This window comes from Ostrinia furnacalis, unplaced genomic scaffold (assembly GCF_004193835.3).
Source record: "Ostrinia furnacalis isolate ACB-3 unplaced genomic scaffold, ASM419383v2 OfSCF0312, whole genome shotgun sequence".
Taxonomy (NCBI): Eukaryota; Metazoa; Arthropoda; class Insecta; order Lepidoptera; family Crambidae; genus Ostrinia; species Ostrinia furnacalis.
In genome coordinates this window covers 14,794-79,582 of record NW_021130551.1, presented here as the reverse complement: position 1 = coordinate 79,582, position 64,789 = coordinate 14,794, and the positions used below count along the sequence as shown (strand labels likewise).

The 64,789-nt window shown below is 37.8% G+C and overlaps 1 protein-coding gene across 1 annotated transcript; it reads right to left on the bottom strand.

Annotated features, from left to right (window-relative positions):
• Positions 1-4,520: 4,520 nt before the first annotated feature.
• On the bottom strand, positions 4,521-56,529 carry LOC114359029 (ionotropic receptor 75a). Its single transcript, XM_028313262.1, has 12 exons — positions 56,495-56,529; positions 56,030-56,178; positions 55,416-55,572; positions 51,532-51,871; positions 35,993-36,165; positions 35,206-35,432; positions 34,787-34,886; positions 34,144-34,322; positions 33,742-33,849; positions 7,611-7,777; positions 6,591-6,788; positions 4,521-4,584 (listed from the first exon to the last, which is right to left on the bottom strand). The coding sequence occupies exons 2-12, from the start codon at positions 56,171-56,173 to the stop codon at positions 4,521-4,523; spliced, it is 1,857 nt and encodes a 618-aa protein (XP_028169063.1). The 5' UTR covers positions 56,174-56,178; positions 56,495-56,529.
• Positions 56,530-64,789: the final 8,260 nt, after the last annotated feature.

Below are 64,789 nucleotides of genomic sequence, written 5' to 3'. Positions count from 1 at the left end.
CTATTGTTTCTAATCTAAGTTCCTAATACTTATCTAATAAATAATATTTTACTACTCTACACTAGATAATTTACAACATAGATAAATTTTCGATCTATTTAAATATTAATTTGTGTGCAAAGTACTCATCATTGGCAGTGGCGGATTAAGAGTATCCGAGGCCTTAAGCACAGAGCCTGTGTAGGCCCTCTATTGCTTAAATGGAAATGGAAGGAATGGAATGGAAAGTATAAAGTATAAAATGAAAGTTCATCAAAATAGAAAGTGTAGTAGGTAAAATGTAAAACTTAAAACATTATTTTCCTTGCCTTAATCAGAGCAAACTCCGAGATTACATCGTCGAAATTTATCCGACGAAGTATGTCTGCCTCAATACACATTAATGCTAAATAATTAAGCTTGTCCGGACGGATTTTTGTTCTTTGCGGGTTTTTTTAACCTTTTTAGTTGTGAGAATTAAGGATCGTTCAGCAAAGCAGTTAGTAACTAAACGCAACCACAATGATATTTAGTCCAGTCATTATAGTAAGTTTACCTCGGAATTCGAGATACCCAGCTGTAAGTCTGTAAATACGTGTATATTGACACCCTAAAAGTTGTCTCAAAACCTACATATGGTAGGGTGTAAGCAACTATTAAATTTTAAGGTCAAAGGTCACAAAAATCGGTTTTTTGCGCTTTTTTTGGAAATATCTCATTTCCTATGGGTTTTTTGCTATTTGTATTTATTATCAATATTGTAGAATACTAAATTCTCTACAAATTTTGTTTAAAAAATTTTTTTATACGGTGAACCGTTTTCGAGATAGAGGGCGGAGAGCGCGCGGTCACTGCATCACTTCAGGTCAACTTAAGCGGTTTAGGTTTTTCATACAAAAGGATTTTCCCGCTAATTCCCGTGGGAATTTCGGTAATTACTTGTTGTAAATAAGCTTTAAGTTTACTAAGGTACCTACATGCCAAATTTCAAGCGTCTAACTTCCGTTAAGCGTTTAGATTTTTCATACAAAAGGATTTTCCCGCTAATTCCTGTTCCCGTGGGAATTCCTAAGTAAACTATAACCTGCCCAGGTGTATGAAGAATAATTGTACCAAGTTTCGTTAAAATCCGTCGAGTAGTTTTTGTTTCTATAAGGAACATACAGACGGACAGAATTCTATACATGAAATATATTTTCAAAATAACTATCAGGGGGTGATTAGTGATCGATACTGATGCCAAAAATGCAATCAGTAAAATTTTTGTCTGTCTGTCTGTCCGTCTGTATGTTCCTTATAGAAACAAAAACTACTCGACGGATTTTAACGAAACTTGGTACAATTATTCTTCATACACCTGGGCAGGTTATAGTTTACTTAGGAATTCCCACGGGAACAGGAATTAGCGGGAAAATCCTTTTGTATGAAAAATCTAAACGCTTAACGGAAGTTAGACGCTTGAAATTTGGCATGTAGGTACCTTAGTAAACTTAAAGCTTATTTACAACAAGTAATTACCATGGGAATTAGCGGGAAAATCCTTTTGTATGAAAAACCTAAACCGCTTAAGTTGACCTGAAGTGATGCAGTGACCGCGCGCTCTCCGCCCTCTATCTCGAAAACGGTTCACCGTATAAAAAAAGTTTTTAAACAAAATTTGTAGAGAATTTAGTATTCTACAATATTGATGATAAATACAAATAGCAAAAAACCCATAGGAAATGAGATATTTCCAAAAAAAGCGCAAAAAACCGATTTTTGTGACCTTTGACCTTAAAATTTAATAGTTGCTTACACCCTACCATATGTAGGTTTTGAGACAACTTTTAGGGTGTCAATATACAAGTATTTACAGACTTACAGCTGGGTATCTCTAATTCCGAGATTCTTACCTAATTTAAGCTTAAATGACTGGACTAATTAGTCTTACACTAGCACACTTCTTTTGTTTCTCTTCTTTTTTCACATCGCATGTTTATTTGAATATACATTTATAAATATCGATGGTGGAAGTATCAATTAATGTAAGGGACATTTTGGCCAAAATGAGTTGAATGAGCATTCAGAATTTTCGGCTCTATCGATTGGTATACTTGAAATGTTGATATCTTTAAAAAAATGTCCCATACCTTAAACATTTTTAGTCGTCTGAATACGACTTTTGGGGAAATAAATGACTTAAAGGACGTAAATTCCTTTTAATAATACAATTCAGCCCTTACCCTAAACTGTTGGTTTTAACTTTTGAACTCATTGAACCATACTTTATTTTAAACTTTTTGATTTATCATAATTAGGCCCTTACGTCAAAATATGCATATAGGATATCAATTACTTTTTTTGGTGGTGATATGCATTTAATGTCTCCCACTCCTACTACACTTATGAACACTAAATTGTCTTGTCTCTATCTTTTTTCTGTTCATTTTTACGCAGTCGGGTTTTTGACCGAGGGGCTGAAGGCTCTTCAGAAGCTGTTCAATTCCGTCATCCTCGAAGGAAAAACGCCTACGGTATGGCCAGTGTTGCAAAAGTCAAAAAATAAAATTCGGTACATTTTCTAGCCAAAAATCGGGAGAAATCGGGTGATTTAAAAAAAAGTCTATACCTTTACTTTAAATACTGTAAACTTTATTAAAAATAAAGAAAGGTATATTTTTAGGTTTATTAATGCTCATACCATTTCTTGGCAGCAATTTTTTCAAACATTTTATGTTCTATCTTAAAATTATAACATATTTGGTCATTTTCTACTACAAATCTTTTAGTGTGTAGGAGACCTATAATAGATTCGGTGGAGAGTTTGTTATTTTAAGGGAATTTCCTCTAAACAATATTGAACCTTATTGTGAATGCGTTTCGATGCAATATCTTTTGTGTATACTGCGGTAGTGAAAGGCCGTGCGAGAAGTATTGGGGAATTCCCCTGCATAGTTTAAGTGTTACCAGGTTAGTTTTAGTGTTGTCGGCCTTAGAATTGTTTGGCACCTTAGTAGTAAAATAAAGGAAATGGAAATTCGGGAGATTAGGTCGTTAAATCGGGATATCGGGAGGGAAGAGCCGAAATCGGGAGATCTCCCGATAAATCGGGAACGTTTGCAACACTGGGTTGGATACTCTACACTCGGCAGTTGTTGACAATTATATATACCTAGTACAAACAATCCAGTTAGGCTGGTTATAGTGTCACGCGGACCGTCCAGTGCGGATCCGCTCCACACAGCCGATCTGTAAACTTCGAGGAAGCGTTTTAGAGTAATGCGGTCCGCAGGAATCGCTCACTCCCTAGCAGTTCTTACAGATTGGCTGTGCGGAGCGATCCGCACTGACGGTCCGCGTGACACTAAAACCAGCCTTAGGTAGGTCCAACTTCGAGGAAGAGGTCAATCGTCGAATCCAACTCGGCTGGCAACGTTCAGGAAGCTTCGCGATATTCTCACGTCTGAAATATCGTACTGTCTCAAGACAAAAGTCTTTGATAACTTATGGATTTGAGACGTGGTCGCTTACTATGGGCCTCATAAGAAGACTCAAGGTCAAAGGCGATGGAGCGTGCTATGCTCGTAGTGATTGAACAGAAATGACGTGATCCGCAGGAGAACCAAAGTGACTGACATAGTCCGCAGAATCGCTAGATCATGTGGCAGTGGTTGGAGCTCGTAGCTTGCAAAGCTGATGGCCGCTGGGGCAGGAAAAATTCTTGAGTGGCGACCACGAGCTGGAAGACGTAATGTGCTGCAGACCCCCACTAGGTCGACCGACGATCTGGTGAAGGTTGTAGGAGGTGCCTGGATGCGGGCGGCGCAAGACCGGTTGTTGTGGAAATCCTTGGGGGAAGACCTTTGTCCAGCAGTGGACGTCATTCGGCTAAAACGAACGAACGATGATTGAAAAAAAACCTAACTGCGTAAAAATAAACAGAAAAACATAGAAACAAGACAACTTGTTCACAAATGCAGACGTAGGCATCATCATTGACTAAATGTTTTGTTGGTGATGTGTATTTGATGCCTCCAACTGCATTTGTGAACACTAAGTTGTCTTGTTTCTATCTCTTCTCTTCATTTTGTTAATGAAAACTCGAATGCAACCTCTACTTACATCAGGTTTCAATGTTAAAATTGTCAAGTTACAATAATATTACTGTCGTATTTATTCTTAAATGTACCTTACAACATACATGACATTCCATACTGTGAAATTTCAACATTGTAAGGTACAGTCAAGCTCGTTTTTTTAATGTAAGGGACATGCTATCTTTTAAACTACCCATTTTTCAAAAATTTTGCGTTTATATTATGAAAGAACAGAAAATTCTAAGAAACTTTGCCATAGAAACTGCAGAGGATGGAGGCCCCTGGAGAACAGGGGCCCCAAGCACGTGCTTGTAGTGCTTATACGTTAATCCGCCACTGATCATTGGTAATTTCAACACTAACGACAAGTCCATATTTTTACGTAAAGCTTATTAATTAGTATTATATTATTATCTGTGCACTTTACCTAATGGTGAGTAAAATTTTAAATATATATTTTCCGACTTAATTTCGCCGCTGTAACTTAGATATACACCTTCTTTTCTTCGACTTGGCCCTCAGCTCCGTTCTGAAAGAAAATAAAAAAGTTTATTTTAAAAAGTAGGTACATGTCAGTCGCCTAAGCTGCTAAACTTGGCCACAGTGGAGACAGGTGTATGATGGTCAGCTACCGATCCGATGTCCACGAGTCTCGGTCCAGTGTTGGTTGTATCGACTACGGTTCTCTCTGTCTTGCTTGATCTTTATTCGACAGGCACGGGACTATTTCCACCTCTCGTTACCACCGCTGCAACTCCTGTGTAGCCAGGATCTACAGCTTTATCGCCAATAAAAACCCATCCTGTGAAGGTCAAGTTTGTCCCGAGGGAAAGTTAAACTATCATTGGACTCGTAAGGAAAGGACAATGACCAAAAGTGGTCCAAATGTCCACCACTAATGAGACCTATATTGGCTTATAGTCCAATAAATAGAGATTAACTTTCAGTATGGGACGAAAAAAAAATAAGCTGTCAGTAAAACGTTATGACCGTATGAAAAATTGTAGTAGTTTACGCGCTAATCTCAGGAACTACTAGTCCGATTTGAAAAAATATTTCTGTTATGAATGGGCTATCTTTATCAAGGATGGTTTTAGGTTATATAACATCACCCTACAACCAATAGGGGCGGAGCAGCGACCACCCGACCATAATTCCAATATTGATGTCTTTCTTCTGAGCTTATTTTTTTTCCTTTTAGCGAGAATCTAACACGGCACACTAAACGACATGACATAACATGCATAGATTAATCCAAAATGTGCGATGGATAGAATGATATCAAGAACATTTTTCGGATGAAAAGGTATAAAACATGACTTTTCATTCAGTCATAACTTTTTACTGACAGCATATTTTTGATTGCGGTTTGGTTATAATGAATCAGTATTTAGTACACTATTTTACTAGATAGGTCTCGTTAGTGGTGGACATTTGGACCACACTCCATACATTGTTGGTCATTGTCCTTTACCAGTAGAACATTGGAGGAGTTTGAAGTTACGTTTCGAGCGACAGGCAGTGGACGGCCTGTGATAATGGGGAAGAGGCGATGGCAGATGATCACCAAAATGATCACAGGCAGGTGTCAGTAGCAGTAGCACGTTCCATACAGCGTGGCCAGCAACGCCGGGAACGTATCAGCGACACTCGCGCTACTGAATGTGAAGACCGTGCCCGAACACCGTGGACACACTGGAGTCAGCTCTATAATGACGGAGGCTTACAGGGGTTAGTTAGTGATCGGCACAGCTGATAGCAGCTCTTAACAATTACCGTACCTTTTACTTGAGGGAAAGTCCTCAGTCAGTGAAATCGACATGGAAGTGTCCAGGAGTCTCAGTCCAGCGGTGGCGGTACCTACCGACTCCAATATTCTTTCCTCCACTTCTTGAAAACATCATTCAGTGGGAGGTCAAGTGGTGGTCTTACAGGCGGTGGTAGACTATCTCCAGCATTAGCACAGCTGGCGCTAACAGCACTCCATACAGCGTGGTCAGCAGCGCCGGGTATATCGTCGTCGCCGACGCTGCTGAAAGACACAATGGAGGCCGCCTTCTTACTTAATTGAGGATAAGCCCACCAATGTCATAGAGTTTTGGTCCAGCGAAGGCAGTAGCGGTGATCTTCAGCGTGTTCTTTAGTTAGCAACTTCGGCACTTTAGTGGACGATACCATATCTGTAGTGGTTTGGGGACTTACAGGCGGTGATAGACTATCTCCAGCAACAGCACAGCTGGCACTAACAGCATTCCATAAAGCGTGGCCAGCAGCGCCGGTTAAATATCAGCCACCCGACGGTGCTGAAGGACACAGGTGTCAACTCTATGACGACGAAGAGTTACAGGCGATCAGCACATTGGAGCCGGTTCCAGCTACACTATAATAAGTTGTCACTGTACCTACTTACTTACTTGAAGGACAAGTCCTCTTATTCCAGCCACGGAGGTACCTACTGCGACTCTCCCCTTTAGTTGCTCTTTACTGTACAGATACACATAGTTCAGTTGAAGCCCAACAGATAATAGGACTTACAGGCGGTGGTAGACTATCTCCAGCATCAGCACAGCTGGCGCTAACAGCATTCCATAAAGCGTAGCCAGCAGTGCCGGGTACATATCAGCAACGCCGACGCTGCTGAAAGTTGCCACGGTGCCCGAGCACCGCGGCCGTGGTACGTGTAGACGGTGGTGGATGCACGACTGGATGCCAGACTCACGGATTTTGATGAAGCTGGAATAGAACATCCCAAAATCTAAAGAGGAGGAGTAGACCGTCAATGCTAAATTTATAGATCTTAGTTGAAGGTTAGAGCTTCTGAATCATTCTTCAATTAAGTAGTGGTGATGACAATTTGAGGGAGTTATATTTTGTAATAGGTAAGGTGCTGATGCTGCTTTGTTTTTTTACCGCTGATGAAAATCTCCATAGTTAATTATTTAATACATAGTAAGATATTCAAGTTTGACTCGACATTAACCTAAATATTACGAGTATTTACCAATCGAAATTGAGAAGTTTCATGTTGTTTTGATTCATGTTTGAATCTAGTTTTGATCGTCTTCTCTTAATATGAGCCCAAGACTACAATATATCCGATAATAGATCAGTTCTTGAATACGCTTACCAGATCGTGGTTGGGCAAAAACTACGCCATAAAATTACTTAATCTTGAAGAGGTCTTTGAAAGGCGAGCGCTTCTGCCCCGGCACCCAGGGGTCGATCTCGTCGATGTAGTCGAACTCCACCAGCTTTAAATCCGCACTTGAGTTTAAATGTAATTTTGATTGAATATGAATAATAGAAATAAGATCGTGGTTGGGCAAAAACTACGCCATAAAATTACTTAATCTTGAAGAGGTCTTTGAAAGGCGAGCGCTTCTGCCCCGGCACCCAGGGGTCGATCTCGTCGATGTAGTCGAACTCCACCAGTTTTAAATCCGCACTTGAGTTTAAATGTAATTTTGATTGAATATGAATAATAGAAATAACAGTTGGGGGAAGTGATTATTCTTCGTGCCAAGCTAAAATCTTTATAATTATTATAAAAGTTACTTAATCTTGAAGAGGTCTTTGAAAGGTGAGCGCTTCTGCCCCGGCACCCAGGGGTCGATCTCGTTGATGTAGTCGATCTCCACCAGGTCGCACTTCTCGTCCTCGCGGTACGTCTCCTGGATCAGCCGGTACCCAGGGTTCAGCTCCATGTGGAAGGCGAACAAGCCCTACGAACGAGGTTAAAGGAACGAATCATAGAGGACTGATGTAGGGCATGTAATATCGGAAGGTTTTCAATTCCGATATTGGATTCCGATATTAGATCTCAATATCGGAATTCCGATATTAATATCGGAATTGAGTTCATGTGCTATAAATTTAATATTTGGTTATATTCGTAAGAATTCTGGATTATTTACAACTAAATAATGATTTTAATTCCTTTAATTTGGTACAAAACAGCACTTCATAAAATTGAAGTATTTTATAACCATTTTTACGTTATGGGTATCCATCCATTGCATTTGGTTTTTTATGTGACAAGAGGCAAACGAGCAGACGGATCACCTGATAATGAATGGTTACTGATAATGAGCCTATATGGACTAGCAAATAATTAAAGTGTTTTGTAAAATCAAACAAACTTTTACTCCTTCATAATATACCCTGTTTTATGTTGGCGGAACGAATTTTAGAGTCATTCAAATCACGTGTTACAAAAATGAGGGCTATCGTTTTAGCGCTCACCAGTTAGCGCCACTGTAGAGTAAGGTCCTGTCACTTGCTAGTAGCGAAGACAGTGGCGCCAACTTGTGAGCGCTAAAGTGGTAGGAGGACTATCGCATTTGCACTCATCAAGATGGCACCATTGTAGAGTAAGGTCCTGTCAATCGCCAGGGGTGCCAACTTTTCCTTTTTGATTATCGATTACTCACAAAACCACGAGCCATCATCATCATCATATCAGCCATAGGACGTCCACTGCTGAACACAGGATCCGATGCAGATTTTCACAATGGCCGGTTGCCCGGTTGGTGGCGGACTGCATCCAGCGCCTTCCTGCTACCTTTACGAGGTCGTCGGTCCATCTTGTGGTTATGAGTCCTAAGCTGCGCTTTCCGGTACGTGGCCTCCACTTCAGAACCTTGCTGCCTCATCGTCCGTCTGTTTTGCGTACTAAGGCAGAACCGTTGGAAGACCTTATCGGAATGCTTGAAGACCTTAATCGAGTTTCCCAACAGGTAGGCCTTCGTTCGGATGAATGTGGAAAAAACGAAGCTTATGTCGAATATCCGTGTTGCTCTTTACCCAGTTTNACTCATGGCGTATTTCAAATCCGCATTAGACTCTATTTTGAAACAATTAAACTTAATGAAAACTCTTTGGTTTTATTTGTATTCAATTTTGAACTTGGAAAATTTTCGCTGGACACCCTTTACAATGTAACCTCACTTCAAAACTTCAAAAGAGTGTGACAATACCGCGTCCGTTCAAGTCTGATTGGAACCATGAGTGCATCAGATTCACTCCCGAAGATATCGGAACGATAAACGTCACCATCTTATTCACGTATTTCTGATATTCGGTTTGGCCGAAGCTTCGGCTGGTTTTTGGCCGAAAACGAAAATATGGCCGAATGTCCATTTTTTGGCCGAAAATGGCCGAAAACGAAAACGAAAACGAATATTCGGTCGGTCACTAGCGAAAAGTCAAGTTTCGCGCAAGTGTCCATACGCGCAAATGTCTTCCGCGCTAGTGTCTTTCTCGCAAGTGTACCAGAACCGAGCTAACGAGCTAACGGACTCCTGCGTTTGATCTTCGGCAATTTGGCCGCATTGTCGGCAAGTGAGGCAGAAGCGAGTGACAGATTATGAGGATAATGGCGCACTACCTAATAATATCGGGTTGCTATTGGCTGTTATCATTTAATTACACTGATTGCTTTCAGGCTCGATTACAAATATATTTACGTCATTGTAAATGGTGAATTAGTAGGGCTTAAGATTCAGCCAAACCAACGCGATCACACGCGATCAGCCGGCGTGCAGCAGCGATGGCGATCAATGCATTTAAGTCTGATCGCCATCGCTGCACGCCGGCTGATGTTTGAATTTATTTATTTGTATCAGAATATAGTAATGTCTTATTAATATGGTTCTCGTTCATTTCACTACAGTTAAATGAAATAAAATTTTAGTTTGAACTTCAATCATCTATTCAAATGATAAATTCTACGTAGCGAACAGTTAATTGCGACGTCTTTCAATAACAAGTTAATCGGATGATCAATTTCCTAGAAACACAGAATAAGTAATAGTACAGGTACAGAAGGATTACTCCGCAAGACGATTTAAATAAATGCGAGTCTTGCTACGACGCGATACAGTGGAATTCAGCTCGCACAGCACTACGTACCTACAATTTTATTCACCTACAAGTTTTGTCTCTTTTTATCGCGTGCCTCTGAACTCTTCTTACGCTGTTAGGGTTGCTGTCTAGTAGTGTCTAGTAAAAAAAATAATTAATCTACTTATTTGTTATGAGGTACGTATGTAGGTAAGTACGCATTCATTATGGAAAACCTTGGGAGAGGCCTTTGCCCAGCAGTTGACGTCATTTATTTTGGCTGAAACGAACGAACGCATTCTGAGCAGTAGTCATGGTAGGTTAGGTTCCTTTACTATCCTAAGAATTATTGATTACCTACATGGTCAACATACCTTTCAGCATCTTTGGGAAGCGAAAAAAAAGATAAATCCGGTAGATTTCTTTTCGAATTTAAACACCCGAACGCCGCACAATAATATTTCTTTCTCTTTATGTCCATTTTTAAATAATACTTCGATCATAGAATTAGTTACTACAACGCACGCCAGCGTCCTGACGGGCGCGCGCGTGACACTCGACTGATATAATACCCGCCGGCAGGGCGCTTCGCTGTAGGTAATTATCGGATGTACCGCGCGGAGTGAGCCAGGCCTGCTAGAAATTCTTGTATTTGTTTTAAACTTTCAGTTTGTGACCTAATTAAGAACTTGTAGACAATGTAACAATTTTGTGTAATTAAATTTATAATTGAGAAGTTCACGCGCCTGATCATTGACGCGACGTTGTTATGACTTTTAAAACTAAGTTTCAATTTATTACGACTTAAAATGAAATTCGATTTAATTATTGGCATGGAGATACATTTTCATAGTTTCTCGGTAAACTTTGTATTATTATAAATTAATAAATCGATAACTGAAAGCACTAATCTTATTATAATACTAGCGGCCGCCCGCGACTTCGTACGCGTGGATTCCGTTTTACCCCCTTCATTTATCTTACGCGGTTTAGATTTTTTCATACAAATGTTTTTTCCCGCTAACTCCCGTTCCCGTGGGAATTTAGGGAATTCCTTTCTTAGTGCACCTCTACGGTACCTAAGCTACGTCCCTTCCAAATTTCAAGTGCCTACGTTTAGCCGTTTAGGCTGTGCGTTGAAATGTCAGTCAGTCAGTTTATTATCCCAAAATTTTCCTTCACTACTCTGCTCCTACGTATACTAGGTATAACCTGCCCAGGAGTATAGAGAATAATTCTACGGATTTCGTTAAAATCCGTCGAGTAGTTTTTGTTTCTATAAGGAACATACAGACAGACAGACAACAATTATACTGATTGCATTTTTGGCATCAGTATCGATCACTAATCACCCCCTGATAGTTATTTTGAAAATATATTTCATGTACAGAATTGACCTCTCTACAGATTTATTATAAGTATAGATATACATAGATAAATGTACTTGTACTTTGAATGCTTGATACCTGGGTTTACTTGCTAATCTGTTTAGAAGTTTATATAATATCTATCTAGCCTCTATCTGAAATTCAACAGCAGATTGAAAGTTTGGTCCAACCCAAAGTTGTATACAAGTTATGAGTACTTGCATCTAGTTATGATAATAATGTCGTAGGTATTCATTCGTACCTAGAAAGGTGACAAGGAAATACTTTTAACGTATTATTTAGCACACCTTATTTTAAAATAGAAGATAGGCACCATAAACACAAGTTAGTTAACATGAAATAAACTCAACTTTGAAAATTAAAATTTATTTTACTAGTTCTGGATACCGTTCATAATCCGCGCGACCGGGGCCGGGTCCGAAGGCTATAGTCAGCAATAAGTACAATAATTAGTACCAGGTCTATCCGCTACAAGGAATTCCAATTTACATAATATTACCTCCGTCCTTAATGAAATAATTCTGGCCGGAATCCGTTATTGTTCGAATCGCATTTCCATAGATATTTGTTTATTTAATTAGTTTATTGTCGATTACAATTGTTTTGAGCCCCGGTAATTGCCGGCCTACATAGAAGTGCTATAAATACAGATTGAATTAGTTTATAAATAAATATTGTATTAGTTTTACTATAGAAGAGAAAGGCCTCGTACGGGTTCGTAGGTCGACTAATTTTAAGCAATCGTCACCGCCATTCCTTCGCAACATGAAGGCATTAGGGTTGCCTAGTGCACAAGTAAGAAAGTGACTTGTACTGGGTTTGATTCTCAAGTGAGCCAAACATTGTGAAAATCACGAAAAAAATACAGTTTCGTGCCCTCCGAAGTACAAGTTGCTAAGCCAAAACGGTTCAATTGAGATTCTCAGACGATAGAGCCAGTTCGTGCAAAAAAATTGAAATTAATTAATTAATATGGTTCTTAGTAGTTGGCTTATTATTAAGAGCACTTTTACACGTCCCAATTATTTTATTTACAGCATACTAGTGTTGTAAGCTCAATTAGTTATAAACCCAAGCGATAGAGAGAGGAAAAGGTGAGTTCTTTTGGGAGTGGTTTTTTCTCAAGAAATATTTTTACTTGGGCGGGTTATTCTATCACAGTTCGAAGTGGCAGGAAAGTAATATTTTGTTATATAACAAAAACATTATTTTGCGTCACGCGTAACCGGGGTCATTGAGTGGTTGACTTGACACCACCAATCGATTGACACTTTGACTTGACCTTTTTATTCACCAGGTTTTCCTCTTGCATTTTGCACGAGTATACAGCAATAAGATATCAATTTGTTCCGCAGCTAAATAGAATAAGTAATTTATGTGAACTATATAAATCAAATTTTGGAGAAAATTGAAAACTAATTGGGTTTTCAGGGCTGAAACGAATGGCTCCGTAAAGAAGTTATCTCTTGAATTATAAGTTAATGGTGTCAACTACCTAATTAATTACATTTTCATTTGCTAAGTAATAATTCAGAATTTGTTCAGCCGAGAACGAAATTGTTATGACAACACTGAGTATCTTTAAGCCAGTTTGGCTAATGCTAAAATACTTATATTTGATCTAGAGTCGGATTGTGATTGATAGCATCTATTCTTAAAGAAATATCAACCGTGCTATGTGGACCATGGTGATCGCATAGCATTGCTGAGTGGGGTGCTCCGGCCCCCAGGGGGTGTTAATGTAATTAGAGGCGCAAATAAATTCAACGAAGGAATTGTTTTCGTTTATCTGAGCCTTTTCACGGGTGTCGGCCGGCTGATTTAGGGGATTCGCTGCTATGGAGATCTTTGGGTTCCGCATTAGGTATTGTTATTCAGTGTTGTGTGAAAAAGTGTTCGTTTATACATTGACTAGCTTTCCGCCCGCGGCTTCGCCCGCGTGGAATTTTGTCTGTCACAGAAAAACTTTATCGCGCGCGTCCCTGTTTCAAAAACCGGGAAAAAAACTATCCTATGTTCTTTCCCGGGACTCAAACTATCTCTATGCCAAATTTCATCAAAATCGGTTGCGAGGTTTAAGCGGGAAAGCGTAACAGACAGACAGACAGACAGACAGACAGACAGACAGACAGACAGACAGACAGACAGAGTTACTTTCGCATTTATAATATTAGTTGGGATTTGGTTGCCACACACCCTTCGGTGGGTTTGGTGAGAGGCTTTGAATAGAATATTAATCATGAACAGTGATTTTTATAGGCTTTTTGCTTCACTGCATTAACTCTATAATACTATTTTACGCAGATTTCATTTTAGCTTTTGGATAAGTGAATACATTCGATTAAATAAATCTAAGAAACAACTATACTGAAATTTTTACAGAATAAGTTAGGTAGCAACATTCATAGCCAGAATATTTTGTGAACTCTGTCGTATCGTCGCAATATCATCTTTTCGTTTGGAAAATACCCCCTCTGGTGTGATTAAAGACAAACAAGGTCAGATTCAGACCGAGGTAAAATAAAAATATGCTAAACAGAGCACAGCAGACAGAAAATAAAACTAGTTTTTTCGGGGACTTGGATTTTCTTTCAAGCTTATCAAAAATGTACACTCAGTCACCTTGCGACTCCTTGAATCCACAAAGGGTGGGTTCAAACGTACATCACCTTTATTCAGTGTTTTCTAGAAAGCTTCAAAAGAAATGTCTCAATTTATATTTATTAAAACTTCACACGGCAAGTTCATCGCCACCTACCCTCATTTACAATCCTGCATGTTTTACAGAAACTTAGCGACGGTGTAAATACAGGGTGTAAGAACGGCATTAATATTTAGAAATGGTAAGTTTGAACCATCTCCGAGTAGAGAACAATGGCTTTAAAGTTATTTTTCAAAGTAGGTACCTTGTCAAAATCACCCTAGTAGTCCCAGATTAAAAATACCCTAAATAATTTAAATTGCAGTAATATTGTTTAAATAACTAAGGACTGTAGCCGAGACTGTATGATTTAAGCGTTAAAAAAAATAAAGACCATGTTAATTTTCACCAAAAAAGACAAATGATGTAGTGCGGGAAAAAAATTGAGTTTTCTCTTAAAATTCTTGCCGACCTATCTTTTACACCCTGTATATTTACAAAGAATTAGTCGGCAAGTGACGGGCGAGTGCAGAATCAGCTGAATCTGCATTGCTAATTTGAAAATATCATGCGAACCTCGTCCATAGAATAAGTTAATATACAGGGACATGAATTAGGTATAAAGGGACATGATACGTGAAATCTAGATCAAGAGGTTGTGTTTTTCAGATTGGTTGACCTATTATCACTTAGTGTTATTTTCATTGCCATAGATTTCCCAGTGGTCTACTTATGATGGACAAGCGATGACAAAATGGAGGCATGGCGTGGTAGGACGTCGTGCTAGGTTTTAGTACATGGTATTTAAGCTGTGGACAGCGCAGGACCTTTTCCGGGAGGCTTTTGTCTAGCACTGGAAGTCATTTGGCTGCATCGCGCCAACGAATTCATGACGTTTCTTCAGATTCTCATCGGTCTCAGCTACGTGATCTACCAACTACTTATCAATATTGTTCTGGTCTGCTCGTAAGGTAATCAACAAGAAATACATCAATGCAACAAGTACGTGAGAACATTGTTAGTCAAAAAACTGTGCAGGAAAATGGCCGGAACATTCGTCAAAACTACATTTGAGTAGTCCATGTATTGACGGACCCGACAGCAGGACTGCATTTCCCAGCGCGGGGTGACGCGATTTTTGGAACAAAACACTACAACTGGCTACATACTGGCTGGTTGTTCAAATACAGCTCCGCTCAGTTTAAATTAATCATACCAAAACTTGTTAGGAAAGACCCGGATTTTTAGCAGCGCTGCAGCGTTAAAAGCTGGTAGAATTCGCTAATATAAACAGAGAAATACTGGTATAAACACGAGAAATAAAAACTTGGTAAGTAGATCTACTGAATTATCGGTGCAATTCAAGTTTATTATTAGTCGTTTAGTAAGTATGTACTTTTAATTTTCACATAAATATTTATTTCTCTTCTTCTTAGTCGGGCACTCTTGTCAGAGTTGTCGTGGTTGCGCTGACGAGGTAGGTACACGGTGGGGTGTTCAATCACTCCTGGCGATGTGCCTCCATTTCTGACGGTATTACGTAATATACGGAATATTTATTTCACTTAATTGAAAAGACGAGAAGATGTTTTGTAGTTCCAAGGCTTGTGTACACACACATTTCGGTAGGAACACGAACACTTGTTTCCCATAATTCGGAACATGTTTGTTCGCACGAAAGAGGTTAAACACATATTTTTGCTCATAACAAAATGAAGTTCGCACAACACCCGCGTTTCCTTCATTTTGCTCTTACTAAAATCCGCTTATACCTCTCCCGGGGAAATGCTCGGCGTTCCTGCACATCCTTCTTGCGTATTCCTTGCCAAAATTTCCAAATTGTTTTTGCTAGGTGTGAAAATTTTGGTGCGGAAAATATATTATGTTTTTATTTTGCATACGTAATGGCTTTGGAATAGTAGAGCAGCGTCTAGTTTAATTTTAGTGAACAGATATCTGCTGAACAGAGTTTTTACATCGAATAATATCTTTTGGCCAACTGATTAAGGAAAATCTTATTCAATCAGTATGATAAAAAAATTAGTCTCACAGTCATTCGCCCCGTATCTTTCGCCCCTTTGCCTTAAAATACCATAAATACCTTGCGAACAGGTTAATTTGTAGTATGAGGGGCTTACGGGGAAACTTCACAGGGTGAACGAGTCCGGATCCGGAATAAAAAAAATCCTGGACACTTCACTTTGTATAGCAGTCTTGTAAGGGTAGAATTTCTACTTATGATCTCTAATGGATTATACAGTATTGTAAAGCAATTAATATAGCGCTGAGCAAAATTAAGATAAATATTGTGTACGGAACGAGCGCGAAGTTGCGCAGTTCGCTTGCTGCCCGCCCACGCGCCGGAGATCCGCGGTCACCGATCCGATTAACAACACTATCTCGATTACACGCGGCTTACGAGTACATTAGTAATCGATTCGCATTTAAATTGCACTGCTCTGGCCAGAATTGTGGCTATGGAAGGTCCCAGACTCAATGTTGGACATACTTTACAGGAATGATAGATAAATGTTGTTTTTGGAAGAACAGCTGATTTAATCTTCATTAATGTACGAGTATTATTAACTTGAAAATCATCATGCATTGGTAGGTATTATTACGATTGTGGATTATGAATAAAATATGGATAAAAATATTACCTTTTGATTTATACATATTTTGGGATGTATCGTTTTTGCAACTTTTTTCCTTTTCTTTTTTTTCAGACAGTTTAAGATCAGATTACTTACCTAATAATGTTTTAAGGCTTGACAGCAACTACTGAAAAGTACCTTCTAGCTGTCTACCTGTCACTGGATAAATTAGCTTCCAAAAAGAGGCTAAATTACCGAAACCCAAATTAATTTATCAGTACATAGCCATTGGGCATAGCGCGGAATTAGGCTGTGTCCACACTCGCAATAAAACGTTTGGTTCGTTAGCTTTTTGAACGTTGCTTTATTTTTCGCCGAATCGGCCATTTTGGTGGCAATCGCTTTACTTTATCAGAAATTACTGGGAATAAAGGACTCAAAAATAATATTTGCTATCCAAATTTACAGTTATTCCATTCATAAAATTAATTCCAGTAAAATTCATTTATTGGTAGTCTTTTTATATGCGTTTTTATGAATTCATCCATACGGCACTTAAACGAAGGCATCTACCAACAGTAACTACCACTGCTGTTTTTGTGTCGTTGTCGACACAAAAAGTAATACCTAAATAACATAGAACTAACTAAAGTTTACGAATAAAAAAATGAGTACGAGAACAAAGTCTGCAAGAATTTGATTAAGCGGCCCAATGAAACATTGTCCTGATAACAGAAACAGTCACAGACACGATAATACAATTTAGACCTTATTCTGGCATTAAATTAAATTCTTTTTCGTTATTTAGCAATTTAGTTCCGAAACAAATTATCAGACTTGTTTCTAAGCTCGTTTTCTAGGAAGGTATTTTTTAACTATATGTAACTATGTTTAATTTAAGTTAAGGCAAACAAGCTAGACAATCAGCCAGTGTCGGAACTTAAATTGAAACAGCCCACGAGAGAGTTACAGTTTTTTAACTTTCACTTTGAGGCTGCCATCTTGACATAACACTTTAATTATTATTAAAACTTAGATTGTATTAAGAAACGTCTTTCATAAATCTATTGAAAGTAGACTTAAGGCTTAAGATTGGTCTATCTATAATTTATTGCACTATAATACAAAATCATTCACAGGTTTTTAAATATATCATTATTCTTGAGTGTGGTTGTGTATATCGTATCATAAGGCCATAAGCTTGATAACAATCCTTATTGCGAAGTGGTATTCAATTATCAACCAGTTCTTAAAGCCAGGTTTTAATTTTTTCCATAACTAGACTGCAATCCAGCGTAAACCAAAACATTCCTTTAAGAATACGCCTATAAACACGATTAATTTAGTCTTTCAGCGATTAATGAACGCCTGCACAAATTACAGGGCTCGCAATCGCGTGCGCCCGCGCCACGCCCCTTCCGAGGGCTTTCAGCAACAACTGCTGCGTCTAAACGCAAAACAAATATAAGCGCCAGATAACTTGCTGATAAAATGATAGCGTTAATCCGTGGGAAATTGGGGTCACTGGAATATGTTGGGCTTGAAAAGGTAAAGATAGGTTAGATGGGAATCACCGAACGATGTCAGATGCTTTTAATAGCTGTCTTGAAGTACGTTATTTCTTTTATTATGATCACATTAGGTAACACTATTTATACGACCGTGACGTTTTATCAAGATACCAAATGACTGGGATAAAAATATATTTTTATCCGAAAGAATGACCCGCTGCGGAAAACGCAGCAGTCATCAATCAGTCCACCTTGTGTCGTCGGTCCCACAAGGTGGGCCGCTACCAACTGGGCAACATGGAAAGCACTGGGGGAGGCCTATGTTCAGCTGTGGACGTCATACTTATGGCTGAGATGATGATGATGATGATGAATGACCCGCTGGCATTTCTTTGCAGGTTTACCTACAGTATCGCGAATTCGCGAAGCCTTATCCTGTTACCAGTTTATGCACCAGCAGGCGGTCAGCAAGGCCGCTCATGTTGCCCCATTGCAACGGGGCAACGGGGCCAGGGTAACGAATGTGCACATTGCCCCGCTATCGGGGCTCGATAAACAACGGGCGGGGCGCTTTCCACAGAGTTTAGCGCGGGCGGGGCGCGCGCGCACGCCATTGTAGATTGCGATTTGAACTAATATTTATTTGTTATAAAAACACACTAAGGTGTGGTACACATAAGAACAATGGAAATTATTAAACTTTAAAAATCTGACGAAAAATATTAAATATAGAATTGGAAAATTAGAGAGGAGAGTAAATGTCAAAACAAACGTTTTAAATCAAAATATTCACAAAGATTATATTATATTTAGTGAGTGTCATTCTACTGATGAAAACCAACATATTTCCATTACAAACACACCACTAAACCTTTGTAATTAATTCACTAACGAATTATTAATTAATCCTTATTGTTAATTCCGATTGCAGTCTCTGTGATACTTCATTAACCATAGTTATGTTAGTTAGTCGACCACGAACTTTTGTAATACTCTAGCACAAACATTACTATTTTTCCATAGCTATTATTATTATAACCAATAATCAAACCTGGAATTATTGTACACTAGACAAAGCCAACCACCGCTTCTGTAAGCGAATCAGTCTAAATATCCGAAGTGATTTGCGATTCCGATTGGTTTATTAAGGATTTAGGCTTCTGAGTTATGTCAAACCAGTGGACTGCCCCGGCTTCGCACGGGTAGATATTTAAGAAACACTTTAAAAATTCAAATTAAAAAAAATATGCCCATGTTCAACAGAAAAAAAAATGGATTCTAATGGTGAAAGAATTTTTCAAATCGGTCTATTAGTTTGGGATTGGGAGCCTATTCACTACAAACATACAAAAATTTAAATCTTTGCACCTTATACTATTAGTAAGTATAGATTTGTGAATAAGCATTAACCCCTAACCTCTACCTACACCCGGCTTAGCAACCAACAAATTCGCAATCAGCAATTATCAAATATAAATAATCAATTTTAATATCAATTTATAACGAAAGTGCCTTTTCACTGTCAATAATTTATGTAGACTAATTGGAAACTATAATCACATTGCTATAATGGCAATTATAATTTATGAAGTTCAGAAACTATGGCACTATTTCATCATTAAAATGACAGAGTTTGGTCTCAGGTATTTCATGAGAAACCTAGTTTAGTCCTTCAAATTGTAATTATTCGCTATGAAAAAGGGTTAACCTAGTTATCTATTAATAAAGCTTACCAAAATTTAGGTCAGGACAGATAAGATATGCTTACTTGAATAGCACACCCCAATGCTATGCTATCATAGGGACAAGTTTTGTGAAAAGCTGAATTTCTTATCTTAACCAAGAATCGATCCTTATGATTTTGAAGAATGAAAAAGGAAATTGAATTGAGAAGAATGAAATTCCAGGAGGTAATCGTAACGGCAAATTTTACGATTTACAACAGATTTTGCGAAGGGCCGAATTAGGGGGGATTCAATTAGCTAGGCTGGTACAACGATCCTTTATATACAGCGGATGTTCTCAATCAGGTTTTGTTACCGGTCACACTATACATACATATCTACATTATTGTATCATTTACTTTAGAGAAGTAAGTTTCGATTCCAGGGGTGTCAATAGAAAACGATCATTCTTAAAATAGGCTTTTCTATCTGGTAAGTACATCGTATCACAAGGATTTCTATGAAAGTAGAATATATCTAGGAAAATAGAATATTAAAAGATTATGAGTGATGTTTGGCTCCATTATTTACTAATGGCCAAAATTCAATTGCACATCACTTGGGATATTAGAGATTGAGTTTCTTTCGTTGCTTCTTCTCAGCACTCACCCATTTGTTGTCCCAAAGCAGTGGTAGCGTTAAAGTAATACCTATTTAATAATGGGACGTATAAAAAAGTTTTTAAAAGCCTAAGTACTTGCAATATAAAATATTTTCTAACAAGAGTAATGTCCGTTAAACTAAAAGTGTACACAAATCGTGAGATTAGCATCAGCCAGTTAGATCCAGGTTAGTGCTGGCCGCGAGCGCTGTGCGTCGGAAGTTTCATTTCCCGCGGCAAACACGCCTGCATTGACTTGTTTAATTACTCCTATAGTGCCCACAAGTATCGGTGGCTTGTAATCGATAGTTAGTTACATCGATATTCGCTGTTGCAAACTAAATAAAGTTCTAATCCTTAAAACATCATAACTGCTATTGGGCTAGAGATAATGCCAAAAAGTTTTGAAGGGTTGAGTGGGAAACATAAACAAGAAACATAAGTACAACAAACAAACAACTAACACGCCAAATAATAACAAATTGGCATAATATCATATTAATTTGAATATCTAAATTATGTACTGTGTCTAGACATCTCAGCCAAGTCTATTTATACTATTTACGTCGTTTCATTTTCTCTAATTAAATAAAGCCAGAGCTGTCAATTGAGCCGTCAGTCTTTACATAGCTAGACTGAGCCAATCAGTGCTCTGAAAAGTGAAGTGAATAAGAGGGACTTCACTAAACCTTAACAGATTCTTTTTTGTAGTCCTCTATCAGCGTCCGACTAACACTCGAGCATTGCATTTGGTTTTTATCAACGTGGAGCTCTCTTCCAAAAACGCGCGCTATCAAGCTATCTCCAGTCACGAGTGCGAGCCGGGCAGCCTGCCAGGACCATGGGTGTGGGTCCAGTAGCCTTACCAGTTATCAGCCCACACAAACCATCTAAAGAAAGAAAACAAGAAAGATACATTTATTACTGTATTCTTCCTTCTGTAGGTATTGAATCCGGGTACAGGTATTTTATAACATTCAAGTAGCGAAAAATTACTCAAAGACTCTACCCCACTCATTCTATGGCGAAAATAATCCAATGCCAAATCGATTATGTAAATTATTGAATCAGGTTTAAAAAGATCGTCAAAACCGTCTAAATTGGTCCATAAACAAACTCAGAGTACTTACAGGGTGACCATTGAGATCTTTAATGTTCAAGATAGTAATAAGATAAAATCGACAGTATTGTAGGCTGTACGGACTACGGACCGAAAAACGCAGCGAAGGACGTCATCATTATACCGTTATTCGCCAGTTCGCCACTAACCGGTCATTATGAAAAACTTTGGGGAGGTCTATTTTAGACAGTGGAAGTCCTATGGCTAAAATCATGATGATGATGATCATGGATAGCAGTATTATTCAATCCCATAAGTTGAACCTACCGCACGTCACGGTGGTGTGGCGCGCGGATGAGGTTCGCCGTTTGCGTTTTGGCCGAAAGCTCGATTCGCCACTCAAAAGCTGTGTGGAAATGATATTAGATATTTTCAACACCTCGTTCGAGCGAGCTTCGGGATAGAAAAATATAGAGTCTCGTAATATTGCTGCAACACATTGCATTTACAGAACTTAACACAACTCTATGTTATCAATACTAGTATAACATATTATGTACCTTACACACTGATCATACGAATATCTAGTTATGGAAGACAAGTAAGTATTAAGGGAAGTTATTAAATATTAAATACTACTTCAATATTGCAAGCAATAGCGGGTTCAGGATAGGTAGGTGGGTAGATATTGATTATTTCTGTAGAAGATAATCTCTTCAACTTTGTTCGGAGTCTATAAATAACACAAACGGACATTGGAACTATAAACCATTATAAATCAAGTCGTAACTTCGACGAAATTAGATCCCTACAATAGAAGCCATAGACACAACTTCGAGTAACAGAATGAATGTAATATTATCAAAGAAAACCTCAAGTCCGAAGTTATTTTAGAGCACTGCAACACATTCTGTCTGGAGCAGATCTGACCCAAAGTTGGTCTATTAAACCCCAACGAATGACTTGGTAATTAACTAAACTTCAACTGATATTTAACACGGATCCTGCAACTGTAACGGTGGTTATACACTTAGCAGAAATTGCGAGGATGAAACGAAAATGTAATATTCTTTAAAATAAATCTTCATTAACAATATTCTCTCTCTGCCTATCAAAAAATGTATGCAAATCAAAGAAAACAGTTTTAATAACAGTCGGTTTTAAGGCAAATTACATAATATGAATAAGACGGTGTTTTCGATGCAGTTATTGGCTAAGTATAAAGCCTTCAATTATATTAATATTAATTAACATAATTTTGCTAATTGCTTGCTATGCGCCTGGGATCAGGTACATTGACTGACAAAACTAGTTTATAAGTCTAAATTTTAATTTAATTCTCTTTTACGATCGTATAAGCTTATAAGAAATTAATTTCCAACGGGTGCTAGCAACTTTGCTCGCTCCAGTGCCTTACGACAAGGCTAGATCTCCTTCAATCGATGACCATGGTCCATAAATAAATATAGCCAGTCTGCTAGAGTGTATACCCGGCGTAACATCCCAGCCGTAAACAGTTTTTCAATTAAAAACTATTTAAAAACTTTTATTTAGAGCTCTCGCACTGCGAATAATTAAGAACGCCGGAGGAGTCTACAAAAACAAGAATAACTTTTAATTTCACATTAAACAAATAAATGAGATTTCCCCGGGTTAAGGTGAAGCTGAATTTGTTGAAAATGTAGCGTTCATTATATTGTAAATGCATTTATAAAGAAGTTAAATCACGAGTGCTTTCCGATAAAGATGGCGGACGGCATTCCGCGGGCATTAATTGGAATGATTCTCGATTCGACGAAAAGGGGTTCGTTAATTAAACCTAAAATAAATATTTTATTAACAAATAGCAGGAAAGCATTATTTGTCCTAAAATACTTATTGTAGAGTAGATTTTTAACTCATTATAAAATACCTATCATAATTTTTATAATGATGCAGAATCTATATATATGTTACTGTAAAAGCTCGAACTACGGTTAATCTTAAGATTTAAGTGTAAGTCTTAGGATTTACCGACATGAGTTGGTAAATGTAAGTATTTCTGAAAATACGACGACTTTTTCGAGCTTTTACCATTTGAATTCAGTATATGCTAGGTTTTACCTCTGTCAGCTGGTAGATGTTGATTTTAGGAATAAAACAATGAGTAATTCTTAATTACTTACTTTCATCAACTATTAGACAAAACAGGTACACAGTATTATAAAGGTATCATATGATAGTAATAAGTACAAACTAATACCAACTTATTTAAATTATTTGCAATCATTTCTTTTTCTTGTGTTTTGGTGTTCACATTTTTACGTTTCCCTTTTTTATTCCTTCTGACTCATTACCAACGATGTTGTTTTCGTAAAAGTTTACAGAACTTTTAATTAATAAGATTATAACAGAAATGATAATACCATGGAGTCCATGGGATTATCATTTTTGTTATTTCGTCCATGGCATGGACGAAATGTGAAGTGGAAAAAATCGGAACTATATCTAATAACCCAGCATTGATAGTAGCGCATACCTGTAAATATCATAATTATCTAGCCTATCTAGGACACTGAAATTTTGTACTGCATGCATCCTACTAATATTATAATCGCGAAAGTTTGTGTGGATGTTTGTTACTCTTTTCAAGCAAAAACTACTGAACTGATTTAGATGAAACTTTACAGTATTATTTTATATGACATGATCTTACGTTGCTAAAGAAAAAACAAGGCAGTGGCATCATGGTTTGTTTAATTGTATTAAAATGAAAAGTGATGCCGTGGTCTTTCTTTTTAGTTCTTAAATTATTCGTATATTAAACAATACAAAAAGGCTGCGCTCGTGCAATGCGTAGATAAGACCGATTGTTACCTGTCAAAAACGCTTGTTTTGTTTTTCAACATTTACCGTGCCATTAATGTAAATCCTAAGATTTACCAACGAAATGGTGGTAAGAGTTCGAATCGTAAACCTTTTGGGACATTTACCATTAGGAATTGGTAGATCTTAGGTTTTACTGGAATATCTTAGGATTTACTGCAATTCGAGCTTTTACAGTAACATATATAAAAGAAAGTCGTGTTAGTTACTTCGCTTATAACTCAAGAAGGGCTGAACCGATTTAGCTGAAAATTGTCAGGGAGGTAGTTTAGAGCCAGGAGAAGGACATAGGATACTTTTTATCCCGTTCGAAATTAAAAAAAAGTCTGCTTATTTATTGCCATTAAGGCGGAACAAAGTTCGCCGGGTCAGCTAGTTATTTATAAAGGTATGTAAGGTACGCCTTTGAAAGGCAGATTACGCAATCTTTTAATCATACAGTCTGAAATTGGTATGTCTTACAAAAACATTAAATAGATACCTACTTATGTATTTACTATTAATTTATGTTAGGAAGACCCAGGCTTACACAATTACCTTAACCTTAAGTAGCTGATCCAATAACACTAACGAACCACTTCAGGTTCACTTTTAGAAATTCTAGGTAGTGGGTAGTTCTTGTTTATTCGTCAAAGAGACAAGTCACTAGAATTAGTTAGTTTATTTATTTTTATGTTATCAAAAGGCTGCGTAGTTAACATTTTAGATATAGGTAGGTATCTATAGTATAACGTAGAGGAACTATGTAAGTCTGTGGAAACCATTTCCACTGCCATTGCTTTCGTTATTCATTGGTCTGGTTGTCAGTTAAATATTAACCCTCTTGACATCTAATCAAGTACTTTAATGGGCTATTAACGGTTAATGAGCCATTAAAGTTAAATTGACCTTTGCACGTCGCCCTGCGTCTTCCGCCTAAAGAGAAAGGTAACAAAATTGGTAACTTCATTTATTATTTAATGCTGTGAATTTAAATCATGTTACTAAAGGAGACTTAAAGCTATGTGGTATTAAGTTAATGTTTTAAGTTTCATGCAGGCATAAAACACATTACACTTAATTTATATTAAAACCTAGATTAAAGAAAATAAAAAAAAAATAAAAAATAAATAGCTTATAGAAATACTAGCTTTCCACTCGCGCGGCTTCGCCAGCGTGGAATTTTGTCTGTCACAGAAAACCTTTAATCGCGCGCGTCCCTGTTTCAAAAACTGGGATAAAAACTATCCTATGTCCTTTCCCGGGACTCAAACTATTTCTATGCCAAATTTCATCAAAATTTAGTAATAAAGGTTTAGTGGTTGAGGCGTGAAAGCAAGACAGACAGATAGACAGAGTTACTTTCGCATTTATAATATTAGTAATAGTAATAGATTTTTTAAATACTGCCATTCCCTGAACAAGGGCATCATTAGCTGCCTTTAAAAAATAAAACAAGTGTGCATATTGTTCACATTATCGTTTTAAACACAAAATCTACCAAACCGCCAGACTTGTCCTATTTTGTTTATTCCCAACGTCCTATAGTGACATTCACCGCGCAAGAGTTAAATTTTAAACATGCGTGAAACTTAAGATCGAATGCTTTCGTTTACGACGCAGCGCGTAACAAACTTTGATTGTTATAGTGACACCATGTGTACCGAGACACAGTATACAATTTTAAAGTCAGTAAGTAACTTGCTTATTTCGACGATTTAGTAATAAAATGGAAGGCAGACGTGCTCATGGTAGGGCACCGACGAGATCGCGTCACCGTCAGACGCGGAGAGGAAAACGGAGGGCGGAAGTTTGCATCATGCGGACCATACAGCTTATGACCGCAGTCTGTGGAGGAACGCTATAATGTGGTCCCGATACTCATCAGTGAGGGACCGAGGAAGAAGAAGTATTAAAGTGGATATAAAGTGCAAGGAAGCTGCAAGGTTATTTAAACGAGTAATATTTCTAATTTGACACACTCACTAAGCAGTCCCTAATTCCGTGCAACCAATTTCTCAACTGAGGGAAACAATATTCAGACGTTAATAGAGGCACATGGCCTTTAAGTACATTTGAATTATATTAAATTCAAACAAAATGCTCTCAAACGCTTTTCAAACCAGCTTAACATAATTATGAAATGTTACCTCGCGTTATTTAATAAAAGGGTTAGTTTGTTTCAAACCCAAGTTACTAGAGCACTTTTCTGCACTGCGGCGAGTAATAAAACAGTGTATAACGGCCCCGTGCGAGTAAGTAACGTGCGCAAAATTCGCGAGTGCGGCGCCTAACGAGCGGGAGCGGGATTGTTCGCCGCGCTGCTGGGGACAGGGTGCTCGGATGTCGCTGGTAACTGAATAATTACCGTGATACTAATTACCAAAGTCTACTACAACAGAGGTCAGAGAAATATACTGAAAAGTGTGAATCGCCCAAAGACTTTGTCGTTGGCTCTACATCAAAAGGAATATCCACTTCTCACAATCCTCTAGACTAGAAAGCCAAAGTCAAAAATACGAAAATAATACTGAATATTCATACAAAACTGATCTGACTCGGTAGCTGCAATACAATGGTAGTTATCTTCTCCAACACAAAGAAAGCTTGCGATTTCGATTTCAAGTGAGCCACTTCGGAGCTGGTACTTGGGACCACAGCCTCAGGATTAGCCACGCTGAGACGAGCGTTGAAACGTATAGCTTGCTTTGTCTTCACTAAGTGGGGGAGGGAGACGAGCCGAGCTTTGTGAGCTAAGCCTTTGTTGCTGTCTTTTGAAAATTTTGTTTTAAACCACACAAATACTTTGGCATCTACAACTTTAATCATCTTATTCGTTTATTTATTTCGTTTTCAACGGCTAAACGAAGGCAGTTGCCAAAACTTCCACACAATACTTTCTGAATACAGATTTAACTTAATAAGGAGGCAGAATAATTAAGAAAATTGTGGCTCTTTACAGCGTATTTGAAAACGAGTATGAATAAAGGCTTTAAGAAAGTAGGCATAATATTATGGTAAACCCAACGAAAAATACCAGTTAAGAGACCTATTTGTAAAAGTTATAAATTATTCCTAAGAATAATTTAAAATGTCAATAACAATACCCGTTAATGATTAATTTTATAAAAGTGCTCAATAAATGTAAATAAAGCCTATTCCAACGCTATTGTAGTATGTAATATTTTAATACAGTTTTCAGAAAATTCCAAAATCAAAATCAAAATCAAAATCAAAAAACGCGTTTTGTGCGATTATACGTACGTATTTCATAAATAAGCAAGTGTTATTTTACTGAAAATCAACAACACGTCAGTAAGAAGTAAGAACTAGTAAACGTGAAAGTTTATGGAGATGGAGGAAAAATTTTCAATTGTTGAATTCCTTTACACAAAAATCTCTCGAAAGATCTCGCTCGTGAAAAATGTTTGAGTGATGAGCACGAGATTATATCCGGAGACATTGAGGTTTACAACACAGGTAACTACAGTATTCAAGTCTGTTTATCTAGTACCCATAGTATAAGCTCTGCAAAGTTTGATGGAGAAGGTGAAAAAGTGAAAACACATTAGCAAGCATTGATCAAAGCAAGTGTAAACATAATTGGAGGTGATCATCAAAGCCCATTATTTACCCGCCTCGTAAAAGTCTAATTAAAACGCATGTTTTTACTCCACGGGCGTTCCTTGATTACGTTTTAAAGATTTTTACGAGAATAACCATCTTAATTAGCCGCCTCGAGTTTAATAATGCTGTTAATGTTTGACAAGTCGAGTCGAAGGAATAGCACTTTCTTTTTAATAAGTTTTCTTCGAGGCGTTATTACGCTATAATTAGGACCCACAAAATGCTGACAAATTGAAAACTACTGGCCCATTTATTGTCCCGAAGCAGTGGTAGGGTTAATACCTATTGGGACGTGTAAAAGTGCTTTTTAAAAGCCTATTTACAAAAATAAATGAGTTTTATTAGTTTTTTTTAATGAGTTTTACTACTTATTTTACAACAAGAAACGAGATTCCATAATATCTATTCCATTACATTCATTTTTCTATTTAGATTAATTTAAATTTGATTGACTATGATATGAGGAGATTTATTTAATTTTAAAAACGATAAAGTACCAGCTGATCTAGCCTAGAGATTACTTTTACTTTATAGAACTCGAATCTGTAACCTCAGTTAGCAACGACTCCCAGGACTGAGTCCATCCGATCAAAAGTTTTATGAAAGTCACCAGTTTAAAAGTAAACCACGCAGAGAATCATTCAATGTCTGTCTCTTACCATTAGGAGCTATTTACAAACTCGACTGAAACATTGGACTAACATAAAAAACTATTTTTAGTTTACTTTGTTGCATACAAACCAAACTGAATCCAGGTCTCACACATTTAACAACTAAAAACCATTTGGTCAGGAAATCTCAATTCTTACGGCAAAAAGAGTAACGAAATTGCAGCCGCGCTGGTGAGGGCGGCCATTTTTAAATATTTGCCGAAGGTGCCGGACGGCCTCGCGCAGGCAAAGGTTAGACGCCATTTAAACGAGGATTGCAAATGTTTTATAGTTAGAACTAAATGCTCAATTGGCTCTCACGATTAGATGTTCCCTAATTTATTTCACAGCATATAGATCAAGCATATACCTAAATGTGATTTTTACGAGTTATGATATTTAGAGAACTTAAATCGATTCGTGTTTTCCTCATGTTTAGAAAAGGGGCGAAGAAAGTCTATTAAAATGTTTATTTTAGAGTGTTTCATTAGTGCCAATTAACAATTAACAAGTAATATGCGAGCGACTTGTCTGCGGCGGCTTTTACCAAAACCCATTACGTTGTTAGCGCGGCTCAAAAAGAGCGGCGCACGTCACGCGGGAAATAGGTCCCGCGGGCCCGGGATTGATCGCGTCACGGCAACTGATACATGGCGGCTGACAAATGTGCAAATAGCTCCGGCCGTTGTCTGCGGGCTGAATGGAAAAAGACAAAAGCCGAAAGATCGGTTGCAGTCCGGTTCCCGTCAGACCGCAGATTTTTCTGCCTCTGATCGTAAGGGTAGGTATCGTGCAATGTTTTGCCAACATTCAACATGATAGACTGATCCTGCATGAAATCCATAACAGCATAAGTATCGAATGGTTGCAGTTTTGCTATGGTCGTCTACGACCACTAACCATTTGCTGCCAAGTAGATACACTTAGGTACCAACCGACGATAGGTATGTATGTACAATTACATGCTAATGGAAAATTACGAATTAAAATTATAAAAAAAATCTCTTGGTATTTTCACACGACTGATCAACAGGTAAGTACTGGTATTTGTATATTTTTTCCAGAGCCTGTGATATAAAAACTACATAGGTAACACTGCCACGAATACTAAATACTATGCTCGCCTAAATATCTAAACCACGTTGCGGTTTTACTAATTCTAAATATCGGTTTGTTTAAAATAAACTATTATCCATTATGTGATAGGGTTGTATCTATTAGTTGCAACCTCAGGGTTGTCGCAGCTCGTCACGCAGTGTGCATTAGGTACATTAACATTAGTGTTGTAACCAATCATATCGATAACTAGCGGCCGCCCGCGACTTCGTACGCGTGAATCCCGTTTTTCCCGCTAATTCCCGTTCCCGTGGGAATTTCGGGAATTCCTTTCTTAGTGCACCTCTACGGTACCTAAGCTACGTCCCTTCCAAATTTCAAGTGCCTACGTTAAGCCGTTTAGGCTGTGCGTTGATCTGTCAGTCAGTCAGTCAGTTTCTCCTTTTATATATTTAGATAAGCAATAAAACGTAACAGCGCAAAATACGCTATACCGACCAATAAAAAACTGTCATAATTTTTGGTCTTGGCTGTTTTTGACATTAATGTTAACCTGATCCCGAACCTTTTCACTACATGCAACATAACGGCTCAGAGAATATAAGCGTCGTAAAAATTTTAGTTTCCTATTAGGACCTACTTCATGGTCGTACCTACTAATAAATTGAGATAATCTTATAACACTTTTTGTAACAAATTAAAAGTATTAAGAAAATCATATTATACATTAACTGAATATTTGACTGATACTAATTTGTAATATAATTTTGACATGATAGTTTTGTAAGCATTAAATTTAAATTCTAAAAATTGACATTGAATTATTATGTTATGTAACTATTAATTTTTTTTGTATCTTTATATGGGACTTATAATTTGTATGCCACTCATAGGCCAAACATAGAGCTCTACCCATTATTATGTACCACCTGATTTATACATTTACCTATGTTTTACAAATAAATGATTTGATTTGATTTGATTTGATAATAATAATAATCGACAGTGTACTAAAGCAACACTTGGTGCGATGTGGTTGTGGTCACAGGGTTGTATGTAGGCTGTATAATAAACCGATAATCACGATTATTGAAGTGTATTTACGTTCCTAGTTTTATACGTGACATAAATAATGCGAATATAACTAAAATATTACTTCAAAGCAACAATTAACGACAAGTTAAAGGAAGCAGATTAATACTAAAATTATGAAAAATTATGCGGATGGATCCGGGCAGCGTAGGACCGTTCATTATGGAAAGCCTTGTGGGAGGCCTTTGTCCAGCAGTGGACTTAATTTGGCTAATAAAAAGAACTCAAATTATGATCAAGACATTATAGCTACTCATACTCATTGAAACAGGACTCTACAACTACGGGCACACCACCAGCCTCTTGGTGTAGCACATTTAATTATTTGAACAATTATTTTAAAGCCAGAACGTAATCCGTAGTTTTGAGTTTAAAACAAAAGCGTCCAAATGTACGAACTAGTGGATTAGTCGGTGTTTGTCTGTCTGTCACGCGTCGCGGCGTGACGCGTGACGGTGATAAGCCGACACAGCCTGGATTCAGACCGCTAACTAATATTTATATAGAGGATTTGTATTTTTGTATGTTTATATTGATCGATTTGAAAAAATATTTCACCGTTAGAATCATTTTTTTTACATAGGCAGGCATATTATATTTTTTTAAATTTTTGGATGAGTGTATGCGTATATTCTCTACCCGTATGAAGCCGGGGCGGGTCGCTACCGCTAGTATCAAATGAAGGTTATGCAGACACATCCGCGGCTCATCCAGACGCAAACCAATTACGAGGCATCGACGGAAATTAGCTAGTTAACCAATGAACAATAATTTTTTAACCAATAATATTTTAGCCTTGAAGCAGTTAGTTCGATGAAAATATGTTTTAGTTGCTTAAAAATCAATAGTAGATAAGTGACGCCATAAATCTTTAATATCAGTCGGCCGTTTGGTGTAGTGGTTCGAAACGGACTACTATTCCGGAGGTAGCGGGTTCGATTTCCGCACAGTACAAACATTTGTGTGCATGAACATATTTGTTTGTATTGGGCTGGGTGTTTTCTATGTATAATAAGTATGTATTTAAAAAAAGAGTATTTGAGTTTTTCTCAAAAAAAATGTACGTAACGAAACGGTAGTAACGAAATAGTAAGGCCATAAGGCTTGTTATACATTGGCGAAATATTGTGAATGCTCATCATTTATTCAATTCGAAATATTTGTAAGTATGCACCCAAATACGGGGTAATATTAAGGGGTTAGAAATAAAATAAGGGAGTAATCATTCATACTATTTTAATAAAATTATTTTTGTTCCATCATGTTTATCCATTTTGAGTCGTTCTCTGTAAGCTTTTTGCCTTTCGGCATTGGTTTTTGGCGGCATTCCTAAAAAAACAAAAGAAGTAATCACATAAAAACGTAATCTAAATGATTTGATTATTTTTTGCTGGTGGCACTTCTGTAAAGCAGATAGTATCCAATCCTTTTGTTATTAACGCTCTATATTTTTTATTGAGTGGGCCGGGGGCCGTCGAGGCATTTGCCCGGGCCACGATGCAGGGGACATCTTTAAAAACCCCCACAGGTGGGGGCTGGCGGGGCGTTTGCCCGGGCCCATTCTTTGGAGGGCCGCTCTCGGTACTTCTCTGATCAGCAGAGCTGACCGAGCAGCGGCATAGAGCAGACCGTAACCCGCTACGGCAGGCCGGGGGTCCTGTTTTACCAGGGCCGCGAGGAGAAAGCCTCTATAAAAAACAACTGGAGGAGGGAATTGGGGGTTCCCTCGAAGCCAGTGAGGCTTGCTTGTGAGCGAGCCTCTAGCCTGAGGCGGAGCTGCGGACGAATGTCCAACCAGGACAATAACTCGCGGCTCCGTTTCTTTGGGCTCTGGTGGAAACCGTCGGGTTTTAGTGGGTAGGCCCCGCCTTTAGTGGGTAGGCGGGGAGAGTCCCACATAACCCACTGGCCGTCCCCATAGACCAGTGGGTATGCGCAAAGCATTTCCCGACGAAAAAAAAAAAAAGGTGTTTCTTTACGAGATTAATCAGAAACGAGGAGCTCCGTAAACTAACTAAGGTCACTGACATAGCCCGACGGATTAGCAAGCTGAAGTGGCAATGGGCAGGGCACATAGTACGCAGAACTGACGGTCCATAGTCCAGTAAAATTAATGTTTGAATGGGAGTTGAGATGTCGTTCTTTGTTGACCAAGTACCTATGGCAAATGCTAAAATTGATTTATAACAAGTTAAATTAAACATAAATAGTAAAGATATTAAAATATTTGCAGTGGAACAAAAAGTGATGGTGAGATACATGAGAAAATCGTTGGTCTTTGCCAATCATGTAATTTGGGCTTTGTGGCAGGTTGTGGCGAGCTTAAACGCTTTGTTTAAAATCTCAATTGAAACTTTTATCTGATTCCGATATTACGATATTGGGTCGCTCAATATCGGAATTGAAATATCGGATCTCGCAGTCCGAGATTCCGATATTACGAGATTCCGAGATTCCGATATTCATGCCCTAGACTGATGCCCGTTTTCACCATCCATATTCATTCATTCATCATATCCACCACCATATAAAAATAAAATTCCTGTTGTGTGTTACTATTTATAGGGGTCACTTAAAAATTAGGAATTGATGGTGAAAACGGGTATTAAGGTACTTACTAATCAAGCCTAACCTGTGGCCTAACACCGTATTCACAAACGATGTTTGCTTACCTAAGTGAAGCAGCAAATTGAACGTTTGTTGAAAAGAGCTCTGTGATTGGTTCGTTTGTGACCCTGTGCGTCCACGCGCACTGTGAGAGCTCATAGTAATGTTTGTGAATACGGGCGTTAGGGGACTAATGTCCGTTTTCACCATCAATACCTAATTTTTAAGTGACCCCTATGGTAACAATTAACAGGAATTTTGTGGTCATAGGGGTAACTTAAAAATTAGGGATTGATGGTGAAAACGGGCATGAGTATATCATAAGTGTAGTCAGTAATGGTAATGCCACGCCTCTAGATCATCTAAGTATCACATAGTCCAACATTGTATCTTAAGTGCAATAAAAGGTAAGTATAGGCATCTACCTAAACACTAGGAGTATCCACTTACCCGCCTGATCTTCTCTACTCCTTCTTCCATTGAGTAGTAGTTAGGTTTCTTCCCTTTTGGAGCTATTTTCTTATCGTAAATCGCTTTACGGATAGGATCTTTCAGTTTCTGCAATCAAAATAGACGTCGCTACAATGACGACCGTCAAAAGGTTGCCATTTTATGAATTCAGGTAAAAATAGGTCATAGCCAGTTGCAGGAACCCAGTCTTTGTTCACAAGAAGTGATAATGAGGCGATAATAGTCCAATGGTGTCGGCATCGGACTGTTGATTCGGGTCGGGAGTTCGAAGCCCGTCACTGCTGGATTACTGTGGTAAACCCATTCGTAACAAAAGTATAACTAGGCAGTGTTTAACGGGACTTTTTGTGTTTGTGTTTATAGAAATAAATGACGACTCACCTTGAAGAAATACCTGTTATACTCAAAGTCGCTGGCTCCCAGCTTAAGAGGGGAGTTCAGAAGGTCCGGCAACGATCTCACTGAGGAGCTAGGAGCTCTGAGGAGCACGACAATGTTGGCCGAATACGCCGCGTACAGAATAGTCAGAGCCAAGAATAGCAGCAGGGTTACTCCTCTACCTGTTATTAAGAACGTGATCTGGATTTGTCTTTTGACAATGTGAAAGTCGTTATTACCTAACCTAAGTTCTGTAAATAAAAGTCTGATACGAAAGGGGAATGAGCATAATGCTAAAGGAGGAGTTCCTATGCACATCGCGTTTGCAAAAAAATTGTGGTATCATTTGGATGGCTGAACTTTAAGGTGGCTCTTTTACTACCTTTAATTTGCAGACGGGTGTTTCTACTCTGCTGGGGTGTTTTACTTGTGCTACATACTGACATGTCTTTACTTGTAATGCCCTATCGTATTAAAATATTATGGCTTTCCTTCTTTCGAATATGAAATGAAACATTTTCTGTTACAAAATCTTTCCTATCAACTACACACTTAACATCAGGTGCGATTGCGGTCAAATACCTGCCTTGTTCAGCATAAAAACCATGAAATGCCAGTATTTAGTTGTGTTCCATCTTGTACTGACCTGCGGCATATCTTGGTTCGAGAGTACATCCTTGTTGCAAGACGGCTCCGATGATCAAGATGATCACGTCAGCCCACGAGCCATCCAGTTGGAATTGATGCTAAACATAATGTTTAAGTTTTAGTACAGTGTACACCTCTACACCATGACAAGCAAAGTATCCAAACAAAGATATTTTAAAATAATTGCTAATGCAATACGCTTAGGGGAGACGAATCTTTTTAAATCACGAGTAAACTAGCCTACAAGATAATTCAAGTTCCTACCATGCTCATAGAAGCCTCGCATTTCGAAGTTATGTAAAGGAACACGGAGCATCCCAGTACACATACCACAATGGCCTACCAAATTGCAATCATGAAGGGTAGTCTGAAAATGCCCGAGTTTAACGCATTCAATACGAGTACAGTAGTCCTTACCATACTCATGGAAGCTTCCCATTTAGATGTGATGTAGAGAAACACGGAACATCCCAGTACACACACCACAATGGCCCACCAGACCGCAGCCGTGAAGGGTAGAGTGAAGATATTAGATATGTAAGAGAGAGGAGGCTCTCGGAACACGAAGCGCACCGCCGTGGAGCCTACCATAGCGATGTAGTCCACAACTTCCATGCGCTCTTGGGTGAAGATTGTGAGGGTACCTGCATAAAGCGATTTATACGTAAACGACTGATTTACATAATATGTCACCGTAATATTGTGAATTCCGTCAGATTATAATCAGACGTAGTTAGAATACAATCTAACCTAACCTAACCCACTTTTAGTTTACAATCTCACGCGTTATATTATAAACTGTCGGAGTTCACAATTTCGCGTTGACACATACAAATGACTAAAGGATTGCAGAGAAGGGGAAGAAAAACCATTAAAGTATGCAGAACTAACTGAAGTAGTTAGAATTGACTCAGTATCAAATAAGTAATTAAAGTAATTATGTGCAAAGCTTAGCAAGCGCAATGGTTGTGAAATATACAGGGTATGTTAGTTTTAAGCAATCAATAAAGCAAAATAATCCATCAAATTCTTACACATTATGTTGCCTGTCCGCACCACAGATCAAATTAACTTACTCTTTGTAAAGATTTTGATTTTTCATATCGTATAGCCTTTCTACACTTTGGTCAGTAGCATTAAGCAAGAATGTGTAGATTTACTTACCTTTAAGCTCTTTCATCAAGCTGGGTGTATAATTCCTTACCAAGATCAGCTTTCTTCTTGATGAGGTCGTCGACGATGCCCTGCCAGTTGCCGTTCTTGTCTCTATACCCCCAGGTGTGGGTGAAGGTCAGCTCCTCAGAAGCGTTCAGCATCTCGAAACAAATCCTGACAACGCTGTACGACATCTTTGTGATGGAGTCTTGGTGGAGCTGGCTGGAGTAAATAGTTTATTATGACGTAATTAACTAAGTNAGACCGCAGCGAGCGCGATGAGTAATCGAAACAGGTTCGTTGGTACAAATTATTTAAAATGTTTCGTCTTATAACTTAGGAACCGATACACTTTTCACAAAACTGTTTTCACCAACGTAAAGCCCAGATCGGTATCTACACAACAGTATATAGTTTGCGCACAAATGTGATGATTTTACACTGTTAACAGTTCAATAAATACAGAGCGAATTGTAACGTGTCCGCTTGCAATAAGCGCCGCGCGCGTTTTTTTTTTAGACAAGCAAAGTATCTTATTATGCGTTAAAGCGATAATAACTATGCCTTTATAAATATAACACAATAATAATTACATTGTAATCAATGTAATAGAAAATTATTGACGTATCAAAAAAGAAATCGGGCCGCTTGTAATAACAACCGGACTAGTGGACTTTGGTCAGTCAAAGAACGAATCAACCACATAAAATAAACTATGTATTATGTAGGTACCTACCAGTACTACCACTACTTGTAACCTTATTTATTTATTTATTTATTTATATAAGGCACAGCTACAGAGAACAAACAATAACAATACAATTAACACAACAACATAGCACAATATTAAGTCTGAACTCCGATTAGAGCCAGGCACAGCATTTAAATAACAAAGAAATAACAAAAAAACGGGCTTATAAACAAAAGACAGTTTCACTCAATCTTATTATAACAATTCATTTACCCTATCCCTACAAGTCCGAATAAATGTATTAGTTGGACCGAAGAGGTCCAGATCTTTACTTACATTATTGTACGATCTGCACATTCGGTAGATAGGGTCATTGAATGTGACATTATTATGAGCAACTGGTATGGAAAAAAGATTTTGAGTTCTTGCACTACCAGTGGTCTTAAATGAGAAATGGCTTAGCAACTCACTTGAATCCCATTTGGCATTTATTATTTTAAACAATATTGAGAATTCCGCCATCCTGCGTCGTTGAGCGAGAGACATAATTGAAAAATGTGATAGTCTCAATTCATAAGATGGTAATCTGCGTCTCATACCGCACCTGGCGCTCAGAACACGGAGGAAACGCCTCTGTACGGATTCGATACGAGAGATGTGGCAGAGATAGAAGGGTGACCAAATGATTGAACAATATTCTAATATGCTTCGAACCAATGTTACAAACAGCAATACAACACTATCGGCTTTTCTGAAAGGTTTCGTAGTTCTAAGAACAAAACCTAAAACTCTATTAGCCTTTGAAACGATATAGTCGTAGTGATAAGTGTATGAAAGTTTCGAGTCAAGTAGTACACCAAGGTCCTTAACTACGTTAAGGCGTTTGAGTACAACAGCATTAATGTTATAGTCACGTGTCATTGCCAATCGTTTTTTAGTGAATGTGATGACATTACACTTCCCAATATTCAAAGACATATTATTTTTAACACACCATTCATGTACCATATCAATATTGCGCTGCAACACCTCGCAATCCCCCTGAGTGCGTATCTCTTTATATATCTTTATGTCATCCGCGTACGCTAGGCAATCACAAGTCATTAAATTAAGAAGATCATTGACAAACAATACAAATAACAGAGGTCCCAAATTGGAACCTTGTGGTATACCAGAATAGGCCGTGAATGGTACGGAATCATAGCCATAGACTGTGACTAACTGGGTACGATTATCGAGGTACGACTCAAGCCATCGCAGGAGTGAGCCATGTATACCGAGATGATGAGCCTTACGACTTAGTATTACATGGTCGACCTTATCAAAGGCCTTAGAGAAGTCGGTATACAATGCATCAACTTGAGTACGCCTATCAAAGCTAGAGTTAAGGAAATGAACAAATGTGAGAAGATTGGAAGCAGTAGATCTACCAGGAACAAATCCATGCTGCCTGTGACTTATCATGGGCTTCAAATGAGAGTAAATATGCTTATACACTATGCTTTCAAATATCTTGGCGAAACAAGAGATAATACTTATGGTAATTCCTAACATGCATCCTATTACCGGATTTATACACAGGTACAATTTTGGTTAATTTCCAGAGTTCAGGGAAAATTCCCAATTTCAGATTTTTATTATAAATAATCTGGAGTGGGCGTACCAAACTACTGGCACATGCTTTTATTATTACAGGTGGGATGCCATCAGGGCCTGCGCCCTTGTTAACATCTAAAGCTTTGAGGACTGGTTCAATATCGGAATCTGTTATAATTATAGGCGCAATGCAACTATTAGATTCATGGAAGTCTGGACTGTATGTAGTATTAGACTCCTTATTATATACTGATGCGAAGTTCTTTGCAAACAAATTGGCTATATCAAGGCCATTAGATGCGGTGTGCGTTTCAAGAAACATATCATTAGGGAGGGCATTCGTTTCTTTTTTCGTTTTTGTGAAGTGCCAAAATTTTTTTATGTCCGTTTTAAGGCTGTCTTCAATAGCTGAAATATAAGACTTAAAACATTTATCAAAGGAAATTTTAACTCTTGCTCTCAACACTGCGAATGTATCAAAATCACGGGGATTACCGTACTTTCGATATTTATAATGATACTTATCCTTTTCTCTGATCATTTTTATTAGCGAACGTGAAAACCAACTAGGCCAGGATCCTTTTGTCTTTGACAAGGGTGTATGTTTACCTATGGTCTGCCATAGATGATTATAAAAGCACTGCAGGAAGTCATCACAGTTGAGATGACTAAACTTTTCCCAGGGTATCCGCGAGAGTTCTTCATTACAAGCCTCAAAGTTAGCGCTCCGAAACCTATACCTGCTAGTGTTGACCTCTTTTAAAATTGAAAATTTATTACATTTTATAGCTATACCTAGAGGGGGATGATGTTCATCACACCGTCCAAGAGCCTGTGCTTCAGTTACGGATGCGACTATTTCCGAGTTGCAGAGTATAAGATCCAAGATTCTGCGATTTTTATTTAGGATCTTGTTATGTTGGCGTAAATCACAAGTTGCCATCAAGTCACAAACAACCGTCACTTTTTGATTGGATGATACCAACTGATCCGGATCTATAGTCCAATCATTATCAGGTAAATTAAAATCCCCTATTATAATACAACGATCCGAAGAAGCCAGGTGTAACCGTTCACAATTATTTATAAATTCTAAGTAATGGTCAAGCGATAAGTATGAAGGCAGGTAGACAACGCATAGATTAAGGGTGAAACCCTTAAGACGAATGCTGACCCAGGCGTCCTCAACGGATGTTTGCCACTCCGGTTTATGTAAGCTAGTGAGATTCCTCTTAACAGCGATAAGTACACCACCACCATGTGACTTACTATAAGTATTCAAAAACTCAAGAGGGCGGTCTCTGCGATAAACAACATATCTCTGATCGAAAAACTCAGAAGATGACACAGAATTATCAAGCCAAGTCTCACATAAACACAAAACATCGTAATTACCAGTCACAATTGAGTTACAAATATCGGTGCATTTACTTTTCATACCCCTTATATTTTGATAATATATTGACAACGTATCCTAATGGATACGTAGCCTGTATTGTTAATACAATACAGGCTATAGAACATAATATGTTACAACTAGAGACAACAAATGCCAACATCAGTGCAACGTGTCCAGCACTTGCCGATTCTTCACAAATATGAATGGCGACGTCTCATTCTTGCGAGCAAATATGCGGCCATTTCGTACCCAAACAAACTTATACGATAACTCCTTGCACTTAGCTCTAGTTGCGGCATGCAAGGCCTTGTTGGCAGGTGAGAGATGCTCGGAGACGTAGACAGGACAGCTGTCACCAGCAATGCCAAGCAGCGACGAGCTCAGCCTGTTCTTCGGATGGGACCTGTTGTACCGTGTGACCGCCGAGTAGAATTCATCGCGAGAGCGCGAGCCTTTCAGCTTGACAATGATCGAGCGGGGGCGCTTGTTGTCTTTGTTGATGCTGGCCACACGAGTGCATTTCAACACATCAATGTCATTTAGCTTGTGAGAAACCACTTCCGCAATCTTATTCACAATCGCCAATACATTCTCAGATCGGTGGTACGGCACACCATGAATCTCCAAGTTTGCTTCTCTCGCCTGCTGCTCCATATTATTAAGTCGCTCAGATAGGTCCTCGACAGTTGCACGCAGGGTGCTGCACTCTGACTGTAGGTTTTTATAGTCGTTCATTATTTTGCTAGTCGTCTTTACGATGTCGTCGTATTGATTGCTCACATATTGAACTGAGTTCTGCAATTCGTTGAGTTTCTCACTAATTGGGGCCAATTCGGCGCGGACGGCTGCCCTTACCTCCAGTTTAATCATCTTGAGAAATTCACTGTCTTTTGGATCTGTTATAGTACTCGATGCACTGGTTTTGCGACGCAAAGTTACATTTTCATATACTCCAGCATCATCCTCAGGTGATGAGACAGTTTCAAGTGCGATGTTATGAGGCATATTATCCTTACGCACTGGGGTATCTGTATTGTCACCCTTGGGGCGTTTGTTGACACATGCCGGACAGTTCCACTCTCTCTTGCTTCCCTTATTAGAGGCGCCGTANAAAAAAAAGAAGCTGTAGAACCGTTGCTCCGAAACGTTGGCACAAGTGAGGTCATAAATGCCATTGCATACGATGCATTTCAAATATTGCCTGTTTTTTATTGCATTAAAACATCCAGCGCAGTTTAACTTCGAACTCATTTTTTTTTTTTTTATGTCCTTTGCTACTGTGTATAAAATGTCCGATTCGCTCCCGCGTATAAGGCCCGCGCGGCTACCCGATGCAGATGACTCAGCGTCAGCCGGCCGACACACAGACCGCAGCGAGCGCGATGAGTAATCGAAACAGGTTCGTTGGTACAAATTATTTAAAATGTTTCGTCTTATAACTTAGGAACCGATACACTTTTCACAAAAATGTTTTCACCAACGTAAAGCCCAGATCGGTATCTACACAACAGTATATAGTTTGCGCACAAATGTGATGATTTTACACCGTTAACAGTTCAATAAATACAGAGCGAGTTGTAACGTGTCCGCTTGCAATAAGCGCCGCGCGCGTATAACGTCGGTTAAAGCTTTTAACTCAAAAGCTCATGGATTAATAGGTATACTAAATTCATAGAGATACAAACTCGTAAGGCTACATTAGTATTGTTAATTCATCATCATCATTTCAGTCATAGGATGTCCACTGCTGAACATAGGCCTCCCCCAATGATTTCTATGTTGATCTATTGGTACTGTTAGTTAAAAATGACAAAAAGGTAAACTATATTAATTTACGGATAGTCAAAGCTGCGTAGAGCAAAAATGTAGGTTAAACCATGGACCTATAAAAAAAGGCGGACGGAACTCGGGCTACAACAAAACTGTGACGCAAAATTTTGGCGTTTGTCTATTGTGTGAGTGAATTTAGGGATGCCATGTTAGCCAAAACATTTTACCCATTTATTTTAAGAAAATCATAGATCGGCAGATGTTACTTGGAAATGTAGACAGAATTATTCCGTGCCATTTTAAAGGGATGAAAGGTGTATGCGTTGAGGTAGGCGCGAAATTTTCAATGTTCAAATTTTCTTACATTGTTTGCAAGTCAGTGTGTCAGGGTATGTACATAATGTGGATCAAAAATGATTCACGCAGTTACAAATTANTATGACACCCCATAGAAAATCAATTTGATACAGAAACTGCGATTACTGTAGAACGATAATACAAAGAAATTTACAATAATTTAGTTACGTATCGCATTTTATGAAACAAAAACACATGAAAAAGCTAGGGTGGCAAACAGGTTTTTGTATGAAAGGTAAAAAAGGACTATTTTTAAAATATCTAAATATTTGGTAATAAGTAGGATTATAGCTATAATTCTTCGTTATCTTAAAGATTAATATTCATCCTTCAAAATTGTGTGTGTGTTTTTTTTGTGTGATGATTTATAAATATAAAACTTTTGAACTGTTTCAAAGCACACTTTTTTTTTTCAAAATGTACATTTTTTTTGAGAAATACTCATTTAAGTATGTTTATTATCCGTTGTTTGGGACTAGAAGCGCAGTGTAAAATGTCCAAGGATATTTATTATTATTATTTATTCCTTGGTAGAATAACTACCGACTTTGTGCTCAGAATATTTTTGATGTCAAGCTAAATTCTCAAACAGTAAAATAAAAGGGAGTTTCCTTGAGTCTTATTCAATTCGTTAAAATGTTTAAAACATTGTTGAATTGTAGAGTTGCGTCAAAGGACCTAAGTACTTTAATTAGGCTAAGTGAAGCTCACCTGCTCCGTATATACATAATTTCAAAAGTAGCTCATTTCAATCTCTTTTATTCCACTTTAATTATTAATATTGCAAATCCCTATCAGCTGTAATGGCATTAGTATCGCGAATTAACTCGACGCTAACCTGCAGTTTATTTCTCCTGAGAGTTTCGCGATGGAATTAATGTTTAGGAATGATTATTATAATTTGAAGCGTAATATAAAATTAATAATTTTTTACAAAGTAACCCAACGTTCCAGTTGTTTAATTATCAAAGTAAGTCGAATATGCATAAGCAATTAGTTTTTTAATATTCACTCAGCTTGAAATTAATTAAACAAGAAATCTTTTTTGCCACTTTTTGCAAACAACGCTTTTACACGGCTTTGAGACAGTAAACATTCTAGATTTTAGTTCTCCAAACATGAATAATGTTGAAACTAGAAAGCGCTTCCATTCGCATACTCCTTAAGATCCTTATCACCGCATAAAATAGTTTTATTTTCCCCGTGAAAATCCCCTCTTTTGGCTGAAATATTTCAAGATTTTCTCATAGAGTTGCAGGAATGCCGGGTCTAAGCGGCCATTGTCCAGCGCTAAAGAGCTAGCTTTTGTGAATACCTGACCCTTCGCGCGTGTACTGGATTTTGTGTACTTGTAACATAAGCAGACCTTAGACGAAAAAAGATACACGTAGATTTTTTTAGGCGAGACATTCAAAAAAGTATTTCACTGCATTGTATGCTTGGGCTTTGATGATGGAATTTAAGTTATTTGAAAGTGTTGTAGAGTAGAATTCTAGGTAATATTTTTGGTCTTCAAAGAAACATGTATGTACCTACTTAGTACGGCAAAGCATGTAATTTATTCAGTAAATGGAATACCTAGCCATATACAGTGCCGAGGTCTTCCAGGAATTATATTAATAGATTTTTTCCTTTAAATATTCGTTTTCCCTACCAATTCAGGAGCTCACCGCTTAGTGTAGTATGTCGAGCGTTTATTCATAATGGAGGCAGACATAGCGCGTCACACACACGCTCACTGTTACAGTGTTACATTTATCGCGGGAATTAATTCGTAACGAGTTGAGTTTACACTGCCTCCCTGCCATATCCAGAGGAAAACAGAAAAGCCTCATTTAGAATGGTTTTGTACAGATAAGAAAATACATAGGTAACTACAACCCAAAGCAATGAATAGCTAGGTATCTTAGGAAAATAATCTTTGTGTGTGGGTATGGTTAATTTCAGTAAGTACCTATGTATATTATAACTCAGGGGTGGGTTTTAATACTCCAACATTCGAGAAAAATATGTAAATTAATGAACAAAAAGACTGAAAATTTTCATCAATATTTTGTTAATTCCAATCAAAATAATGGAAATTATACGACAATAGAAATGAAACCGAATAGCATCAGTAACTATTTTGGTGTTTAACTGAAAATAATTTTACGGGGAACCGGGTATTTGGTGTTTGAGTGAAAATAGCAAATACACTATGCAGAAAATTGACCGAGAGGAAGCGCTAGATTGCACACCGAAGTATGCACGACACACGGGTGGGGAAGGAGAATGTAACCGAGATGGTGTTCACACTATTACGTCTCGGCAAATTTCCCGCAGTGTACTTGCGCCATTACGCGTATTCCGTAGTGGCGGTTTTAATCCAGCTTGCGGCACCCCCCGTCATCAAAAGAATGCCGCTGTACGTTTGTACGGATGTTCGCGCTATTGTTAATGCGAGAAATTAGAAACAAGGATTTGTTAAATCCGTTTTATAAACATGTCGCGATACAACGAATATGGGAAGTACTGAGAACTTGTCACTAAACAAATGGTTGTGAAAAGGAAAACAGGGGAAGTTAGCTCGTAGCATCAATCAATATGCATATTGCAAGATACATAAATGAGTACCTACATGTAATGGTATCTATATGAACAAGTATCCTACAATACAATATGATGCACCTGTTAAGCTTTTTATTCCTGCATGACCTATGAAAAGATATATTTCTCTCTACATGTGCAATATGCATGGAGACTAACAAGTACCTATTAATCACCATAAAATATGACATCTCCTAGAATGTGGAAATATTATGCCTACCTACACCTACTTACCTCCACCTAAGTAATTAAGTACGATACACTACAATAGAATGAATACGGCCATGTTTTTCAAGTTAATCTTATAAGAAAAGTAAAATATAAACCAAATAAGAACACGAGGGTTACGAAAGCTGAAAGAAGATGATAATGGGAAAAACACATTCATAAAATTTTTACGTCAATAAAATTGTAGGTAGGTCACACACAAGTCAAATGCATCCACAGTTGATATACCTAATATAGCGAATGCAAAACACATGAAGAAAAGGCTTCACTTACCTTGAAGCACCTTCGCGAAGAGTAGGCTCGCATGTCTGCATTGCCAATTGATGGACTCAGCTTCAGGAATTGAGTTGAACTTTACACAGTATTAAATCCTATTTCACTTCACTATCGCACATAGACACATTATACGAAATAAGATAATGTCACAATAAATCAGTATATTTCAGTCTTGGTAAAAATAATAATCTTGTTGGTAATTTATAACCCAATGGATCGAAACGAATGAGCATACCGATGGCCGCGGAGTGAGTGAGCCGAACCAATGAATTATTATAAAGTAAAAGGTAATCTGATAAATTCAGCGAGACAAACCTACCCCCTAATATTTTTATTTTTAGATCTGTGAACTTACAAGAGAAAATAGTTTTTCACACCACCTACTTGACACGAAGGGCAAAATGTGATTGAATTTGGAACTTCAAAATTCGTATTTTTTTTATTCGATTCTTTCTTTTTGCAGGAAAAGGCAAAGGCATACGCAGCTTACACAGCCAGACCTTCAGTTTATTAAAATCAAAATAGCCATAGTTTTTTTTATTTCGCTTGTAGGCGTGAAACATAGACAACCAAGGAACACATTCTATTCGGCCTTTAAAATTATTTGAATTTGGAACGTTGCAAAATTTAACTTGAGATGAAAATTTAACTCGCCATTGCAAACTTATCGTAAATTAAAACTAAAATGCCAGAATTCTCTCGTAATTATAAATGTGATAACAAATGAAAAAAAAAAGTTATTGAAGGGGCCTAAAATTAATAAAGCAAATTGCTTTAACAAATCAAACTTTCTTATCGTCTTTAATTAATTCCAATCATGATTTAATCCCCACCTGGGAATTGAACCTTCATGCCGGGAAGGGGTCCAATTCTGCAACCACTAGATATTTAACCGACATACATAAACAGCGAGCGAGCGAGTTGTCATTTCATACGGAGAGCCGTCGCGGCCCCTCTCATCCAACATGCAGTGGCTGCGCGCTTCAAAATAGAATGTGAGCTAAATTGCATCGATTACTTATTTAGAGCCCGCAGGGCTGTGGCATACGATATACGACTAAAAGCGTGATGTTTAAAATCGTCTTACAAGAGTATAGATAGAGAGATTATCATGAAAGATCTTTTCAAAAATAGTAAACTACTAAACTTTAAAAAATGCCTAGGCAAAGTCACTTTTCACTCTCATACTAGTCGGACTGACAACGAGCCGATTTCTATCCGATCCGGCGCCGGGGTGGTGCCAGCTGCGCACCGGGTGCAGACATGGCGCGCGCCGGCCCGGTGCCGGACCGAATAGAAACCGGCGCATAAACGTACGCCCTTGCTTTCTATTTGTTGTTTATCATGATTGTAGATCATAATGATGATGTAAGTACGTGTGAAGTTAACCTATGTATTAATTTAATTAGATATAGTACCTATCTCATTAATATGATGACGTAATATTTGTCTACCAGGTTAATGACACGTTCTAACAAAATAATCAATAATAGTAAAAGAGATAGAGATTAGATTTATTTAAAATCTGCAACTAGGCCAAGACAACGTCGCATTGGCAACCCTGGGGCTTCTCCTCAGGGATGGACTCGGAATTTGCCTAGCACGTGTAGGTACTCATACCCAATTCATGTGGTAATGTTAGTTGGTTAACTACACAGTTAATTTGGGGTGACACGGTACCATTGAGGTATCGATGCAGTCATTCCATAGAGCGCGAATTAAGTGGTAAAGTATAGTTTTCTGAAGTGGTGTGCCGCGAAGATAGAGATATTTTCTTGGATAACATCAATTCACAAAAAAATATTAATAGACAAACCAGAAAAAAAATCATCTTAATCAATAAATCTTACACGCTTATTTATTTACCCGATCAATCCTACTTTAGTTTTATATTTTGACACTGGCAATGCGCAAACCGCACAAGCTAAGTATAGATAAAAAATACCAACTTTTTTTTAATTTGCTAGCAGTGCAGCAGTGGCGCCATTTATGAGTATTGCGCTGGAGGTCATGATTGATCTATTCGCGCCAAAACTAAAATGACTTTAGCTTGCAATCTTAGCTTCCTGGTAGGACAATAAAACAAATAGCCAACAAAACAATACTTGGTGTGGAAATATTTTTGGCTTTAATAAGTTATAGGTACGGGGATGAGGCCAATTATGTGCCTATATCCTATTCTACAAAAAGTTTAAATTTAATAATCAGCATAGGAACGATCTTATACATTTAGATCATCGAAAATGACCTTAATAAAACATATTTTATTTGAATATGCTTTGCTAACACCCACTTATTGAAATGGCAAATCTAATAAATTCAGAACACGAAAACCGCGCACTTGTTATTTAAATGCATCATTTCAGTGGCTATTTGATTGTGAACAGTTTGCTAAATCGTCTGTAAAATGTGGTTTTGAAACTTATGTTTAATATTTATTTCGATGAGCTTTTCATTGCTGTTTGTTTGTTTTAGGGCGAGGGACATGAAAGTCATGCCTACGCGATACTATGATAATTTGTCTAACGTCTACAAAAACAACAAAACGTTAAAATACATATTTCACTTTTCTTATGATATCATAGATAAAATTCATGTTTCAGACGAAAATTAAAGAAATATTTAACTCCAGTCCTGATTTATTTTTATAGATTTACAGTAAGAACGGCCCATAGTCGCTCACACCCAATAGGGCTGTGCCCTTAATCAGAAGTAAAGAAATGTGACCAGCTTAAGGCCTTTTTAGCAACAAAATGTTCTTTCTCTTATCCTGATCAGGCACTCAGAGGAACCGGTTAAAATATCCGATTCAATGGCTCCATTAGTCCACAGACCAAATCTTGTTGCGAGGACTTTATCAAATTTGACGAATCCCGGGCACTAAAATGGGACAAAGAAGAACGAGCACCTTATTCTTTCATATATTATGTTCGTTCACTTTTATGATTGGTGATTTTCGGTTTGTTTATAGATCGTTGCATCCGCTTACTTATTACCCACCAAAAGATTCCATTAAGACAGTAGGTACGAAGATATCAATGAAATCCAAATACCATATTAAGTTATTTTAATGAATAAGTATAAGTATTAAAAATATTATGAAGAAAAAGCGCTTTTTTATTTTTTCCCGGGTCGGCCAAAGTAGCTTTAGTACTGGCTGTTTTTCCTGTACTATATCCCAGCGCTTGAGTCCAATTTGTTGTTGAAATGTCAAACAAACCTATTGAATGGACGCTTGAGGCGTCATCGCAAATCCACGCACGTTACGGCGAGATTTGGAGCTGCTTCGCCTTAGCCTTCGGAAATTCGTTACGAGGCTCGCGAGGCTTCTGTAGAAACTTTACTACGGAAAAAGTGTAGGCTCCTTCACAATAAATCTAGGGGCAGCAGGATTCCTTAAGATTACTAACTTGTTCGTAGACAGTAAGGCCGACAGTAAGGAGTGGTTTCCAGTCTCAAAGTAATTTTCTTAAATGTTGACATGTTTTTGTTGATTGTTTAGGGCAAAACACGCGCTGTAAGTGGAGACCCTAAGATAATCACAAATAATGTGGACGCATTAATTACTAAATTAAATAAAGGTGTCATGAATGGAATATTTATCAAGGCTGCTCGCTACGCTTTCAACAGTTTCTAATTTTTTACGAAGGATTTTTGCTTACAACAACACCCACCTTATTGTAAGTATGTTGTAGATTATCCAAATATAACTCTTTTTTATCCCAATAAAGTAGGACAGTGATGGCATCATTCATGGGCATAGAGCCAGTTATAGAACGGCAATGGATGAAAAACGTTATAAGAAGGCAACACTGAATACACAATGCGGATTTTAAACATTGTTAGATTTCCACAGATGATAAACATATTTTGTGGATTGCTGCCCAAAGAAAGTTAGCCAACAAATTGCTATGTTTATAATATTCGGAATAGGCGCTAAAGTCATCCAATTTTCGGATATGCGTAAAGAAAATGGTCTAAAAATAGTAACTACTGGAGGTAAGTGACGATTGGGGTGATTCATTCAAATTCCGCAGGCAAAAACATGATTACACCCCCGTAAACAAAAGCCTTCTTCTTTTTTTTTACGGCAATGTCCTGGTTTTGGGAACCACGATTTCGCCAATGTCACGTGTGCCATTATAATGTCAACTGATTGCACAATCGTAAATTATTTTGAAACTAAGTTTAACGTTGCACCGTCAGTTGCAAACCCAGAAAAAATGACAGTTTTTCATTTTTTAAATTGTAGTCATTTGAAAATTTTTTTACATACATCGAAGTTTCCTCCTACAATAAATTAAGTGACAAACATTTAATGAAAAACTTTACTTAAAACCTATTTGTTTTCAATCTAATCGTCAATAAGTAATCGTAATTAATGAAAATTCGTTTGCCTATTATAATTAGTGCCAAATAAAGGCTGTTTCCAGTGATCAGAGCGTCTTAATTACTTTCCGATCATGATTGATTGCCGCCATTGATTGTCACGTGACGTACTAACTACACTGAGTTCTAAGTGCGCCAACTGCCAATATTGGCATTATTCACAATTAATTGAAAAGATGAAAGCTTCGAAAATACTTAAGTATTTACATTTATACGTATTTGCTTGAGTTTAATTATTTCGCATTATTTGAGCTCATTTTCATTCAAAGTATGTCAGTTGACTCGTGGTGCAAAGCAAACCTCATAAAAATTAAAACTGTATTATTTGATGTTTAATCTGTGGTCAATATGGAGATTCCAAGAAAATAGAACTGTGAAGTTGCGAAACGGGTTGAAAAATAGTGAAATGCAAAGTCAAACGTGTTTTTGAGTGATTCGAGTATTAACGGCAGTAATGGTGAGTGTTTTTTACTTTCTTTACTTACTATTACATAGTGAAATATTACTATTTTCCTTTAAAAATATTGACCGGCGGCCATCATGCATTCTAGACTGTGGATCTATTTACCATGAACTAGTCATTACTTTAAAAATAACAAATCTATATCAATTATCCTGCTTTCGCCTCCGAGATTTATTTTACCATGTAGTACCCCTGTACGACAACCCAATCCGCACACAATATTCAGCGTAGTAGTAGTAAAAAACAAAAGAGCGGGCAACCCCACCCCTACCACGCTGTGGGCTCGGTGTCCGAGCGGTCTCATTCCTTTGTGCGCACGCGCAACGACCGCACGCAGTATAAGAAAAATGCTTAAGTGACGTCACCAGGACGTTTTTACCGACAAAAAACGTAATTATTTTAAGTTGTGCAGTGTAGTGACGAGAATTAGACCCAACACAAGGTTGGTTTTAACAACTATTTTGTGCAAGTGCTCGTACATTTTTATTATAAGCGTTGTGACACGACGCGTAACTTTGACCCATTTTTAGCTCCAAGTTAACGCGCGATGTTAACCAGTAGCCATTTTTTGCTCCGAGGTAATGCGAGATGTTACCCAGTAGCCATTCTTGTCTTTGACGTATTATTTTTTCGAGTGAATGACGTTTGATTTCAATTAATTTCAATATTTTAATGTCGGGAAATAAGTGATTGGATTATTATTTTGCCTGTGAAATGTGATTCCTTAATTTTTGTTTGTTCGAACAGAACGATTTTTACACAATTTCATCACACAAGACATGTCGTATTCGTGTTGTTTTTTCGCTGCTTAAATGTGTCAACTGTGTGAAGTTTGCACTCGAAGTGGTGTAACAGGGTGTGAATGTGTGCGTGCCGGCCTGTACGTACAGGCAAGCTGGTGTATCCTAATGTCACAGTATTTTGTTGATGAGAATCCGTCCGACTTTTTTTATAGGTCCATGGGTACAACGTTATTAGCAAACTGATGTTATCAGATAAAAATATAACTATGTAATTCTAAAATGTCTGGTATGATTAATGATTTTTGTCATGATGACGTCTACACAGCTTAGTGATTAATGGAATAATGTAGAAAAACTTAAACTGATTGTAATAAGAGTTATTTATACATATTTAAAATCCCTGAGCCTGGTACAGAATTGCTCTAGAATTAATTAATGTAGAAAATAATCCGTTATGTTGCTATACACTGACTGATTAAATTAAGCTCTGCCAAACAAGTTTAGTTATTTATGCAAATGTAATAATATTAAATTGTGCCATCGTGGAGACTTGTTGGACAAGTAAAATTAGCATGAGAATTGAAATATTATTACTTATTAACTTCTTGGAATTTAATTATTAATATTATTAACTGGTGAGCAAAATACTTAGGTACTAAATCGTTATTTAAAATTATATCGGTTAACGGGTTCTAGAATGGAGACCACCCGCGATGGACCAACGATTTCAGGGACGTCCAAAAGTGAACTGCCATAGGCTGAATGATGTTAATATTGTTACTCATTTACTGAATACATTGGTAACTTACTACAGGTTGTTTACACCGAAATAAAACAAAACGGATTGTTTCATCTCTTTCTTACGTAGTTATGATCTAGAGCTTTACATAAAACATAACGAGTAAGGCTCTATGACTCTATGATCAACTATAGGGAAAAGTTTAACTAACTGACATTGGACACAATACGATGAAATAACCAATTGGGAAGAAAATAGGAGCTACGAGAATCGATTTAGACTTAAAAAAAAAGAGAATACTGACAACGAAAAAAAAAAGATAAAGGACATGGTAAGTAAAGCAAAACTTACAGTCTGTCATCCAAATGCTTTCTGGTGTCATTGCTATCAGTGATAACATTAACCATCGTCAGCGTATGCCTCCTTAGATCCCGTCTTCTAGTAGACAGCACTTTGGTTCTTCTGTAATCTTCTATAACTCCGTATTTATCAACAGTGATTGTTGAGGGAGTATTTGTGTTGATTTTTACTTCTTGTATTGAGCTAGAAGTGTCTACGTTGGTTACTTTATCTTCTTCTATGGAGTTGGAAGTATTTTGCTTTGAGGTTGAGTTTCTGGAATCGTATTTTAGTGGGCGCCATGTAGCCCGATGGGTCTGGATGACTTCAGAGTTTGTGGATACTTTGTAGGCTGAAAATATTTATAAAATATCTGAAAGTGAGTGTAGTGAAAAACAGGCTACTAGTGATAAAATGATTACATCATTGTAGCACAAAAAAGCCTTCATAACGCATTCAGAGATCGGAAACCTGTGACTTCTAAAAAATGTTTCAACAAATGTTGAGATCGGAATAAAAAACATTCCGCAGGCCCTTTTCCAAGATCCAATCTACCAATAGCTAACAAAATTGATTACAATGTAAGCAGTTTACAGGAAGGCGCTGGACGCAGGCCGTTACCAACCGGGCAAAATAGAAAGCATCGGGGGAGGCCTATGTTCAGCAGTGGACGTCCTATGACTGAGATGATGATGATGACGATGATGAGTTTACCGGTAACAGAAATAAAGAGGTAGGTTAATTTTCAGTCTTTAGTCCTATGTTATTGTTATTTTTTTCATTCGAAACTTTGCTTGTCATAGCTACTGCGTACAATTTATTAGCTTAGGAACTTTATTGCTTAAGATAAATACATTGTGAGATCCAACGAAGATACTAAACATAGTATTGTAAGGTGTGCGCATGTAATCAATTATAATAATAGCACATGCAGTTGTTGCGAGGAAATCAATTAAAAAGAGATTTGATCCGGTAGCGTTAATGCTTTGTTTATATCTAAGTAAGTACTACATGTTTTGTTTTGATGAAGCTGTTTCTAAGAATGTTTACTACTTTATTACAATATTGCAATAACTACCATGTTAATTCTAACGTAACTAAGAAGTTGGACTCTATTGATACGGACAGCTAGTTGATTCCTAGTGGTACACACAAATTCAATACTGCCATTGTCAATGTCAATCAACGTGAAGCAAGAGAGCTACTCGTAGATGCTCGTAGATAAATAAATTCATTTGATCTGTAATTAAGAAATTGGGTCCTTTTTTTATCCACAACGAGGAAGCTCTTGGCCAGTATCTCACCTGATGGTAAGTGACGATCAGGCCGAAGGTGGAAGCGAGCTTCACCCGGAATCCTCAACCACGGAGGAACTGGCTATCTTACCTCTAACTGCCGGAACACAACCATGCTGTTAACATTGTTGTTATGGCGACAAACTTAGGTAAGATGGTGGTAACTAGCCAGGCGGACTTAGAACAAGCCCTACCAAAAAGAAAGAAGAAAGAAAATACATTTATTTGGCACACTAGAACAACAAACTACAGAAAATTAATACGATAAAAAAAAATTAAAAATTCTGCCAAATAGGCTTCCACTCAGCATAATGCCCGTACAAAAAATCTGCCCCCACTGGGAATCGAACCCGGGACCTCTGCGTTTGAAGCAGGTGGTCTACCTACCTCCCTCTTATGTAACTTAGTTTTATTAAAGTTACCAATATTTACCTAAAGGCATCTTTAGTCTGGCACTCCTCTATGAATAACTAATTGATTTATTATGCAGTTATTGCAATTAATTCTGAAATAGGTGTGTCTACATCGATAAAGTAATCACTAACTAAAAGCTCACTGACAGGTGTTACCTACATTCAATAAGTACTGGATAACGTATTCTAATTTGAATAAGTATTAGTGTTAATTGCAAATCGGTGTCATGATTCATGTTTTTGTAAGCTTTAAGTATAGAGGAACATGGAGGCATTAATGGAAGCGCTGTAGCTTTTGCTTGATCACCCCTTGACAATCTTTCTAGAATTTAAACTGAAGCTAGTTCGTGAGAGGTGGTGGAGGTTCGATTTTTTTATGGGTCAGGAGGCAAACGAGCAGACGGATCACCTGATGGTAAGTGAACCTATAGACATCCGCAGCCCCGGAGGAGTTACAGGTGCTTATAAACTTTTGCGTTCCATTCCAACTAAAATAAAGAAACACGGGGCTGCAGAATAGCAGCCGAAACATCAAGTCGTGAGCACATAATAATATTATGTAACTCACGTAAAGATGTCGTCGTCATTTTTATATGAGTTACAATAATTACAACATAGGTGTGTTGCCAGGATTTTCTTCTTTCTTTCTCAGTCCAGAACTTATTGTATCCTAGGCATAGTAAGTAAATGATATGAATAACTCACTGTTCTGTCTGAATACGTATCTCTATCACCTCCAGACAACATTGGATTTAGAATTCAAGTACCTGCTGCAAAAACTATTCCTAAATTATGTCTATAAACACTCGACAAATATTTGGCATACCTAGCAGCTATGTGCAATGAATTCGTATAAGGAATAATCGATACGACTGTGAACCGAAAGGAATTTGATGCTTGATTAGGATGTAAACTTGTTTTTAGGTATTTGAAGCCAAACTAGTAATTTGCGACTACTCATTTCGAAGTTAGAACTTGAGGTTTTATTCATCCTGATTTTTTGCAACGGACGCCGTTTTGTCGCGGCTACATGGGCTAGTTAGTAGGACATTATAATTAACATTATAATTTTAATTAGAACAAAAGTTATTGATATGATAAATGATCCATGGTAATATTATGTTGGTCAGATCTGCGGTAGTTATGGTTTTTAGTACGAGAGGGGACCGCAAGATATCCTACGTCACTTGATACCAAGATAAGCTCCATGGCACACGTTCATTCAAGCTCAACTTAGTATCAAGTGACGTAAGGCATTTGAGGCTACGAGTTTTGGAGAGAAGAACTACATATAGTAGAGACAAGCGCAGCGTTAAACCCTCTCCTTTGCAATATTGAGAGATCGCAAGGTAGAGATTGGATAGATATCAGCTTGATGATATGCGCGAAATTCACGAGCGCACAAATGAGAGAGCAGTAAAATGAGTTAGACTGTCGAATTGACAGATCCTTTTGCGAGAAATTAGGCAGCATAGTTTAATTAAAGTGACCTTTGCCTGTGCTCTCCGCTCCAGCCTCAACTATCTAGCAGTCCTGATTGAGTAAGCTAAGAAATGTAGAGCAAGAAAACTACGAATTTAGCTAACTCTAGAATTATGATAATTATTCTGATTTACATTTACCCTAAGCGCCGTGTAAGCGTTATTTGATAAATTATACACTTGCCCCTAATCATCGGTTCAGAATCACGTTAACTGCTGTCATTAATCAACCGCTGGCCATCGGCTTAACAGCTTAATCGACGCCAATGGAGGATTATAAATTGAATGATCAATCGTAATAACATGCAGTATTGTTCACAGGAATGTTATTCGTATAGGCATGTAGTTATCAATGGAATCTAGCTCTTATTTATTGTTATTGCAACCATACAGCTGCCCTTTAAAGACCACATGTTAAGCATCATTACATCGAATCGCGAAAAAAATGCTGATGCCCGCTAACAGGCCCTTAACACACCACAGGAATTTTGTTTTCAAAGGGGTCACTTATAAATTAGGGATTAATGGTGAAAATGGGCATGAAGCTTCTGTAGGGATGCAATTTGAATTTAATATTCTCAACCCCAAGTCTTTTGACCCTCAAAATTCATGTACATACGTCATACATACATAAATCTATATCAACTATTTAGGCCATTTTGGAACGGTTTGATCTTTTAGAAGAGGTTTCATTCAGTATTACTCACTCTCAATAAACTGATATTCGTCTCCAATCTTCCGGAGGACCACCACGTCACTGTCCACCACCATCTCCAACTCCTCGAATTCGTTCATGCTGTGACTATTCCCCAAGTCCAAAAGCAGCCAGCGGTAGGGGGACTTGAAATAGCCTTCATCGCTTGCCTAGAAGGATTACCAATAAATTTAAGCGGAACAGACCAAGACAGGTATCTTTAGTCAAATCTTCAGTGAATGGCAGTTGGAATTTCCGTCCCTCGTCTCCACTTTTGCGGCTTATGTGTAGTCATACAGTTTAACCATAACCACAGTCCACCAATGTAAGCACAATCAGCAAAGGCCAAACGTCTTAGGGGGAAAGTTAAATAAGAGTGTCTGATCCTTGGACGAAATTAACAAAGAAAATAGGAGGAAGCTAGAGTTTGGAGATACGAGGATAAGGATTCTATCAGAATTTACGAAATCTCAACTGATCCCTTTACCGGAATGGAATTAAGACTGATTTATAGAAGTTTTTTTTTACATACAACGGGGTAGCTCGCATCTTACCTGATGGAAAGTGATGATCAGGCCGAAGGTGTAAGCAATCTTCCTTCAGTAAGAAAGCAAATTTGTAACATACCTTCTTCAAGAATCCAGCTGACCCTGGGCAGTCCAAATCGTACATTACAAGTGCATGTTGCAAATAAAACTCGGTTCTATTTTTCTGCAGCGATCTTGCCACGTTAAGACCAGCCTCACCCAATCTTTTGGCCATTGACGTCATAGTATCTAAAAAAATTATATCGATTTGAAAGAACCTTGATCGATATTTAATAATATTTTAAGCCACTGTTAGCTTAATAAATACAAGATAAAATAAAACATGCAGAACATTGAAAATTGACTTTTTATGTTAATCAAGAATTAATCAAGTGTGAAGGACACTTAGGTGCATTTTAATGCAAGTCATTTTTTAAATTGAACATGAACAAAAATACTTTAATTTTGTAGGCTGCAGGTAAGTAAGTAAATACATACTTGATACGCCTACCTATCATGTATCTAGTACTTACCCAAGCCTAAATTTTATTTAGTACATACTTACATTGGCTCCAACACAAATTAGGTATTAAAACTGATGTAGGTCTGTTATCTAGAGCGATAAAAGATGTCAACACTTCTGCAAAATTTTCTTTAGAGGAATTTGAAGAAACTAGTACGAGATTGATTAAAATCAAAACCGTAATCAATTTCATTTTATATCTGTGTTTAGAAGACGATTAAATGTGCGAATGTCATTTGTTTTTCTTTTGGAATTTGAATCTTCGAATTTATGAAGTTTTGTTTTTACGCTCTTTTTTTTACTTTAATTGGTTTCCAGCCAGTTTCAACAAAAAAAAATCAGTTCTCGGAGGTCAATTATTTTAATAAGTCAATATTATATCGATTAATCGGAAAATATTCAATTTAAATTGCACTTGAAATTACTTCAGAATATTTTATTAGTAAAGCAATCAAAATAATTATTTAAATGATCTAATCAGACCATTTGAAAGCCTTGTGGAGTCATATTAACTAACTGAATTACTGTCACATAAAGAAAATACTTAAGTAGCTACTTAAAAGCTACTTATGCGTTTGTTTACAGTGTACAGTTACGCACACAATTCTTTATTTCTTAAAAAGCCTAACTCATTTCGTTTTTTTCCGGACGGAAGTTTTTAAACAAGAAATATTTTACAAAAAGGAGGATAAAGATAATCTCTATCATCAGATACAACTCTTTAATACAATAATTGCAGCATGATTTCCCAATGATTTCCTCTCGGAACTTGGGAACGCTACTTGCAATGGGAGCTTAGACGCGTCTGGTCACAAACTTAATTGACTGACAATTTTATTGATTTCAAAGCCACCAATAATCAAATTTACGCAGTTTCATCATTATCATCATCATTTCAGCCATAGGACGTCCACTGCTGAACATAGGCCTCCCCCAATGCTTTCCATGTTACCTGGTTGGTAGCGGCCTGCGTCCAGCGCTTTTCTGCTACCTTTATGATGTCGTCGGTCCAACTTGTGGGTGGACGTCCCACGCTGCGTTTTCCGGTACGCAGCTTCCACTCTGCGAGCGACTTACGCAGTTTACAGGACTAAAATTAAATGAAAATTGTATCTTATTGGTTACTGGTGTCAACTACACAACTGTATGATTTTTTACAGTCAGTCAGCCAGTAACATGCTAACTGTATGTTACTTGCTGACTGAGTCAGGGGAGTTGAAACTTTTTTTTAGTTTTTTTCCTGTAAACACTTTTGCCCTCGCCTGTACCTTAGGGTTAAGGGTAAGTGAATTGCGCAGATGGTCGCTCCACTTAATGACACGTTCGCGAGTCGAAATATACCGGCTAATAGAATATTCTGTGAGTGAATATTGTGTGAGTAGACATCGTTGAAAAATGTTAGGGTTCGGTTGGGAAATGTAGAGCGATGACGGGCGTTTTATTTCGAGGTAAATGGTACGTTTATCCATCAATGACTCTTTAATAAAACATAGTTTGCGACAGGTGTATCTTATGTGCAAATATGCATAGTTCGCATAAAGCTTTTAGTCCAGTCAATAAAGCATTATAGATGGAAAACTGTAGAACACAATTTCTGACTTCAGGACTTTATTTAGACTAGTTAGGAGGTGAACATAGCAAAAGTCCCCGCCCTTAGCCCTTGAGCCGGCAGGGAGAGGGGGGTTTAAAGGTGCCACTTTTCGGTTTTTCGCTTAATCTTCGGAAACTATGCGTCCTAGTGACATGACTACTATGAACCAAAAAAAGCATATTCAATTTGCTACAGATGAGATAGTCAAGTTTTTCTATAAATTGTATAGTTTTCGCGGCATCTGCTCTAGAAGGTCTGTAATATTGGAAATTTTATTTTTGTCTTACATGTTCCCATCAGGAGAAAATCGACTAAATCAACATTGGGCAATCATTCTAGACATGAGGGAGCATGTTAAGCCTAGTTCCAGCGAGGGGACTACACCGTGCGTATATTTAGACGAATCACTTTGAGCCACTTTTGACTCCTCATCACTCAAAAACTACTGTGCATTAACACTTCAAATTTAGCTCATGTGTTGAGACTTGCAAGATATACATCAGTTTCAAATTTCATAAATATGCCTCAAACGGTTCTTTAGATATTGACGTCCAAAATGACCTCGAAGGTTCAAACTTGGCATCCAGAAAGGTAGTTATGTAAATACAAAGGAACAAATAAAAAACCAGTAAATTTTAACATTTCACATGTGATAGATAGATAGTAGTGCTCTAAATATCGATTTTTGAACGTCAATACCTAAATAACCGTTTGAGGTATATTTATGAAATTTGAAGCTGATGTATATCTTGCAAGTCTCAATACATGAGCCAAATTTGAAGTGTTAATGCACAGTAGTTTTTGAACGATGAGGAGTCAAAAGTGGCTCTAATTGGTTCGTCTAAATATACGCACGGTGCAGTCCCCTCCATGGAACTAGGCTTAACATGCTCCCGCATGTCTATAGTGTTTGCTCAATGTTGATTTAGTCGGTTTTCTCCTGATGGGAACATGTAAGACAACAATAAAATTTCGAATTTTACAGACCTTCTAGAGCAGATGCCGCAAAAACTATACAAGATATAGAAAAACTTGACGGTCTCACCTGTAGCAAATTGAATAAGCTTTTTTTGGTTCATAGTAGTCATGTCACTAGGATGCATAGTTTCCGAGGATTAAGCGAAAAACCGAAAAGTGGTACCTTTAAACCCCCCTCTCCCCGCCGGCTCAAGGGCTAAGGGCGGGGACTTTTGCTATGTTCACCACCTAACTAGGCTAAATAAAGTCCAGAGGTCAGAAATTGTGTTCCACGGATTTCTCTCTACACCGTCGTTAAGGCATTCATTGACTGGACTATTTAGCTAATTTAAATTCTATATTTTCAGACAGAAATATAATATCTCACCAGTCGCGAATTTACTTGGTGGAAAAATCATCATCTTATCAGTCGCGAATTGGTGACAGATTAAACATGTAGCAATCACTTCGTTTTTTTGTTCCTAATTAATTTAAAATTCAATCATATGCATGGCTCACGGAACCTCGAGAATGGGACCAGTCGTATATCACTGCTTATTTATTTACAAACGTTCAGCAGTTGAAAAATCAGAACCACAATATTGTTACCATATTCAATAAATTACAGTCGTACTGTACAAAGTAAGCATGTATTTACGAGTACTTAAATGAAAGGAAACTAGGTACTCACTTTTGTGAACAATTTAACCTTTTCAACGCCAATGACGGATACATGCGTACATCAGGATATCCACCAACGACGGATTAATCCGCCTTAAAAATGATGTCAGTAATAGGCTAATTGAGTATTGTAAAGTGAATAATAATGAATACAATGATTATATTGATATCATAATTTATCAAGCTTCAGAGTGATGGCTTTTGTATTTGACGTGGCGCTGGAAAGATTACGAGTGGTACCTATTCTATGTAACTATAACTGTACATACCTTAAATAAATATCTCTGTGGCATTGGGTAAGATTTATTAGTTAGCAAGATCAGTGCGACGTTTAACTGTATGACTCAATTTTTGACTCTACAAAAAGTAACTGAGAGCTTTTTTGTGCCATGAGCTCATTAATGACATGGATTCACCATGAATCATGAGCCCTTTCTTCATAATCGATGTTGACGTAATCTGTAGTTAGTGCAATCTTTCTGATTAATTCTGAGAGGTATGAAACTTGTAGGCAATATCCGTGATAATAAATAGTAAAGGTCCATGCAAACTTAAAGTTCTCAATATAAGTTCATTTTTTTTAAATTTTTTTATTGTTGAAATACACTTTCTGTGGCCGTTTAGACTTAAAAATTATCAGTAGCGGCTACGCACCTGAAAAACTGTGGACATGTCTTTAACTCGATGGACCAACGACTTGCTGAAGGTTGAAATCGAAATGGATGCAGGCATCACAGGGCTGTTGCAGGAGGAATTTGTCCAGCAAAAGGGAGTTTTCAAGAAAGAGAAGGAACCCTTTCTAATTGAAACGTCTGATGTGCCTTCATCTAAACCTAGAACTTCAGTTACAGTAAAACATGATTACAGTGTTTAAATACTTTGTATATGTAGGCTAAATACTTAAGCACTCAGTAACTACTTGCTAAAAGTTTTACCATGTGCGTTATGTTTCTTGGTATTGCTTTAACGCGTTTTCCCCATAAACAACGCAGGGCAGCCCTCGAAGTGTGTCAAGAGCGTAATATACATAATTCTGTTGTGCGTCTGTCCGTCGATAACTCATTTCTCTGCACAATTGCAGCTTGCAGTTTCTTGGAATTTGACGGACGAGTAATTTAAGGCGAAGATGCTTTTTGATAGGAGCAGGAAAACTTTTTCTGTATAGCTTATGTAGGAGAGAAATCTATTCCAGGAGAGTAAAAAGAAATTGGAAGTTGTCGCATACTTAGTAGGTAAATACTCAATATTATACCTACTATGGTAGCGTTACGTAATCAAAACATCCTTTTCAGAATAAGTGGGTAGGTAAGTATTTACCTAGTTAATTTATCGTGAAGTGACATAAAAGTCATACTATACATATATTAGTAGATTCATAAATTGCTTTTTATGTGTTCAAATGTCTAAGAATTCTGTAAATATCCTGTCCATTAAATACGAGTATAATAACAGGTTAATACCAGTTTTGGCTCCCTATTTCTGCAATCCCCAAAGCGACCCCAATTTATGATTAGTACTGCGGTTTTCCTTATACACCACTCGAATAATGAAACTAATAGGTGAACAGTAAGTCCACAGGACAAGAATTTCAATTGAAAAAAATCATCGTCATCAGTTATTGTCGGCCGTTTGGTGTAGTGGTTCGAAACGGACAACTATTCCGGAGGTAGCGGGTTCGATTCCCGCACAGTTCAAACATTTGTGTGCATGAACATATTTGTTTGTATTGGACTGGGTGTTTTCTATGTATAATATGTATGTATTTACAAAAAAAAAAAGTATTTAAGTATGTTTATATCCGTTGTCTAGTACCCATAGTACAAGCTTTGCTTAGTTTGGGACTAGAAGCGCAGTGTAAAATGTCCAAGGATATTTATTTATTTAATGTAGTGTTGACTGCAGAAGCACGACCCTCTCTAATTTACCAAGTTAAATGGACGACCAGAACCTTGCTGCCCCATCGGCCGTCAGTTCTGCGTACTATGTGCCCTGCCCATTGCCACTTCAGCTTGCTAATCCGTCGGGCTATGTCAGCGACTTTAGTTCGTTTACGGATTTCCTCATTTCTGATTCGATCTCGCAAAGAAACACCAAGCATAGCCCTCTCCATAGCACGCTGTGCGTACCGGAAGGCGCAGCGTGGGACGTCCACCTACAACGGTGGACCGACGACATCGTAAAGGTAGCAGGGAAACGCTGGACGCAGGCCGCTACCAATTGATCAACGTGGAAAGCATTAGGGGAGGCTTGTTTAGTTGCATTAGTTCAGCAGTGGACGTCCTATGGCTGACATGATGATGATGATGATGAAATGGACGACCTAGCCTATACTGCCCATGCTGGCCAGATGGGTTAGGGAGGCCTGATATTCCTAATTTTGTTCCATAGTCGTCTTCTAAGACATCTACAGGAAGGCTAAGAGTGGGCGAATCACATGGCTCAAATCCTCTTAAGTCCAACTAAGGCTTTAAGAAGGTTTAATGATAAAAGACATTGATAAGATATTTGTGACTCTTTATTATACTGGGCACTAAGTATACGGTCGTCTATGTCTGGGTCGCACCATCTTACTTTAGTCATAACGTCAAAACTCTGTCAAACTCCATACAAAAACGCCGGTTATGGTTATTCTTCTTCTCAGTCTTGTCAGAGTGGTCGTGGTCATTATTTTGAATCACGATTCAGTGATGCTCCTCGTAATACGGCGCCATTCCTCGCGGAATGCAGCTTTCCGGGCACTTTCGCTAACCGAACACTTAGTTGCGGCCTTGATCTGGTCCGTCCATCACATTGGTGATTTACCACGTGGTCTGGTGCCCTCAACTTTTGGTTATGGTTATAGTTACGGTTTAAAGTCAGGTGGTGCAACGCCTAAATGTGGGTCTACTGTTTCTACGTCTATAGCGCAACAATCTATACTGAGACATTAAGTACCACTTACACACCTAAGAATAGCTGGTCTATAATTATTTGGTCATAAACATCAATAATTTAATAACAAATCTGTCTATGTGTCTATGTTTTGTCATGCTAATTGTAAGCGTATCATTGTACCATTCATTGTAGGTAATTCAAGTTTAATGGTTTGATGATGATTTTCTGTATTATGTTGTCAAGTGTTCCATATTTTTATACCGGACACGCTACCACGATATAATAAAAGTTACTAAAAATACTAAAGGAGATTTGGGCTATTTACAAGTTCATATACCTACATAATGAATGGCAGCAGTGCCGTCATCGCTTGAGACCAGGTCACTAATCCTTCCGTCAGACCGACGCCTATGTGCGTCATTCTATAACTCTAGGCACAGAAAGGTAAAAATAAAAAGGACTTAGGTCTGCGTAAATGCCCTAACGTATGCGTTGCTCACCCACTCACAAGCTATGGGACTACCAAAGGCAAAGTTCAGCGCATGAGTAGCTGATGATGCACACGGATGTCATGCCTCGAGTAGTAACGAAAGGAAATTCTATTAAATCAGGCACAAAAAGGTAAAAATAAAGGGACCTTTGATTAGTAGGCGTATATGCCCTAACATGGATGCGTTGGTCACCCACCCACTAGCTATGGGACCAGTGACTACTCCGAACAACATTGTCCGAAGTTTCGAATGTTTCCATCCCTCTCATGCCAAGCGAGATGCCAGCATGAGCGACAGTGACAGTAACTACGTAAAGGTATATCCCTGATGGGTAATCAAAGTTCATCCCGTGAGTAACAGAGCTGATGATGCACACGGATGTCACGCCGGTGGTGATGACTAACGAGAAATTATTCAATAAATTCATTAAATACTCGCAAACAATGAGGAAATTACGCACCGTTTCACGAAGCTTGAAATCGACGTGCATAATTTAGATAGTTAAGGCGATAAAAGCAATGAATTAATTTCTTGAAGTAAGATAAGCACTGTGAACATTTTAAAGCGCGCGCACGGGTTACTTTTTTGTCGCCGTGACAGTGTTATCCGTGATAGTATATCTGTTTCTTTTAAGGTTAGACCAGACCAACGCGTGCAGCCGGCGTGCACGATGACGATGGCGATGGCGACCAGACAGCGTGTATGAATTTGTAGCGATGTGTTCACATCAACGCGTCCTGTCATTGGTCGCGGCGATCTATGCAGCGTCTGCACGCAGCGATCAGCGATCATCGCGACATTTGTCACTGTGACGTTTCTGTTTTTTAAAATCGATGTAATAAATAGTAAGTAGGATCTGTTAAAAAGTTTTTACACAATTAAAAACGAATTATTCATAATCTACCACTAGTCTGAACTACTTGANACATCAACGCGTCCTGTCATTGGTCGCGGCGATCTATGCAGCGTCTGCACGCAGCGATCAGCGATCATCGCGACATTTGTCACTGTGACGTTTCTGTTTTTTAAAATCGATGTAATAAATAGTAAGTAGGATCTGTTAAAAAGTTTTTACACAATTAAAAATGAATTATTCATAACCTACCACTAGTCTGACCTACTTGAATAATAAAAAAGGTTTTATAAAAAAGTATCAATATCAGAATTTATTTTTATGTAATAAACAAATTATTCTAGTTTTCTCAAGAACCTGCTTCTTCAACTTCATAAATAAAATTGGGATATTATCTGCAGAACAAAATAATTGAGAATGTACATGTCTGCAGCTTTCTCAAAGGCCCTAGAGCAATTCTAAGTATGCCATAAATAAAAACCTAATTAAAGTCATCAAACGTCTCAGTCATTAATTTAGTGCCACTAGAAACACCTAGTTGATCAAAACTGTGGGTCTAGACAAAGTGCAAATTATAATCGCAAACCAGTCGATAAGTGGTCGAAAAGCCCCTTTTTTGTATGGAGTTTTGACGGATTCGATTTTGAGGAAATTACGCACCGTTTCACGAAGCTTGAAATCGACGTGCATAATTTAGATAGTTAAGGCGATAAAAGCAATGAATTAATTTCTTGAAGTAAGATAAGCACTGTGAACATTTTAAAGCGCGCGCACGGGTTACTTTTTTGTCGCCGTGACAGTGTTATCCGTGATAGTATATCTGTTTCTTCCTTTATAAAGAGAAAAAGAGAGACATACTGTCACAGTGACAAAAGTCACTCGTGAGCTCG

Coding starts and splice junctions, on each gene's coding strand:
- LOC114359029 (XM_028313262.1), bottom strand. CDS start 56,173: ATGACGTCAATGGCCAAAAGATTGGGTGAGGCTGGTCTTAACGTGGCA. Junction 51,872..55,415: donor CGAATATCAGTTTATTGAGA/GTGAGTAATACT, acceptor AAATATTTTCAG/CCTACAAAGTATCCACAAAC. Junction 35,433..35,992: donor CAAGAAGAAAGCTGATCTTG/GTAAGGAATTAT, acceptor CGCTTTATGCAG/GTACCCTCACAATCTTCACC.